This window comes from Xenopus laevis, chromosome 8L (assembly GCF_017654675.1).
Source record: "Xenopus laevis strain J_2021 chromosome 8L, Xenopus_laevis_v10.1, whole genome shotgun sequence".
In the NCBI taxonomy this organism is placed as follows: domain Eukaryota; kingdom Metazoa; phylum Chordata; class Amphibia; order Anura; family Pipidae; genus Xenopus; species Xenopus laevis.
Window position 1 is genome coordinate 43,656,400 of NC_054385.1, and position 72,089 is coordinate 43,728,488.

The 72,089-nt window shown below is 39.7% G+C and overlaps 3 protein-coding genes across 4 annotated transcripts; 1 reads left to right on the forward strand and 2 right to left on the reverse strand.

Moving 5' to 3' along the window:
* Positions 1-3,736: 3,736 nt before the first annotated feature.
* Positions 3,737-30,169, reverse strand: LOC108698409 (cysteine protease ATG4A). The gene is made up of 13 exons (XM_018229872.1): positions 30,042-30,169; positions 18,356-18,472; positions 16,758-16,829; positions 15,919-16,017; positions 15,645-15,746; positions 13,938-14,010; positions 12,719-12,798; positions 11,142-11,323; positions 10,729-10,807; positions 9,756-9,901; positions 8,768-8,824; positions 7,611-7,722; positions 3,737-5,039 (listed from the first exon to the last, which is right to left on the reverse strand). The coding sequence occupies exons 1-13, from the start codon at positions 30,049-30,051 to the stop codon at positions 4,975-4,977; spliced, it is 1,194 nt and encodes a 397-aa protein (XP_018085361.1). The 5' UTR covers positions 30,052-30,169; the 3' UTR covers positions 3,737-4,974.
* Positions 30,170-30,233: 64 nt separating this feature from the next.
* psmd10.L (proteasome 26S subunit, non-ATPase 10 L homeolog) lies at positions 30,234-33,617 on the forward strand. The gene is given in 5 exon segments (NM_001095235.1): positions 30,234-30,409; positions 31,513-31,611; positions 32,345-32,491; positions 32,611-32,777; positions 33,113-33,617. Coding segments are annotated over 5 exon segments (684 nt in total). The 5' UTR covers positions 30,234-30,292; the 3' UTR covers positions 33,267-33,617.
* Positions 33,618-38,351: 4,734 nt separating this feature from the next.
* On the reverse strand, positions 38,352-57,303 carry vsig1.L (V-set and immunoglobulin domain containing 1 L homeolog). Of its 2 annotated transcripts, XM_041571889.1 has the most exons (8): positions 57,156-57,303; positions 56,567-56,730; positions 51,600-51,698; positions 44,502-44,694; positions 42,640-42,795; positions 42,407-42,526; positions 41,647-41,776; positions 40,296-40,612 (listed from the first exon to the last, which is right to left on the reverse strand). In XM_041571889.1, the coding sequence occupies exons 1-8, from the start codon at positions 57,196-57,198 to the stop codon at positions 40,462-40,464; spliced, it is 1,056 nt and encodes a 351-aa protein (XP_041427823.1). In that variant the 5' UTR covers positions 57,199-57,303; the 3' UTR covers positions 40,296-40,461.
* Positions 57,304-72,089: the final 14,786 nt, after the last annotated feature.

Below are 72,089 nucleotides of genomic sequence, written 5' to 3' on the forward strand. Positions count from 1 at the left end.
TTATTTTCGGAATTCCCCTGAATTTTAAGCAGAGGAGGAAGCTGGCGGCATTTCGGACTTTCCTACTTTGTGGATTTTCTGGCTCTTACTACAGAACCTCTTCCTTCCCCTCTCCACAGAATTTAGAATCTAGACTTTCCTTTGCATTTCCGACAAGATACTAACTAACCTTATATGGAATGGTTATAATTAACACATCCGCTTCTTTTTCCACTTTGACGAGGTTTTTTTTGGTACCTAAGATTGTTTGCCTATAAATATAAAAGGCGGCATGCCTTCAGCGGAATTTCCTGGGATCTGTTTTATCAAGTTGTGTCCCAAACCTTTACTTTATTTGGTATATTTGCCTTAGTAAAAATAGAAACATGAATAGCTTTGACCACAGGGTGATACCGCATGCTGCCTGTCATAATTGATTTTCTACACACTCCTAAAATAGTTGTTGTTGGTTAAACAAATGCACAATTATCATGCTCATCTTTTTAACTCAATCGGTACCTATTAAACTACAACTCCCAGACTCTCACCATCAGCCAGAGGTCCTGACTTGTACACTGTAGCTGGCCATTTGCAAATAGATCTGCTATCATTGCCTGATCTGGCTATCCATGTGATTGGTCAAGTCATTCTGATCTAATTATTTTGGCTCCCCTGGTTGGGCCTATGCAAGGCTTTTAAAATGGGCATCCACTGGGATATTTAAACCTGCCCAAAAGCTAGTTTTGGTCAGTCAGGACATTGATTTGGCCCCAAATGAGCCAATAAGTATGAAAAGGCAGCTAATATCATCCTGTACATGGCCTACTTTTAAAGCTAATGTGAGTTAACACACTTACCTCTCTTTTTGTTTGACTTATTCTACCCCAGAGAAAATGCCCCATAATCCATTATCATAAAAAATACAAAATAACGTTTAGTAAAGCACAAACTACACTGAAACCTCAATTTTACATCCCCTGATCTTAAGTTTTCCCCTCATTTTACATTGTTATTTTGTGGTCTCGTCTACAGTATATATTATGCATAATACATTTCCCTGATTTTACATTTTTCTTGGATTTTACACCATTTTTTTATGGTCCCCTGAAAAACTTAAAATGTGGGGTTCGACTGTAATTGAATTCTAAAGCATTAACCCTTTGGATTTTAATGCACGAGCAAAACAGGTGAGTGTGAGAAACATTTGTGCAGTTAAAGCGCCCTCTACTGTAAAACATGGGACCAAAAAAAAGTTCAGTTTTCCATTTTGGTCAGATTTACAGCAAAGAAACAATTGAATTTTAAATACTGCTGCTTGCCAACTGCACACCTGGATAGTGTTCCTGCACTGAGGGTCACCCCCAAACAAATCATGTAGGGTGACATATGGTGCGCCTTACAGTAAGTATAGCACACACTCAGCTTTTGCCAATCTGGAGGGCTGCCCATTAAAGGGCATGTAAGGGCAAAAAAAATAAAATCCCATTTTTACTTTCTTTAATAAAAAAAGAAACCTATTTCAATATACTTAATATAAAAATTTTGTACCGTTTTTATAGGAAACCTGACTGTATGCAGTGAAATTCTCCCTTCAGTTACTGCTGTGGATAGGAATTGTCAGACAGTCCCTAACTGCTGAGCAGGGAAACAATCATACTTATGAGCCCTCGTCTTACTTCCCAGCCATGCAGAACTCAAGAACTCATTTGTTTATGATGATCCCTAAGCAGCCCAGACTACACTGAGCATGTGCACAGTCTTAGTCTTGCAAAGATGTTTAACAAAGTTACAAGATGGCGACCCCCTGTAGCCAACTTTGAAAGCATAAATTATTTGTTTGATTAGGCTTGTGGTGCAGTAAGTTCATGTTTATATTTAGTATACAAAATACAGCATTTCTAGCCTTATTCTGTTTTTACATGCCCTTTAAGGGACTAAATGTTTATTTGGAATAGTTAGGGAGAAATTAGGCAGAGAACTTCTATAGGAGTTATGAAACTGCTACTCTGCATCTGATCATTTAACTTGGGGGGCTAATTGGCCAGGCATTGTTGATTCATCCATTTGTCTGGCAGGCAAAATTAATGAATCTCAAACAAATTGGGCATCACGTGCACCCAGCTTAAAGTAGATTAATTGTACTGGGCACACACATATTGATTATTTATAAACAGGCATTCCTAAGAATCGTCTGCCATATCTTGAAGGTGTAATTCATCTTCACATTAACTTTTAGTATGACAGTGATGTCGAGACAGTTTGCAGTTGGTCTTCATTTTTATGGTTTTTGAATACTTTAGCTTTATGTTCAGTGGCTCTTTTGTAATTGTAGCAGTTATATGGTTGCAAGGATCATAACCTGATGGTTGTTTAAATGAGAGCCTGCTCCATGAGGAAACAATAAAACTATATCCTCACGGAGCAATTGTTTTGAGGCTGCCGGTGTCAGTGACCCCCCATTTGAAAGCTGGAAAAGTTGACTGCAATGTAACTGTCAGAAAATGAAATTACAGGCTAATTATCAATATCGTCATGTTAGAAGCACCAAGGCTGGGAAGACAGACACAGTCAGTTTTAAAATAAACAGGTTATTTCTATCCAAACAGCCTGATTTTAAAGGGATTCTGTCATGATTTGTATGTAGTTTTTATTTCTAAATTACCTTGTTTACACTGCAAATAATTCACTCTACAATATAAAATTTCATCCCTGAACCAACAAGTGTATTTTCAGTTGTAATATTGGTGTGTAGGCAGCCATCTCTGGTCATGTGCTTTCAGAAAGAGCCAGCACTTTAGGATGGAACTGCTTTTTGGCAGGCTGTTGTTTCTCCTACTCAATGTAACTGAATGTGTTGCAGTGGGACCTGGATTTTACTATTGAGTGCTGTTCTTAGATCTACCAGGGAGCTGTTATCTTGTGTTAGGAAGCTTCTATCTGGTTACCTTCCCACTGTTCTGAGGCTGCTGGGGGGGGGTGATAGCACTCCAACTTGCAGTACAGCAGTAAAGATTGACTGAAGTTTATCAGAGCACAAGTTATGTGACTGGGGGCAGCTGGGAAACTGACGATATGTCTAGCCCCATGTCGGATTTCAAAATTAAATATAAAAAACAACTGTTTGCTCTTTTGAGAAATGGATTTCAGTGCAGAAGTCTGCTGTAGCAGCACTATTAACTAATGCATTTTGAAAATGACAGTATCCCTTAAATGTGAATCTTTTTCAAATTGGAATTGTGGTAAATCTGTTGTACAGTGCAAAACATGTATATAGCCCCTGCTCTCAATGCAGATCTGTTTGTGTGGTTCAATGCCAAACTCCGTTCTTTCCATCTGTGCTGCTGAGCTGTTACAAACAGGAAACCTCAGTATTTGAATATCCACAAGATGTTGTTTAGAGATGCACAAAAGGGCCCTGCCAGATCTTTGAATGAATGCCAGGAATAACAGATCCTTTAAGCACGAATCCTTTAAACACAACTGGATCCAGGCTCATCTGTATGCTTTTCATTACCCGTCTCTATATTTCACTATAAGTCAGTACCATTTTTATTAAACCATGTGGCAATTATGGGCACAACTGTTAAAGTATGGCACAAGCAAATGATAAAGAAGGGAATACTGCATATATTTGTTGGAGGGGGCAGTGATTATAAGTATAGGATGCCAGAGATTCATAGGGTGCCCAGCCCTCCATACTTTTAGCTGAAAACCAGCACTTACCATCTCTCATGCGGTATATCATGACAGCTCAATGTAAACATTCTTATTCCTTTATTAAACATCAGTGGCCGATTTGTTCCTGTGAGAGTGAAAAACGCAATACTGAATGGTTGGCTATGAGTTAACAAAAACCAACAGCTTTATTATTCCGACATGATGCTTTTAAATGGACCTAAAGGCAAAAGTGCTACTAGAGAAAATTTGTAGTCGTATAAATTCAGATTTCCAAATAAATAAATGATATCACTACCTAGCAATGCCCTCGTGCGGGTTTAAATAAGGGCATTTACACTTACCTATACATATAAACCTGGAAGGAAACTGAATGGATCCTGCTTGTTGTTTGCATGCTTTAACTGTTCTTATAACCTACAGCATTTATAATATATGCTCCTATTTTTTTCATGACCATACTGCTGTGTGGATGTCCGCTATCTGGCACAACGTGATACATGGGGCCATCACAGAAATAACAGTGGCTTCTTTACAGAAAGCCAAAAATCAGAAAATGACCTGAAATGGCAACAGTTAAATGAACCAATGTAGGGCTTGTGTGCAGACATCTGTAATACAGCTTTAAACAAGCAGCGTGGCTTTCTGTAAAGACTGAAGGACCTCTGGAGGTTATAGGGGGAATAATAGTTAGTGCATGGATTCCACTAGCCCGGCTACTGCTGCTGCTGCTGCTGCTGTTGTTGTACTATCACCCAAACCATATTCAGCAGTACTGTAGCACAACTCCAGTTAAAAGGCTGCACAGTGACTAGCCCTTTGTTAGACACGGAACACACCCCTGCAGGGACGGTATTAGCTCACACATAAAAGAATACATATACAGTATAAATATATCCAGCATTTAACATGTTAAAAACAATGATTTATAAAAAGGTATGCTTTTGGAGGCTTGCAAAAAGGATACCTTATTTGCAGCTAGTGATGTACTGCATAAACCTCTTTACTTGTAATACATCGCAAGTGTCTCACTACTATCTCCATCCACCCCCATGGGATGCAAGGAGGGAAATGTAAACACTGTGTATTGCATGTGTACCCTCGAAACAGAGACAGGTTCACACAAGGAACCTGGAAGGGGGCCTTCTGTTCGACTCATGGAGTTTTCTACCCATTCCACAAAATCCTGGCAAGGGGTTTGGAATTGTGCTCTGTTCTCCATGAGGTTTGAGGCACTTTCTGGTTAGAAAAGCTTGCTTGTGTAAGGTGACAAAATCCGACCGAGTTTGCATTAGACACTCAGAATCGACCGAGATTGCATTAGACACTCAGAATCTCAAACTCTTCTTCGACATCAAACAGTTTATCAGTAGACTCAATGAGTTCTGAAAAAAAGAGAATAGCACCCACAATTATTATATAGTGAATAAAGTACCCCCTATTGTAAAATATATAGTGAATAAAGTACCCCCTCTTGTAAATTATAAGGATATTATGAGTTACAGAGGCGTTTCGTGGCCATATAAAAGGCCGAGTGTTTTTATTCAGGTCATGGAACTCCAAAGTAACTTCTAATATCCTCATATTTTGCAACAGGGGGTACTTTATTTATTATAATACACAAGTTTCAGTGAGACATGTGACAGAAATGACATCACTACTAACCGGATGACATCAGTGCTCACTGTTTAAAAGGATATAATTTACAAGATATTCATGGCTTTTGTGTATTATAAAGATATTGTAAGTTACCGAGTAGTTCCATGACCATACAAAAGCACAAGGCTGAAGAGAGAGAGACTGGTGGAAACCTCCATCAGAGGCAATTGTAATATTCCACTATGAGACACGTTAATTTCACCTGTATTACACACGCCTATGGTTTTAATATGTCCGTTTCACTTTAAAGGAAAACTATACCCCCCAAACAATGTAGGGCTCTATAAAAAGATATGGCATTAAACAGCTCATGTGTAAAACCCTGCTTCATGTAAATAAACCATTTTCATAACAATATACTTTTTTGGCAGTATGTGCCATTGGGTAATCATAAATAGAAAATTGCCATTTTAAAAAATAAGGGCCACCCCCTGCAATCGTTTGATTCACGGTGCACACAAACAAACCAAACATGTTAAGTCACATGAGCCAATTAACAGACAGAATTCTGTCTTTTGCTTCCACACTTCTTCCTGTTACAGTTAGAGCTGCAGTATTTCTGGTCAGGTGATCTCTGAGGCAGCACACAGACCATCACAAAATGGTGGCTCAAGGCAAGAGATGTAAAAGGGCAAAAGGTACTTAAATATATATACCAGTTTGGTAAGATTCTTTAATATGCCACTTAATATGATGTAAACTATCTGTTGCTTAAATATTTATTTTTGGGGTATAGCTTTCCTTTAAGGAAAACTGAATGAAGGTATACACAAGGAAATTAATATTAATCGTTTTCACAAACCAGAATATATATTAAATGATACAGAATATACAAGGGATAATGTACCAACTTACTGAAATTGTTGAGACCGAAGCATTCCTTGACCAAATAAAAGCAGAAGGCCCAATACCTGGTCTTTAAACACAGAGTAATGTAGCGGAGTTGGCATCTGCCATGTTTGGCCACATCATACTGGTATTTGGCCCCCTGACATTGTGGAACAGACGCTGATCTAATCTTGGCGTCCAGTAAGCTACCAATCAAAATTGCTTCTCATGGTGCACTGAATTATTTGACATATTTCTTACAGCTTTCGTTGTTGGCAACAGGGTATGACATATCAGAGTATAGTGGATGTGGCCAATTTTTACCAAATTATTTATGGATCCCCTGGCTTAGATCCCATCCTTTTATAAAAAGCATCTGCCCATCTATCTGTAGTACAAGACTCTATATCTTGACAAAGCTGCATTTGGCGGCCAAATGGTAGTTGAGTTTGGTGCAGCGTTCTGGGAGAAGGGGCCCCTCTCCAAAGATTTGTGGTGACAAGGCACTGGATCATGGACGTTGAACTTACTCATTCACCTTAAGCCGGCTCAGTGGTGAAACTTCAGGAACACGGTCTGTATGTTTACTTGTGTTACTTTGGATCGGACAGGACAGTGCCATTATAGGATTCCATAAGTCTTGTTATCCACATCACAGCTACAAATATAACTTTTTGTGGAGTATTGCGATTGCTAAATCGCTAAGGATGTTGTTAGACTTTTTACATATGGATTCCTAATACCACCGGTTGTCACTACCAATATACAGACCCCATTGCCGACCTTTACCATATAACTATCATATTGTATCCCTGATCAACACCTTGGGACGTTGTTCTCTGAAGGAGACCCAGCATCTGCATTATTGGGATAATTTCAAATATATATAACGTTCTGGACAGTGCTTATGGTCTCTGCTTTGTTGCCCATTATACCATTCATTGCTTTAATATACTGATTAACCAGCTGCATGGCAACTAATGACGGATACAACATGTGCTGTGGCATAGATGCATGAATAACAAGTTAAATTTCGACATGTCATACTCCTTATAGACAGATTAGTCTTGTATCTTACAGCAGTATAAATATTATTTAATAACTCGCATAAGTTTACACACTGTATACGCTCCTCCAACCTGATTTATTTAAATCGGGTTGTGTGGTTCAGTAATCCAAGGAGAGGGATCCCTCCTCCCATGCGTAGCACCTTTGTTTTTAAACTTGTTTTTAATTGATAGTTGGGGCATGGTTGTGAATAAATATTGCCTTTTTAAAAAAAATTGTTTGGATTATTTATGAAATTTTCCTATTCAGGTATAAAGTCATAGAGGTTAAGTCCCCTTTTTCAGGTTAAGATATTTTGAACTTAATTGTTTGTGGACACTCCTTGGGCTTATATCCCCAATTATAATTATTATCTGTTTTCTTGCTTGTTTACATTTAAAGTTAAACTCTATATCCATTACCTGCTCCTGTAGTAGTCACTTCTGGTTTTGTCGGAGGTATAAAAGGCGGCCAGTGAGGAGGATGCTTTGGTGTCAATTCAAACATCCGTAAACTCTGATGTTTTAGAATTTCCTAAAAAAACAATTTAATAAAATCATATATGAAGCTGTATCCCATTGACTGACACCTCGCTGTCTCTGAATAGTATATAGTCAGGGGAGGAGCTTACATGAATAATGAACTAAAAGGAAAAGAATGGTACATAATTAAAACAAGCTTTTCAAACAATAAGTAAAATTCAGAATGTTTTAATGACTAAAGAATAATAAGAGTCAATTCTGAATATACAGCAAGTACAGATAAAATGATGGCCCCAGCAAGTAAATGGGTCTGGGGAAACTGAAGGCTGTAAGTCTCTGCAGCTAGGTTGTCGGAATCTTTTTTCCATCAATACAAATGAATACTGAACCCCGGAAATGCGGCTGGTGGTAAAGTATTTGGCATGTGATTGATTTACAATAAAACAGCACAAGTGATAACCCAAAGAGCTCTAATGCAAAGTGAAACATAGACCCTCATCAATAAAAGACTTGGCTTCTGTTAGGCATGTTCTATTATTAATATATGTGTTAGTACAGCATCTATTCATTAACAGTGTGCATGGCCTAAATTGATTTAAATACACTTAGGGGCAGATGTATGAAGGGTCGAATATCGAGGGTTAATTAACCCTCGATATTCGACTAGGAACTAAAATCGTTCGACTTCGAATATCGAAGTCGAACGATTTAGCGCAAATCCTGCGATCGAACGATCGAAGGATTTTAATACAACGATCGAAGGAATATCCTTCGATCAAAAAATCTCAGGCAAGCCTATGGGGACCTTTCCCATAGGCTAACATTGACTTCGGTAGCTTTTAGCTGCCGAAGTAGGGGGTCGAAGTTTTTCTTAAAGAGACAGTACTTCGACTATCGAATGGTCGAATAGTCGAACGATTTTTAGTTCGAATCGTTCGATTCGAAGTCGAAGTAGTAGTCGAAGGTCGAAGTAGCCCATTCGATGGTCGAAGTAGCCCAAAAAACACTTCGAAATTCGAAGTTTTTTTAATTCGAATCCTTCACTCGAGCTTTGTAAATGTGCCCCTTATAGTGCAGAGAAATAAATACCTCATTACCTTTTCTATCACTTCACACCAGTTGTTGAAATCATTTTCATCTTTACAAAAGAAGCCCTGAGGATTAAAAATATACAGAAAAATTAGATCCGATCAGAAAATCAGACCTTTTTCCAAACTTTTTTTAACGAGAAGCAGAGACAGGTGTGGGTGTTTTGCCCAATTCCACTAGAACACCATAGTTATTAAAACATACCATGTACAAGTATGGTATCCGTTATCCAGAAAGCTCCAAAATACTGAAAGGTCATCTCCCATTGACTTCATTTTATCCGAATAATCCGAATTTTTAAAAATGATTTCCCTTTTCTCTGCAATAATAAAACAGTACCTTGTACTTGATCCAAACTAAGATATAATTAATTCTTATTGGAAGCAAACCCAGCCTATTGGGTTTATTTAAAGTTTGCATGATTTCTAGTAGACTTAAGATGGAAATTACAGCAAGATCCCTTATGCAGAAAACTCCAGGTTCCCAGCATTCTGGATAACAGTTCCAATACCTGTACCATAGGATTAAGAACTTTAACAAGGCAATGGGTGATGAACCTGAAACTGTCATTAATACAGTACAGTACAAGTCCTGCTCATATGGATTTTTGTGATTACCCTAAACCAGCATCGTGCCTATAGCAGTCAGATAATGCATCTGAAAATGTCTACATCATGCTAGGATCTTGAGGATTTATAAGAAGAGCGACTTTGAGAAGAAAGCTAGAAAATGCACCAGAATTATTCAAATAATAGGACATATTTACTCTCTGTTCTTTTGCAATTTATATGATCATTTCTATACTACTAGTAGCATGCTAAATGCTCGTTAATGTAAATTGCAAAAAGTATTCAGAAGAGCATTCTTATGTGCCTGGAAATATTTAATGTCAGAAAACTAATAGTAAACAGAAGTTTTGGGATCACAGTATCATTTTTACATCTCAGCCTAGCAAGTATCCTAATAAATAAATCGTGCATTTGTGAACAAACTTGCCAACGCTACTGAAGGGTCCAGATTCAAAACCTTCATACTGTTAGGGCCTTTTTGGCAGTGGTAAGTCTGGTCCTGTACTGTTCCAGCTTCTTCAGTGTCCACAAATGTCTGCGTGGTATGAGGATCCAGGTAGATTATTTCATCTCCTATAGGGAAAGAACAGGTGCTAGGTAAGCATGAAACGCGTTAGGCTCCATGTGGAGATATTTTGATATTTTATATAAAGAAGAAAAAATTAAGACCAATTTGAAAAGTTGCTTAGAATTGGCCATTCTATAACATAGTCAAAGTTAATGGAAAGGTGAACACCCCTTTAACCCAGTGCATCGCATTTAGAAGGATGCAGCTAAATTTTGACGCTTTTAAGGGTAATATTAACCCCCCAAATCAGCTGTTCATTAATACAGTGTGCCTATAGTCGGTGTAAAAATATGGCCATACCCTGTATAAGCAAGCTGCCACTCGGGCTTCCCACAGAATGCCCCATGTAGTCAACTAGTAGACACTAGTCGTGGTAATGTCTCTATAACTGCACCAACATGATAAACAATACTTTCCCTAAAGGTAAGGTCACACCTGGAGATTCAGGGAGATTTAGGCGCCCGGCGACTAATTGCCTCTTCTTTGGGGGGCGACTAATCTCCCCGAACGGCTTCCGCCTGCTACAATGAAAAATTGCCTGCAGCATGGCACTTCGTTTTCCAAAGTCGCCCGAAGTTTCCTGGTGAGGCAACTTCAGAAAACGACGCAAGTGCCAATGCGCAGGTGTTTTTTCATTACTAGTCGCCGGGCGACTAAATCTCCTTGAAGGATAGAGGAGATTATTCGCCAGGCGACTACTTCTCCCCGAATCTCCAGGTGTGACCTTACCCTAACAGTTGTTACAGTAAAGCGGGATAGTAAAAGTAACACTGAACTGAAAATGAAATCTCTTAGGAGGTAGGGAGAGGTTTTTTTTAATAAGAAAATTTACCTGAAAAGCCTATAAAATAATAGGCATGATTTGGTTTTCCTCCTAAAGCTCCTAATGACTGGGGCATTTTAAAGCATGCCTAGAGAGAAAGAAACAACAAAATAAATAAAGCTATCATTACTTTTTGTTTGCGTGAAATTAGTTTGGCACTCTTGGGTATCCGGTCATCAGTAACTTTCATTGGGTGCTTTGCATTTGCTTGTTTTCAATCCCATTCTCCTATGGGGAGGTATCATACCCTAACAATTTTTGGGACCAACAAAATAAATATAGATATATGACATGTACCATAGTTTTAAACTAAATAATACTTTATTTTTTATATTTGTATATATTTCGGTCCAGAAGCACAGTTCTGTCATCACCTTTATAAACATATACATAAAGCTGTGACAGCGATAAAAATAACTCACCTTAAAAGCATCAACATATACAGGATTGATGTGGTTTATCCCAAGCCGGAGAGGCACAACAAGCAGCAATGGCCTCCAGCCTGAGCAATGTCCTGAAGTATCTCTGCATCTGCTCCAAGTGCTTTGGTGGGAGGCAGCCTGTGCCATGCTGCAGCTTTGCGGCTGGTACTTACACATTGTCTCTTGGGGACAAAACATTAAAAATCTGATTTTTATATCTTAGATATTTGTAGATAGAAATGTATAAAGCACACGTTTGCACTGATGCATTATTTTAGGGAAAAAAAAAAAAAGATTCCTTTTATTGTTGATGCAAAATGTAAATATTTTATTGGAATGCTTGCCAGTAAACTGAAACAAAAACTAAACACTGTAATATTGCTTGTCAGGCAGCATGTAAGTTCCAATAAGCAGATTTTAAAATTGTAGAAAAAACCTATAAGAGATGGAAGTAAAGAGTAACAATTGTGTTACAAATCCGGAATTAGGTCCAAGAAGAGTAAAGGGTTCAGTCACACGACTAAACACCATAAGGCAGTGGTTCCTATTAATTTATTTTCTAATTTGTGTATAATGTAAAGTTGCTTAGAATCACATTTTCTTTCATTATACAAGAAATTGTTTTTGGGTGGCGATTCCCTTTATATTTTTCCTGTGGGGCAACCATCAGGGTATGCGCTGCATTCAGTGCTGTTATAAATAACTCTTGATGGGTCTCATAGGCCCCCAAATACCATCCATGTACCTCTCCTGGGAAAATAATGGGCTTTCCCTGCCAACCTAAACCCTCTAAACTAATATTTATAATGGCCATTTTATTTTCTGTTCAGCAGCTGCAGTTACTGCCAGCCTGTAAAAAGGATTGTCCTGCAATTTAATTCATTTAGGTAAGGGTCAGAGCTTTTGTGTGGGATAAGTGTAACACCGACACCTCTTATGCATTATGGATGGTATTGTCCGTGGTTGCACTGTTTTTATCTACATTACTTTTGTCTAATGTGGCCTCAAAAACCTTTATGTAAATGTATGTAAATATGCAGAAACCATTCTCCTAAAAAATTTATGTCAGACATTTTGAGAAAAAGATTCTTTGCATATGTGATGGAAAGGTTCTATGCTATTGAATTGCTCTGCTGTGGTTAGTTGGATTTTCACTCTCTAAAAAGAGAGGAGCTAACAGGAGCACCGACCCAGAGTATTCGGTAACCCATTACAATCCTTGGGGGGTGCCCTTACATGGATTGCCCTAACATTTGCCCTACAAATGTTAGGGAACCCCTGCATGGATTGGACCTTTCCTTCTCCTTTTAAGTGGACTACAAACCAGCAGATTTTTAGGATAAACATACCCTTGTTAGTGAATGTGCCCCTTCCTATGCCACATTGGCAGATGACTTTTCTGAGGATGGATCTTATACAGACTGATGGTGTTGCAGGAAGTGCAGAAATAAGCAGACTCTATGGTCAGATTGAACTGTGCGTGACTGGCATTAATATTTTAAGTACAAAAGCCTTTCCCTGACAGTTTCTATTCTACATTAACAGATACACAACAAACAAACATTATGATTACTTACTGATGTCTTCAACTACAACAGTGTTATCCATGGAAACATAGACTGCAAGTGAATTCCACTCATCAAATAAAGCAAGTTTCCTGAAAAAAGTTAAAGAAAAATGATTTAGAACAAAGCAAATGTGTAAAAAGTATTGCCATGCATTGCATTTGAGGAGATTATATACTAACTGGAGTAATTCAATGTATGGGAACCCTTATTTTGATACCAGTTATTTCATGAATTACAGGACAGCCATCTCCAATGAACACCATTTAAAGAAAATAATTCTAATTTTTAGATATGATTCTCTGTGGTCATAAAACAGTACCTTGTCTGCAATTAAGCAGATTTAAGGGGTAGTGATTCAAAATGCCGAAAGATCCCTTATCCAGAAACCCTAGGTTCCAATAGATCCTATACCTGTGTGTAATTTTAACGCCATACTTAACAACAAAACTGGCAGGGCATTCCACAACCTCACTGCCCTCATCATGTACTGGTAAAAAGTAATCATGTCCCCTCTCAAACGCCTTTTCTGCAGAGAAAACAACTCCTCTTTCCTCATCCCTTTAACCAGTTCAGTAATATATATATATATATATTTATTTACACAGCTTGTTATCCGCAGATCCTACTTAATTGAAGATACCACCAACATACTACTGTTTACCGCATTTAACTCGGTAAATGTGTATAACTTTGCACTTATTAACATGGAACCTCATTTACTAAATTTGTTGAATCCTTCTGCTTAGTTGCAGCATCCTGCATGAAACTTTTCAATGTCCACCTCTAGGTCATCATTAAACAAGTTAAAAACCAAAGAGCCAGGGACAGACCTCTGAGGAACTCTATTAACAACAATGGTCCAATTAGAAAATGTTATATTTACCACCACTATTTGTAATCTGTCCTTCAGCCACTTCTCTATCCAAATACTATGTTCCAGGCCAGTATTCCTTAACTTAGCCATGTTGACAAACTCATAGTATTTGGTTTGCAACGTATTCAAGTATCTTTTTACCTATAACCCCTTCCAAAAACTTTCCTACCACTGACTAACCGACCTATAGTTTTCAGGCTGAGAAAGGGATCCCTTTTTGAATGGTGGCACAACACCAATCCCTTTGTACCACGCCAGAACTCAAGACCTCAACCCTGAAAATGAAGTGAAGAGGTTTGGCAATCATAAACATTTGCAAAAGAACTGTATTTATGCAATACGAAGTTTACTTACTTTAAGACCTGAGCCACTGTGTTTGGTCCAAACCATTCTCCGATAGACTTTCCTTCTCCCACGCCCATCTGTGCTGGTTTTCCCAAAAAAGAAAGCATATTAGCAACGAAGTGGCATAAACAGTAAGAAGACTCATATGCCAAACTGTGCACATCAGCAAGAATTCTGGTATTGTATACACTCATACTATTCCTCCTTTGGATATGCAAACATCAAAATGGCTAGCCAGTACAAGACATAGAAAGAAAAAGCACATGCTGCATTTTTGTGTCTGGCACAGGCAAGATGTTTTTACCACACCAGCAGTGTGCTTAGAATGCATTCATTGCCTTTCAGCATTCAAGTGATCAAGTTCAGATGCCATCAGAATTGGTTACAGTGGACTAAAAACCCTGTTGACCCGGTGTGTATAGGGGACACATATGAAGTCATATAGGGAGTCATATGAAAGGCCCATTTGCAGGGGGACGAAGATCATGGATAGATAAAGGTGAGGTGCTTACTGGAGAATGAGCAGGGCTTGAACAGAACATAGGCAGGGCTAGGCAAAATGGGGGAAAGTATAATTGTTGTGAGCATATTTTTAACTTGTGTATCCATAATACTTGGCTGGGAACACCAACCAGTGAACCCAGGCCCCCTAGGGGTGAGGCCATCCAAGTGAGTGTACCAGGTGATAAGGGAAACAGCAGGGCATTCAAATCTCTCCCATATCAGTGTAATATGTATTCTGTTATTCTCTAATAGAAAGTGATTTCCACTCTCAAAGAACATTGCATAAAAACATAGGGAGCCCCAGTAGATACTTAAAAACATAAATCAACATGAGACGGAGAAGAAAAATAAAAAGTCAAAGAGCCTGCTTGCTGTTCTGCAACACGGACAAGCCCCATTAACAGACTGAAAGCCGTAATGGCATCTGTAAATTAAAAAAAAAAAGGCAAAACAAAAGAAACACCTGCTGCTAAGAGCTTGTGCTATGACTATTGGAGACATATAGTCTTGCACCTTTATTCCAACTCATTGATTATTCAGATATGCAATCGCATAGATGAGAATGAATTATTTTGGTGAGTGCCAAATGAAACAACTAGGCCAGAGAATGTATCGTGAACTTTTGAGTTCCTGGTGCTTTAGGCTTTGACCAAATGTTATAATTGATCAATGTAGCAATTTTGGAATTGTAGTTAATAGGCAACTGCTTCCCAACTATTTGAACAGCAATCGATTTTGGGTGCACTTGTGTGTTTTTGGAAACACAGAACAATCAATGCTCAATGGTCACCTGTCACACAAATGCCACTGCCAAAGGTATTAAATGCCACTGCAGTTCCCTGTGCTGCTGTTACAAGATCAGCTTAGGGGTAGTTGGAAATCATCAAAGTGTTAGCAGGAAGGAAGGCTGCATGTGTCCGATGCTACGGAATGACTATTAGTCAATTCTGTATATTGTCAGTTTGTCTCTAAACTGATGCAGCCAAGAGCATGGGTTGTTCATCAGCAGAAAAGAAGATGTGGAGATACTAAGGGGCATCTTCACAAGCACGTATCTTTACTACTAAAATGCTGCAACAGAAAATGTTGGCGCTTTATAAATACGTGTTAAAAATAATAATAATAATAATAATTATATACATTGTACATATTGATTGCCAAGTACTATAAGGCAATCAACGGATGACCGCTTTTCCTAAATTACTTCCTTACCCATTTGATGAATAGAATAACAACAGTCCTTTCTATCCAGAAAACACTGCAGGATTTGCTGATACTCTTCTGGATGATTTTTGTGTTTCTCCCACCGCCAATCTAAGAGAAAGATACAACACTGATACTGGCGCAGTAATAATAATACTTATAACTCTGTTTCTGTAGGCTTGAGGTGCCCAAACAAGGGCTGATTATAGCTGCTAACTCAGCTTCACCAGACTTGCCAGCATACAGACCGTTAAATGGGAGCCCTCCTGGTATTTGTACCTACCTCTTCCTAGGTGCTGGCAAACTAAAGCCTGAGCCAGCATCATCTGTCCACACCTGAGCATGCATCCCCATCCTGTGTCAGAAGAAGGGCCCGTTCCTCCTAACAATCAAGGACAGACAAAGTATTTTAATATTTTCCTTATACAAACACTAAAGTAAAAGGGCATAGCAAATTGTGTGTGTGTTGAATCTTCCTTCTCAGAATACTTGCATCCACATATCTGGGAACATATTGCTTTCCTTGGCAGAGATGGGACGGATCTTTTACAGGTGATAGTAAAAGAAATACAGGTAAGAGATCTGTTATCCAGAATCCTTGAGGACCTAGGGTTTTCCAGTATTTACATAATTTGGAGCACCATACCCTAAAGCTATTACAAAAGTACCTATCTGTTTCTGGCTTTTCTGTGCATGTACTGCTGGTTGTAACTACTAAAAGAATGTAGCAAAAGCCAGCTTGCATCTGCTATATTGTTTCAATAATTAGAACCAGCATTGCAACGAATACCAAAGTACAGACATAGTTCAGTTAGGTTGAAAAAACAACTTGTAGAGCTTTTCATAGCAATTACACTTAGAAAGAACTTTAAAAACATTCAAAATTTGTAATGAATGTACATTGAATTACCTATACTAGAGGTGCATTGGAAAGTTGCTTATAAATGCACTCTTTCTTGCTGGTACAAAGCATTGCTAAATATACCATGTTCCCTTGTTCTTTAATCATGTAAAATCGGCATGCATGAAAAAGCACTAAAGCCCATAATGCACTGGGGGATATTAAAGCTTTTTTTTATTCTTGCAGCAGGGAGGCCTCTTTGAGAATAATTTACTACTCACCAATAGGAGAGAATTTTTTTCTGTATGTAAACCACAAACGGGAAACAATATCTGATTGGAGATCACATTTATCTGAAATAAAAATATAGAGCCCTTTTAGAGGAACACACAATACTGACTAGTTGCATGGTCACTGGAGTGGATTTAGAAACAGTTATGGATCAGTAGATAAATTAGAGGGATACTGACATGGTTCTATAAATAACAAAATTGGTTGTGATACTTAAAACTTCTGTCATCTACAGAAATATATCAGTATCATTTCATAAAGGGGTGGTTCACCTTTAGGTTAACTTTTAGTATGTTATAGCATGGCTAATTCTAAGCAACTTTTCAGTTGGTCCTCATTATTTATTTGTAATATTTTTTTCATTATTGGCCTTTTTCTTCTGACTCTTTCCAGCTTTCAATTGGGGACCCCTGATGATATGTAAGGCTACACATGTATTGCTACTTTTTATTACTCATCTTTCTATTCAGGCCTCTCTTTTTCATATTCCAGTCTCTTATTCAAACCAATGCATGGTTGCTAGGGTAATTTTGACCCGAGCAACCAGCCTGCTGAAATTGCAAACTGGAGAGCTGCTGTATAAAAAACGAAATAATTAAAAAACCACAAATAACAAAGCATGACTACCAGTTGCAAAAGATCACTCTCTACATCATACTAAAAGTTAATTTAAAGGTGAACTACTCTTTAATGCTATGGGCACACAGGCTGTCAGCGGCTGTTTTCATGCTGAGTAATTAATGCAGTAATAAATGCAGTACAACCTGGGAATAGTAGTAAAGTGGGCAACAATGGGAGCAGCCAACTACCCCGTGATACTCAGCATTGGGGGCTGACCTGGTAAACAATTAAGATAGGAAATGTAGGAGATCAGAGATTCTCTAAATAAAGGTGGCCATAGACGCAAAGATCCGCTCGTTTGGCGTCATCGCCAAACGAGCAGATCTTTCCCCGATATGCCATTAACGAGCATGGCTATATCGGGGGTAATCTGATTGTTCAGCTGTATGGCCGAACGATCCAATTACGATGTGCAATGGGCTCTGGCGGGATCTGTCGGGTCAAAATCAAACCTGACCAATCGACCAAATGACCGATCTCCGCTGGATGAAAAGATGTTCGGCACACCGAAAATCGTACGAATCCTCGATTCGTACGATAGGATCCGTGTGTCTATGGCCAGTTTTAGCCTGTAGGGTAAATAGAAACGGGCCAGAAAACATGTGGTGAAGCAGAGATCAAAGTGAAAAGAATATTGAAGACACATTAATCTAGGATTTGCAGCAGTAAAAGGGTTGGAAAAAAAAATATTGCCTCCCACTTACACAATTCTCTGTCAAGGCTTATTTGGACCTCTACCCCAAAAAGGGACAGAAGTCTGGAGTCTCTTAAGACTAATGACACAGAGGGTGTCCCCATTATAGCAGCATTAGGAAAACAGACCTTACTCATATATATTGTGATCAAAGTGCCCACTGAATGATATCTGGGGTATTATAAACCACAATCTTTTTACACTATAAAATGATTACACACAAACCGGTACCAGTCACATTTTCAGTAAAGTCAAACAGATGATCTAAATAACCTGTTTTCGTATCATATTGCTTTCCCAGAATATAAACTGGCTCGTCGGAGTCAGGAAGTTCTTCTAGATCCAAGTATTCGGGTTCATTTTCATACTTCAAATAATCTGAAACAGGGTCTGGAAAAAACAAACAAAGGAAATCACGGTTACACACTTAATTGTGGTAAAAAAAAAGACAATGGTGAAAACCATTTTTGCTGCTTCAAATGAAAGTCTAAAGGGGTAGCCTCTGCTGCGTTGATCTTTTCTATGGGGGAAAAAGATCCCTAGCTTTCTACTATAATACCCTCTAACGTACTTGTGAAAGGTAATGAAATCCCCTCGCAAGTGCCTTTTCTCCAAAGAAAACAACCCTGACAATCTTTCTTCTTAGTTCAAATGGGGCCCCAAAAACATATTTTTTTTTAAAAAAACATTGGTGGCAGGGGCCTATAGAATATTAAAATAATACATTGGTGGCCAGGGGATTAAAAAAAAAAACACACAAATTGGTGTTCAGTAGAATTGAACTCGTGGCTTCAGGACTTCATCTTTGCCTCCTTTCGGACTTCGGGTCTTTACACCGCTTTAGGACTTCAATTTCGGCTGTTTTTGCGACTTTCGGTCTTTTCGTCGCTTTGGAACTTCGGCTTTTTTCGTGGCTTCGGGTCTTTTCGGCGCTTCGGGAGTTCGGCATTTTCGGCTGTTTGGCTGGCCGCAGATCTTCGGCGCTGGCATGGGGGGCCCGGGACACTTGTCCCCTCTGTCCCCCCCTGATGGCGGCCCTGGTTGCACATCTCTGCACTCTTTCCAGTTCATCAGGGCCACCATTAGAAACCTCAGTACAGAATCCATGCTTTTTACCTGCTCTCATCAACAACTTTACCTCCCTCTGATATTAAAGGGGTTGTTCACCTTTAAATTAACATTTACTATGATGCAAAGAGTGAGATTCTGAGACAATTTGCAATCATTTTTTTATTATTTGTGGATTTTGAATTATTTAGCTTTTCATTCAGCAGCTCTCCAGATTGCACTGATTCTGCAATCTGGTTGCTAGGGTCCAAATTATCATAGCAACCATGCATTGGTTTGAGTTAGAGACTGCTAGACTGATATTCATAGAAATATGAGTCATAAAAAATAGCAATAACAATTAATTTGTAGCCTTACAGAGCATTTTATTTTAGATGGGGTCAGTGACCCCCCCCCCATTTGAAGGCTGGAAAGAGTCAGAAGGCAATTAATTTAAAAATTGAAATAAATAAATTATGAAGACAAACTGAAATGTTGCTTAGAATTGGCCATTCTATAATAAAGTAAATGTTTTTACTATTTACACATTTAAAAATAATTTTCTGATGCCGTTTTTATATTCTATTTTAGCTCATCTGTTTTTTTGATTTTGGCTTCTTTGTACAGGCATGGGAGCCATTACCCAGAAATCCCTCAAATACAAAGCTTCGAATCACGGGAAGGCCATCTCCCGCAGACTCCATTACATCCAAATAATTTTTAAATTATGATTTCCTTTTTTTCCTGTAAGAATAAAACAGTACCTTGTACTTGACCCAAACGAAAATATAATTAATCCTTATTGGAAGCAAACACAGCCTATTGGGTTTTAATGTTTACATGATTTTCTAGTAGACTTAAGGTATGAAGATCCAAATTATTATGAGATCCCTTATCCGGAAAACCCCAGGCCCCGAGCATTCTGGATAACAGGTCCCACACCTGTACCTAACAAAATTTTCAATGCTAACTTCAATGCTTAACTTTCTATCAAACCATAATGCACATATTCCTATATTTGTATATTTAAATTAAGCATTCAAAATTGGAATTCCTGTGGCTGGGTGCTCAATACGATTTTACAGTAGGAAATGTTATAAGTTGTAACTAAACAACTTCTGCAATCTAACATGACAACATCAGAGCGTAAGTAAGTCAATTCCCAGCAGAAATGATAAAGATCACACAACTTGCAGCTAGACAACAGCACAGAAATTGCATTGAGCCATACATCAGCACTCGGGCAGATAGAGAAAGTATTATTATCATTGCAGAGATTGATGAGAAATCTATATTAACAGACCCAACAATGCAACCTGTTCCATTTCAGTGAGTGATTACCCATATGATGCAAGGATTAAATATATAAGCCCCAGAGGGGCCAAACTTTGCCATTTTGCAGTTGTTGTACAATGCAATACATAAACATATGTCATAAAATATACAAGTGAGATCTTTACTGCTGAAAGACATTCAATGCTGCCCGATGAAAATTTCCCACAGGAAGCCTATCAACAGATAATAGGTTATAGATCTAGCAGTACTGCTTATTATGTATTAGCAACATGGATGTGGCACGAATAAAGCTAAAATCATCTGGCCCCTGCCATAATGATAGATATCCTACAATATTCAATTAGGGGCCTATTTACTTAGCTCGAGTATAGGAATAGAGGAAAAAAAAACTTTGAATTTCTAATGTTTTTTGGCTTAGACCATCGAATGGGCTACTTCAACCTTCAAATACGACTTTGATTCAAACTAAAAATCGTTCGACTATTCGACCATTCGATAGTCGAAGTACTGTCTCTTTAAAAAAAAAAAACTTCGACCCCCTAGTTCGCCACCTAAAACCTACCAAAGTCAATGTTAGCCTATGGGGAAGGTCCCCATAGGCTTTGATAGCTTTTTTTGGTCGAAGAAAAATCGTTAGATCGATGGATTAAAATCCTTCGAATTGAACGATTCTAAGGATTTAATCGTTCGATTGAACGATTTTTCCTTCGATCATTTGATCAAATGAATTGCGGTAAATCCTTCGACTTCGATATTCGAAGTCGAAAGGATTTCAATTCAGCAGTCGAATATCGAGGGTTAATTAACCCTCGATATTCGATCTTAAGTAAACTTGCCCCTTATTGTATGAATCTCAAGTCAAGAGAACATTCTCTGCATTAGGTTAGGGAATGTACAGTCATTCAAAGAGACTGGCTTTGTACCCTCTTTAGTTCTGCTGGTTGACCTTCGTGGTTTTTTTGTTTTTTTTATATAGTTTTTCAATTATTGGTCTTCTTCTTCTGACTTTTTCCAGCTTTCAGATTGGGGTCGATGACCCCATGTAAAAATCTCTGTAAGGCTACAAATATATTGTTACTTTTTATTACTCATATTTCTATTCAGGCCCTCTCCTATTCATATTCCAGTCTATTATTAAAATCAATGAATGATCACTAGGTTAATTTGGACCCTGAAATTGAAAACTGGAGAGCTGCTGAATAAAAAGCTAAATAACTCAAAAAACACAAATAATAAAAAATGAAAACCAATTGCAAATTGACTCAGAATATCACTCTCTACATCATGCTAAAATGTTCATTTAAAGGTGACCAACCCCTTTAAATGGCATCTTTTTAAAATAATACAACTGTTTTAAATGGGCAAGTACTGCATTTGAAGATGTGCCAACCTTCTCCCATTTCTATCATTTCAGATGGTATCAATCAAGTTGTATTGCAGAAGTAGACTAGAGCACTTATCTGCAAGTGAAAATGATAATAGTCCCAGAAATCTTAATGTCTGGAAAATAATTGCTCTTCCACTTCTTGTAACTAAACTGGTTAAGCTGGTTTCTCCGTTCACCTCAAGCCAACAGGTCACCCAGAACCTATAGTGGCTCACTTAACTAAGCACGGGCAGAATCAGTGAAGAAGGTGACAATACAGTAGCAGAAGCATACACTGTATTTTTGAGTTGCAGTTTGAGGTGCAATTTATGTATGACCATAGATCATGGATCGTGGCATCTTGTACTCTTAGGGCTATGTGCATGGGGTGCTTTGTAAATGGTTTCCATCTGGCAGAACAGAATGGGTTCCCGCCAGCCATCGCTCCTAATACTAGTAAATAAATAACGCCCGACTAGATGCACACAGACAGGGGGACATTGGTGCCAAAACATTGAAGCAATTTTCAGAGTAAATTTGGATCAAACTGGCGGCGCTTTCTTATAAATTGGTTTAGTTGAGATGTCAGAGATTTGTGAGGAAGCACATGTTTGGAAACTTCTTTTTGAACAGCTCCATATCATGGAACTTAGAAAGTTGACTGGATTCTGTAGGTTACTAGACAAGTATAAATTTGAAGATAAACATGGCCTGTATGCAACAAGGAAAAAACATGCAAAAAAATGTTTGTGTTCATACAATTTCATCTTTGGAATTATGAATACATTCCCTTTGGGGTTCGATGTTTGGTTGCCACCCTTTATAATCAATCCAAAAGCATGCAGAGCTGGAATTCTATATATATATACCCGTAGGGGCAGATTTACATAGGGTCGATATTCGACTGCCGAACTGAAATCCTTCAACTTCGAATATCGAAGTCGGAGGATTTAGCGTTATTCCTACGATCGAAGGAATAATCGTTCGATCGAGGATTTTAATCCATCGATCGAAGGATTTTCCTTCGATCAGAAAATTCATAGGAAGCTTATGGGGACCTTCCCCATAGGCTAACATTGGCCTCGGTAGGTTTTAGGTGGCGAACTAGGGGGTCGAAGTATTTTTTTAAAGAGACAGTACTTCGACTATCGAATGGTCGAATACGCAAACGATTTTTACTTCGAATCGTTAGATTCGAAGTCGTAGTCGAAGGTCGAAGTAGCCTATTCGATGGTCGAAGTAGCCACATTCGACCATTCGAAATTCAAAGTATTTTTTCTTCTAATCCTTCACTTGAGCTAAGTAAATGGGCCCAGTAATGTCTCCTTCAGGATTCCACCCCCCATTCACAACTCTGAACCCCAAAGTTCTGTGCAGAGCTGAATAAAACTAGAATCATAGTAATTAATTATGGATAGCATTGTTGGCAATATAAAAATATTTACTTTTTATCACCCTTTATCTGTTTGTCACAGTGTGACACTACTGCCTTGTCTGTTAATACAGATACACCCAAAAACAACAATGGTAAAAGGTATCATGCTGATTGTATTACAGCTATGAGACCTGTTATCCAAAATGTTCGTGACCTGGAGTTTTCTGCATAACGGATCTTTCCAAAATTAGAAAATCATGTAAACAGTAAATAAACAGTAAATAAACCCAATAGGCTGGTTTTGCCTCCAATAAGGATTAATTATATCTTAGTTGGGATCAAGTACAAGGTATTATTTTATTATTAGAGAAAAAGAAAATCATTTTTAAAAATTTGGATACAATGGAGTCTATGGCAGATTGGCTAATTGGTTTCTGGATAACGGATCCCATACCTGTACTTACATTCAAAATACTTCATCTGTATGGCTTTTTGTTCCATTTTGTACTCCCATGTCTAATGCCTAATCTAAAAGCTTTGTCCCGAGTCGCCGACTCACACTTATTTCTTTGTACAGTGGAGTAATCGTTAGCTCTGCTGCCTAGTTATGCTGGGGTGATAAGTTTGACTCCAGGCAGGGCATGGTCTCCATGGAGTTTATATGCCCTCTCTATGCTTGCATGAGTTTCCTCTGGATGCTCTAATTTCCTCCCACATTTCAAAAACATACAGGCAAGTAGGTGTAATAAAAACTGACCCTAGTGTGTCTGTGATATGGACTTTGATTGTAAGATCCTCTGTGGCAGGGATTGACGGAAATGTGGTATAATCTCTGTCAAATGCAGTGGCAGTTCTCACTCGTTTAAAGGTAAAGGTCAACCCAAAATAAAATGTTGACCTACTATTAAAAATAGGAATTGGAAGCAGCTTTCCTATGTACATTCGTTGAATACGTTCAGTGGTTTTAAAGTTATTTGTAAATGTAATCGCCATTGAAAGCACTGATCATCTGCCCTTTCTGCATCTGTCACTTGATACAATGTAGCAGAAATCAGCCTTGTATGCTTCTTCATAGCTCGCTCTTTTCAGCTACACTTTTTTGACTTCTCCTACATGGTTTTAAAAATAGATTTTTGTAGTTACCGTTAAATCATTTTCTCTTGTCCTACATTGGGGGACACAGGCACCATGGGGATGAAGATCCTGTTGCTGGAGGATGGACACTAAACGGTTAAGAAGCTCCTCCTCCTGCACTGGGCTTTATACCCTGCCTACTTCCTGAAATCCTCCGTTTTCGGGCCGAAGAAGGAAGAAAGGACCTCCATACACTAACCAACTTGCAAAAAGAGGAGAACCTCACCCCCTTGAACTATTTATAATTAGCTTTAACAACTATACAACTTGAATTTACAGGGAGGGAAGGCCTGTGTCCCCAAATGTAGGACGAGAGAAAAGGATTTAACGTAAGTACAAAAATCTATTTTTCTCTTGCCTAGATTGGGGGACACAGGCACCATGGGGACGTCCCAAAGATACCCATGAGGGCAGGACTAATACCCTTTATGCTCAGGTAACAATGGCCTGAAGCACCTTTCTCCCTTTTCTGCTTCTGCTGATGCGAATGTAGAATTTGGAGAAAGTGTGTACAGAGGACCACACTGCTGACCTGCAAACCTGTTCAGCGGAAGCTTGGTGGTGTACCACCCAAGAAGTGCTGAGGGATCTGGTTGAGTGATCTTGGATTCCGGATGGTGGAGGTCTATTCTTAGCTGCGTATGGGATGTGTACCGCTGAGATGGCCTCTCCGCCCATAGAAGGATCCTTTGCGATTCTGCGAGAGCAGCTTGGCTTCTTGTGCCTCCCTGGTGATTTATGTAGGCCACTGTCGTCATGTTGTCCGATTGTAATCTTACTGGCAATCCCCTCAGGTTGTTTGTCCAGTGGGACAGGGAGAGCCAAATCTAGTTCTAGGATGTTGATGGGAAGATACTTTTCTGCTGCACTCCATCTGCCCTGAATTGTGAGCTTTTCCAGGACCCCTCCCCAGCCTTGTAGACTGGCGTCTGTCGTTACAACTGTCCACGAGTGGTTGGGAAAGAGCTTTCATGATCTCACGATCGCGACCAATAAGGGAATGTAACTCTCCTTCTCCTTCTTGTTGGTTGATCAGCCATTCTAGCTGAGTTATCGTCTCTATCACCATGTGAAGATGGGTTGTGGTTAGAGAAAGAGACGGAGTCTTGACTAGGAGGTCGTCTAAGTATGGTATAACCCCCACACCCCTGAGTCTCAGGTCTGTCAGGGCTGCTGCTATCACCTTTTTGAATACTCGTGGAGCGGAGGAAAGCCCGAACGGAAGCGCCACAAACTGCCAATGCCCTTCTGCTGCAAAAAAGAGAAGGAATCTGTAGTGGTAGGGATGTATTGGCACCTGAAGGTATGCGTCCTTGATGTCTATCACTGCCATGGACTCCCCTTTTTCTAGGGATAATAGTACCGATTGTATGTTGCTTCTGAACATACTTGTTTACTGCTTTTAGGTGTAGCACTGGACGGTATGAGCCATCCTTCTTGGGCACAATGAACAGGTTGGAGTACAAGCCTCGACCTCTGTCTTGAGGAGGAACCTGCTGTATGACTCCTGATGTTGAGAGAGCGTGAAGAATTCTGCAATATGCGGAGCGCTTTGGCTCCCTTGATGGTTGGCGTGACACAAAGAATCTTTGTAGTGGGATTTGTGTAAATTCGATGAGGTAACCATGTGATACTATATTCAGTACCCAGGGGTCCTGAACCTTCTGTTCCCACACCTCCCGAAAGTTCCTTAGGTGGCCTCCTAAGAGGATGCCCTTGGGGGTGGGCACCCCTTCATGCGGAGGTAAGACTTTTCCGGGGAGGGTTTGCTGGTATTTCTTGTTGAAGACCAACTGGATCCCTGCTTAGACTGATATCTGGAGCGATTGGCTGACGCTGTGGTAGCAAGGTGCTCTAGCTCCCAGTCGCCTGGGAGATCATTTTTTCAAGCTCTGCCCCAAAAAACAGTTTTCCTCTGAAGGGGAGACTGACGAGCGATCTCTTAGATGTGATGTCCGCTGACCAGGTCTTGAGCCATAGAAAACACCTGGCTGCAACGGATTGAGCCGACGCTCTAGCAATAAGCTTGGCTGCGTCTAGTGCAGTATCACAAATGTATGTGTTTGCGTCTGCGATCTGGGACAGAATCAGATCTGTAGAGGGATCCTCAGAATCAATGAGCTGTGCTACTTGTTCTATCCAGACCTCCATTGCCCTTGAAACCCAGGCTGTGGCGAAGATGGGTTGTAGGGCTGCTGCTGAGAAGATAGCCTTACAGAAACCCTCTAGGCATCTGTCTATGGGATCCTTGAAGGATGCCACATCTGCCACAGGTATGGTTGTGGATTTAGATAAGCCAAAGGTCCGTACACTCTTGTGGAAAAGGGTAAGTCTGACTGAATCACTTTGAGAGTTGAACCTTGCGGTCCGGAGTCTTTCACTATGCCTTGATAATGTCTTCCAGCTGTTCATAAGCTGGGAAGACTGAGGAAGTCTTTTTCTGCCTCTTGAAGATATTCTTGCTTGGCTCATGGGTAGCCATGGTGTCTTCTAGATTTAAGGTCTGAAGCACAGTCTGGATAAGACTCAACCTCTCTTTGAGATCTAGGGGCGTCTTGTTCCTGATCAGAATCTTCCCCTGATAGTAGCTGGCCTTCTTCCCTGACCCCTCTTCTTGTTCCTCAAGGGATTCAGGTGGTGAGGAATGTGGCCGTTTGGAAGACTGCACGCCCACCTTAGGGGGGGGTCCGGACAGGTGCTCCAGCACCGTCTAAGGTCTCCGGTATCCTGGTGAGGTTTTGGAGTCCTGCCAGCGATAAGATAGAACTCGCACCAGTTCAGAGTCCGAGCTCAATTGGCTAGCCGTAGCTGTCATTGAACTGGATTGCAGGGTGGCATTAGGTTGGAAAATCGCCGGGATGGAACCAGGTTGGCAAGATCCATATATCGGATCAGTGAGCAGAAGAATTTGCAGTGGCACTGGGTAGAGTAGCGTGACTTCTGTCTCTGCCTGCAGTCGCGATATGGCCACCGGATAACGTCAGACGGGAACTAGTAGGGACACGACTGCGTGAGTACGCCCATAACCAAAATGGCGATCATGTGTTCCAACCGAGCTCAACTAAGATGCAGGGCGCGCCGAATGCTAGAATGGCAGTTCCTGTGCTATCTGACGTTGCACCTGAGTAGTTCACCCTCCTCTCTACCTAAGGGCTGCTGGAGGAGAATGCTGGTAAGCTACGCCTGTGCCTAGACTGATAGGGACAGGCCGTGGGGAACGCACAAGTAGAGGGGGGGGGGAAAGGGTAGTTACTTACCCTTCCATAGCAACCATCTGTGCCCAATCCTGGTGCGCTGACCCTGTTCCCAACCACTGGAGCAGCCTCCGTAGAGCGGGATCCGGTGGTCACAGGGTAGTGAGGGAGCCTCAGCCTGCAGACCTCAGTGGAGCACGAAGGGTCTAAGGGCACAAGTGTTGAAAAAATTCTCGGCTGGGGGGGCTCTGGAAAGAAAACTCTGGCCCCTATTGTCTGGCATAGCACATGACTAAAATCCGCACCATTGCTCCATGCCAGTAAATATCCATCCTCCTTCTGAGGACACTAAAGAAAAACTGAGGGTTTCAGGAAGTAGGCAGGGGATAAAGCCCAGTGCAGGAGGAGGAGCTTCTTAACCGTTTAGTGTCCATCCTGCAGCAACAGGATCTTCATCCCCATGGTGCCTGTGTCCCCCAATCTAGGCAAGAGAAAGTTTACAGCCAGCAGAGAACAGAAAACCACAAATACCATGGGTATAAAAAAAAATAACACATTGGAAATGTTTAAATGATATCATTATCAGATATTTTATTTTTTTTCATCCCCATTAAAGAAAGACACAGATATGGCATTTGATATACAGTCCAAAAGTACCCCCTATTGTAAAATATAAGAATATTATAAGTCACCGTTGGGCCTTGAGCTTTTATATGGTCATGAAACTCCTAGGTGACTTCTTATATCCTCATATTTTGTAAGAGGGGGTACTTTATTATAATACACACGTTTTAGTGATTCATGTGACAGAAATGACATCACTACTCACCATTTAAGGATATAATTTACTAGATATTCATGGTTTTTGTGTAATATATAGTGGATAATGTACTCCCTACTGTAATTTATAAAGATATTATAAGTCACCGAGGAGTTATGTGACCATATAAAAGCACAAGGCCGCAGGCCGAGTGCTTTTATACAGGTCACATAACTCCGAGGTGACTCCTGATATCTTTATAAATTTCTAGCAGGGGGTACATTATGCATTATAATCTACATTTTGTGGGGGGTCGGAGTTGAAATTCTGGTCCGTTTCAAATTCGCGGCATCAAATTCGCATGCGCAGCGTCAGATTCAAACACACTGGGACTCATTTATCAACACTGGGTAAATTTGCCTGTGGGCAGTAACCCATAGCAACCAATCGGCGCTTTGCTTTTTCCAAGCGGCTGCAAGTAGAACAATGAATGCAACAATTTGATTGCCATGGGTAACAGCCCACAGGCAAATTTGCCCAGTGTTGATAAATGACCCCCCACTCTGTCAAGTTCGGCGGCCTGGGGCACCTGTTATAAACGGCGCGTTATGACGTCAGAACGCGCCATTTATAAGGATATAATTTACAGTCTGGTCCCATAGGGAAATGACCAGAATATATATATATATATATATATATATATATATATATATATATAATATATATAATACACAAAAGCCATGTATATCTTGTAAATTATATCCTTATAAACAGTGAGTTCTGATGTCATCAGTTATAAATGGTGAGTTCTGATGTAATTTCTGTCACATGACTCACTGAAATTTGTGTATTATAATAAATAAAGTACCCCCAGTTGTGAAATATGAGGATATTAGAAGTTACCTTGGAGTTCCATGACCTGTATAAAAACACTCGGCCTTCGGCCTCCTGTTTTTATATGGTCATGAAACTCCTCGGTAACTTATAATATCCTTATATTTTACAAGAGGGGTACTTTATTCATTATATTTAGCAGTGTCCACATACTTTCCTAGAACTTTCCTGAGAAACTTTTAAATGAGCTCTGACATCTTCTGAAAGTGGCTTTATCAAGCTTTATGGGAAGTGAAACTGAAAGTGAATTGTTATACATTAGTAGTTGTTCCTCGAATTCTTTGTCACTGGCCCTGTGCCACAGGATTACTAACCTGGCTGCTCGCCCCGAGGACATGACGCTGGGCAGCTACAAGATCACTTATACAGCAGCACCCAGCTGGGCCTCGGCTCCCAAGCACTTGCACCAATAGAGAGACGCAAGTACTTGAGTTTATATATATATAATACACAAAGCCATGAATATCTTGTAAATTATATCCATATAAACAGTGAGTTCTGATGTCATCAGTTATAAACGGTGAGTTCTGATGTCATTTCTGTCACATGACTCACTGAAACTTGTGTATTATAATAAATAAAGTACCCCCAGTTGCAAAATATGAGGATATTAGAAATGACTTTGGAGTTCCATGACCTGTATAAAAACACGAGGCCGAATATGGTCATGAAACTCCTGGGTAACTTATACTATCCTTATATTTTACAAGAGGGGGTACTTTATTCACTATATACACATACAGAAGTTGCTAGTTTAAAAGCTTCACCTAGTAAGAAAGACACTGGGCCTAAGAGATGCCACTGTATAAGCCTTATTTTAGCAGGCTTTCTGTCCTCGTCACGTATAAATAGGTCAACACCCCACCCATGCACTGACTAAGCAGGCCACTTACCGGAGTCCATCCTGCCCTGTCACCCAGGGACCGGCAAAGCCTCGTCCAAAACAACAGCAGCGGCAGACGACGAAAGGTAACCCGGGAGTCGTAGTCCTGCATTGTCCAGACCACCCTTATTTGCGGTATTGCGTATTGACGTTTTAAACTACAAGTCCCGAGATTCCGTGCGCGCTTTGACGTTCTAGTCAAGGAATGTCAGTGATTGGGCCTTTAGCCGAGTGGTTCAGTAGTCCCAGCCCATTGGCAGCATGGAGGAGATGAGGGTGTCTGATGTGGAGGTGTGTAACCTTGCTTACAGGGGAGAATTGGAGGAGCTGAAAAGTCGCATTCTAGCCAACAAGTCGCTAGCAACAAAGACAGATCAGGTGAGCATCTCGTGTAGCAAAAGCCGTGCTTGCATATATACACGTGTAGATGTGTGCTGACAGCACTGCAGCCTCAAACATGATATCCATTAGGTGCCACATATTCCACTTTTTGTTTGGGAAACAGGTATGATGTCCCCATAGTACAGGCTCCTGAGGCTTGTGAAACCCCATGACCTAACTAGGAGCAATAGGGACCCCCTAGTCCACTAAACTATAGGGAATGAAAATGACTTAGGATCCTGCCTTTATACAGTGCAGGACATACCCATCAGGTACAACATTAAGGGGGTTATGTCATTTAAGGCACTAAGTTTGCCCGGGGCAGTTAACCGTAGCAACCAATCAGCAGGTAGAATTTACTGGTCACCTGTTTAAAAGCAATTATCTTATTGGTGGCTATGGGTTACTGCTCCTCTGCAAACAGTGCCTTTTATTACATAGTGGGTTAAATGTTTTTGGGCACTTGAATGCACTTTTAATTTAATATGCCAAGAGTATAAGCCCTGTGAGGTGCCCATAAAGCTTGTGGACAATGACCAGACCTCTCCCTTACATCATCCTCTGTAGATGCAGCTCAAGAAGTGGTAAAATGACTCCCCAGTCCCCACAGAGCCATAGGGTTGCCACCTGGCAGGTATTTTACAGGCCTGGCCGGTAAAAATGATGGTTGATCCCAATGTTATTAATATGGAAAAAAGATAAATATATAGGAAGGCCGGTATTTTTTTCTAGAAAAGGTGGCAACCCTACAGAGCCACCACTTGCAATGAAATGAGTAATTTTACCACTTCTTGAGCTGCCTCTACAGAGGATGATGTTATGGAGAGGTCCTGTCAGTGTTGGTGGCCACAAGCTCAATGACCACCTCACAGGGCTTATACTCTTGGAATATTAAATTAAAAGTGCATTCAGGTGCTCAAAAACTGCTAAGTAGAACTGTGCCATCCTTTAGAAAACCAGGGCAAGTCAGAAAATGAATGTTGCAGAATGTGTGTTAAACTGGAAGCATTAGACTAGTCTGCTGGATCAATGAGAGTGTGACATATGATATACAACAATCTAAATACAACAATGTCTGGGTTTTTTTGTACCTTATTTAGGATGACAGGACTGCTCTGCACTGGGCATGTTCAGCGGGGCGCACAGAGGTTGCAGAATACTTACTGAGATTAGGTGTGCCTGTAGATGCCAAAGATGATGTAAGTCTTTTTTGTTTTTATGCCTTTAATATAAATGCATGACATTTCTTTGAGAACACTTGGATTGTGCACCATCATGAACATTTTTAGCGGTGCTGAATTTCATTGTGAAAATATACACCCCTTTTGGACTTGAGATGATTCAGTTGGGCTTACATAAAAAAAAGTTGTCTATCTGAGTTTCCATCTATAAAAAGATATTGCACAAAACAGCTCATGTGTAAAATCCTGCTTCATGTAAATAACCCATTTTCATAATACTATATTTTTTAGTTGTATGTGCCATTGGGTAATCAGAATCCAATGATTACCTCCTGGGATCGTATGATTCACACTGCACACAAACAAACCTTACTTGTTAGTGTCACATGAGCCAATTAACAGACCAAATTCTGTATTTTGCTCCACACTTCTTCCTGTTACAGTTAGAGCTGCATTATTTCTGGTCAGATGATCTCTGAGGCAGCACAGAGACTGTTGCTCAAGTGTTCATTTTGGGGGGTATAGTTTTCCTTTAAGTGATTCTTCGCTGTTTAACATAACTGGGAGGCAAGAGGTTGGCTTTTGGCATTACAGAGTTCTTTAAAATTTCAGATTTGTGAATCACAGGATATATATATATATCTATCATATACACTTTAAAACAATCGTCAATATAAGACAATGTCAGTCATGGTTAATATTTTAATTTAGTATATCCAGACTACTTATGTTTTATAATTTTATCTCCAAGGCAGGATGGACTCCATTGCACATTGCAGCTTCCGCTGGTCGTGATGATATTGTGAGATCACTCATCGGAAAAGGGGCCCAGGTGAATGCAGCAAACCAAATTGGCTGTACCCCATTACACTATGCAGCATCCAAAAACAAACATGAGGTGGGTATAGCATTAACAAACTAAACAAGCCATCAATGTGTAGCCATTGTTTACTGAGACATATATTTTTTCCTAAAGGAAATGTCTAACATTTTTTTTGGCAACCCTTATGTCTCTAGATTGCTTTAATGCTTCTGGAAAATGGAGCCTCTCCTGATGCAAAGGACAATTTGGAGTCAACTCCGCTGCACCGAGCAGCTTCCAAAGGCAACTTAAGAATCGTTCAGATCCTTCTAAAGCACCAAGCGTCAACTAATTTTCAGGATACGGAAGGAAACACACCGCTGTGAGTAGCTTATCAAGTTGTGGCGTCTTATTGAATCTGGATTTCTGTATTATTAGCCTTGTGCTGTGCTGAAACAGCTGATAATATTGTGATACAGCCAATCTCTTTAGTTGTGCTTTCAAGTCATTTTGAAACTTAGATTGTTGTATTCAGCATGATGTAGTTCAATCAAACTGCTATTGATTCAATTAGGTCCCAATTTAAGCTCTTGGGTCTGATTAAAACTTCCACAGTTTATTTTTTAAAATATAATACATTTTAATTGTTCTCAACGATACATAAAAAAAACATCACTACTATCTTCAGACCACTTTAACCAATGCTCTGTCTTCCAGTCACCTGGCCTGCGATGAGGAGAGAGTAGAAGAAGCCAAGTGTTTGGTTGAACATGGTGCAAGTATTTATATTGAAAACAAAGAAGACAAAACGCCGTTACAAGTTGCAAGGGGGGGATTAGGGTCTTTGTTGAGAAGAATTGTAGAAGGGTAGTATCTTTTCTTCCGTATGTTGTTGTACATCTGCAGTCTTGCTTTCTCCCAGTCCATGTAGCACCCATTATGCCTTGTGGAAGTGGTGAACTTTGGTTTAACCAATGTAACCAAAAGCAAAGTTTACAAAAGTCAGACCATGGTTGCAAAGGTTCATTTTAAGAGTTAAAGGTTCTCATATAAAGTGTAATTTCCAAAGCATGGTTTCTCAAATGTGTTAAGCAGCAGTTTGTGGAACCCAAACAAATGATCCAAAATGAGCCAAGAAATGCACTACTTTACTTTACATCCTGTTATTAAAGGGCTAAAAGCTGTTTATTTCATTAAAAGTCTATGGACTATATTCTCCCCACGTGTATTTGTTTTGATGTCTTGCCTTATTTTATTGAAGAGAATGTTACGGAAGAAGATGTCAATAGCAGACATTGACATGCATTGTATGGGAAACACTACTCTGATGGCTGAGAGCAGGGGCAATTTTGCTCCCAAGTCCTCCTTCATCCTCCGGGTTTACCTTGTCAACATCTGAGTGGGTTGGGGGGGAGGTCACATTGCTAGAGAAGAGAGTGTAATTGCAAAATGGTATTCGTTATCCGGAAACCTCTTATCCAGAAAACTCTTAATTAAGGAAAGGTTGTCTCCCATTTTTTAAAATGATTTCCTTTTTTATGTAATAATAAAACAGTACCTTTTACTGGATCCCAACTAAGATATAATTAATCCTTATTGGAAGCAAAATCAGCCTATTGGGTTTATTTAATGTTTACATGATTTTCTAGTATACTTAACATATGAAGATGCAAATTACGAAAAGATCCCTTATCCGAAAAACCCCAGATCCCAAGCATTCTGGATAACAGGTCCCATACCTGTATGTAACCAGAATTTCAGCTCTTAGCAGAAGCTGCTTTTTTCAATCTGCATCCCTAGTTCAGTTTAATAATCATAAGCCTTTAGGGCAGGGGTCCCCAACCTTTTTCACCCGTGAGCAACATTCAGATTTAAAAAGAGTTGGGGAGCAACACAAGCACGGAAAATGTTCCTGGGTGGTGCCAAATAAGGGTTGTGATTGACTATTGGTAGCCCCTATGTAGACTTGCAGCCTCTAGGAGGGTCTGTTTGGCAGTACATCTGGTTTTTATGCAACCAAAACTTGCCTCCAAGCCTGAAATTCAAAAATAAGCTCCTGCTTTGAGGCCACTGGGAGCAACATCCAAGGGGTTGGAGAGCAACATGTTGCTCACGAGCTACTGGTTGGGGATCACTGCTTTAGGGACTTAAGATCACCACTGACTTCTGTTTAACTGATGCAAACTCCATTTTGACCTTTTTATAAAAATACCCTAAAGTAGGGTAGCTTACCCCATTGGGTCTGAGCTATAAACATGAAAATTAAGCCGTTTCTAAAAGAGCAGTTGTCCTACTTTTGGGGTTATGTCCCCTTGGCGCTCCAATATTTGATTAATCAAAAACATTGTAACAGTTCATTCATCCCTGTTTAGGGCTGCTCTTATGTATTCACCTAAAATTTAAATGGCCTTCAGTCTGGGAGCAAAAACAATTATGACCTATCTACATCTTTTGTCTGTAAATAAACTATCAATCCAAATGTCTCCACAATGTATTCTACAGCACTGTGAACTGTATCACTTTCTGCACTATAGTAATAAGTAGGGATGGGCGAATTAGACTCGTTTTGCTTCTCCAAAAATTCTCCGAAATGCATTAAAGAAGCCATCTTCCAATATGAAGACTGGGATTCCGATCAGCACACTGAACTTTCTTTTCTCTTGAAGGGATGGTTCACCTTTAAGTTAACTTTTAGTATGTTATAGAATAACCAGTTCTAAGCATTTTTTCATGTTTTAAAGTTTTTTTATTACTTGCCTTCTTCTGACTCTCTCCAGCTTTCAAATGGGGGTCACTGACCCCATCTCAAAAACAAATGTAATGCTAAAACATAATTATTATTGGTACTTATTATTACTCATTTTTCAATGCAGGCCTTTTCTATATTCCAGACTCTTATTCACATCAATGCATGATTACTAGGGTAATTTGTACCCTAGCAACCAGATTGCTGAAACTGCAAACGAGAGCTGCTGAATCAGCGCTGTGAAATAACGTGACGCTCTATAAATACGTTACTGTTAATAATAAAAGGTTAAATAACTTAAAAACCACCAATAATAAAAAAAAATAAAACCAAATTGAATATCACTCTCTACATCCTACTACTGGTTCATTTAAAGGTGAACAACTCCTTTAAACTCAGTAGGTGAGGTCCAGTCTCAAAATATTCCATGTAAATGGGAATTTTAGGAGCCTTCCTGGGCTTCCTTCCCAGAATTTCCTCATATGAATGAGGATGTCTCGTCTCAACCAAAATTCTGTTCTAGTGGATATAAAGACTTGGCAGGGACACAAACAAATTTGTAGCAAAGTACTTTTTTAACTTATAATGATAATTTGGTATATACAGTATATATATGTATATAAGCATAAAAATATATTTGAATTGTTTTGAATTCAAAAATATGCAAAAACTAAATACCCACAGTATTTGTAAGTCCCTTTACTCTTCAAAAACAAACTTGGTGCAACCATGACTACCTTAAAATATGGCATCTTTATTCATCATTATAATATGAAACTTTCTTATTACAATATGGCATGACAAGAGATGCAAAAAAGATTGGCTGAATAAAGTAAAAAACAAAAGGCACAGTACATTCTGCTGTACTACAAAGCCTGCAAACAAGAAACAGTTATCAAAAACAAAGAAAATACTAACAATTTTTATGTGTGAAGTGCATATCTAGCTTGACTCTGGGGCCATATACTAATTCCACACAGACAGTATAAGCAGTAGCAATACACTTCACACTCATTGAAATATTCCTAAAAATTATACATAAAAAGCAATAATCAATATAAAACACAAGATTGGTAAAAAGAAAAAAAAGATGAGCATAGTGGGAATATTTATGAGTTTCCAGTTTGACCCCGTGACACTTATCTATGGTGATGCCCAACATAAAAGCCTAGGTTTAAACAAACGCTCAAAATGACCAATTTTGAATGATACGAGCTTAAACCCATAATAATAATCTGATGGATCAGATGCTTACCTGGGTGGTGTGCCCTGACAACTGAATGCCCTTTGTGGAAATTAAAGGGTCAGGTTTGGCAAGGACTAATGTGAAATACTTGCATTGGCCATGCTGTATATATGCAGAATGAGCAAACACAAAAATATACCCACAGAAAACCACATACAAGAGTACCTTGTACTTTAAACTTTATGAATCCATACAAGGGGGCAAAACAATCCCATTGGGTTTATTAAATGTTTCAATAACTTTAGCAGACAAATGGTGATCAACATTACAGAAAAACCCCACGTCCCAGCCGTTCTGGATTATAAATCCCATACCTGTACTGATTTAAAGATTTTTAAAAGCAATTACCTTTCGCCTGTGGTATTGCTAGAATTTACTTGGTCTTACAGCAAAATATTTTTAGGGTCCCTATAACCCAGGGAAAATGACTAGACAAACAGATATGAAATTGCACGTTTAGGTCTCTACTGAGCCCACAGCAGTTACAGGGTCTGCTTCCTGGTGCTATGACCCTTTCTGTAGGTTTTTACTCTCATATGACACAGTCCTGTACTCGTCCTGGCCACTAGAAGCCACTCTTTCACTGGAAATTAAATTAAAACTGGAAAATAAAAATGCTCCAATTTGGTGGTAAGTTATGTTATGTCAGATGCAATTGCTACAAAAACAAATAGCCACAACATGCAGAGTGCAACACTATGGGGCAGATTTATCAAGGGTCGAATTTCGAGGGTTAAAAAAACCTTTGAATTCGACCCTCAAAGTAAAATCCTTCGAATATCGAATGTTCGATATCGATTTTAGCGCAAAAAATCGAGCGTTTTTAAGTGATTGATCGAATGATTTTTATTCGATCATAAGAAGTGCCCAAAACCTATCTACAATGTCCCCATAGGCTAACATTCAATTCGGTAGCTTTTATTTGGCAAAGTATTGAGTCAAAGTATTTTTTAAAGAGACAGTATTTCAATTATCGAATGGTCGAACGATTTTTACTTTGACCAATTCGATGGTCAAAGTACCCAAAAAATTACTTCGAAATTCGAATATTTTTTGATTCAAACTATTCACTCGAGCTTAGTAAATCTGCCCCTTAGTGTAAAAGGTAACTATTTTGCTCAGACAAGCAGTAAGGGCTTTTAGTCTTTGTAGCCTGCACCAGGCCCGGACTAGCAGTCTGTGTATTTTGGCAAATGCCAGAGGGGCTGCTGTAAGATGCCACAGTCAATATTTTGTGAGTCAGTGGAGCGCTGTTAGGGCTTCTGTGTACAGGGCCGTTTTTGAATCCCAGTCTGGACCTGCTGTGCACGTTAACCTGCTTAGAGCAAAAACACACAATTTTTCACCCATGGGAGATCATTGGTCCAGTGGGAAATCACAAAAAAAATACTTTTAAATGTGCAATATTGGGATTGCTGCATGTAAAACAATAGCACACTACATGCTGTAATGTGGTATAATTGCAGGAGAATGCAGAATATGTCAGGGCTCAAATCTCTGCTACTGAGGCCCAGTCATGAGGTGAATGAGGCCCGGACAGATGTAGCAGTAAAGAGGAGGGGCTTCCACTTCACTTCCTGCTTTCAGCTCAAATGAATGGAACAATAAGATGTGGTCATACACATATATGTTCATATATTCTCTGTTTGGCACATGAGTGTGGTTAGTCAGAGACCGTGGAGGCTGGGCCAGAGTGTGGCCAATTTAAAAAGGAGCAAGAACAGGATAGTAATAGTTTGTTGTGTTAGGGCCAGGGCACATGGAGCAGTGGCTCCACTGCTCTCAGACTGTTTTTTTTTTTTGCAGGCTGAGAGAAGCAGATCGGCTCTCTTCCTCAGCTCCGTTGATCTGTACAGAGTATACAGTAGTGTACGGAGCAGAGCAGAGATCAGTCTGAAAATGGCTGCTTTTGCGTTTTTGTCTGACCTCCGCTCCATGTATCTTTACCAAAGCAGAAGTTGTACTTTTCAGTGCAGATCAACAGAGCTTGGAAAGGGAGGCAATCTGCTTCTCTCCGACTCCACAAAACAACACTTGCTGAGAGCAGATGAGCCAACACTTTGTGTGCCTATAGCCTAAGACGCTGCCAAAATTTGTTCTCCTAAACACACACACACACAGCGTTAAGATTCTAAATGGACTGAATGAAAAGTCGCAGGTAAAAACTACATTACATCCGACACGACTGTGGAAGCAGAAAGCAGCGGACCGTGTAGTTGTTACCTCCGACTTTTCATTCAGTCCAAATATATCTTGACATGAGCGACTCCACCCGACTTGTCGTCTGCGTTTTGTCGCCGACGGAAAGCACTTGTGGAGTTCTACCCGTAAACTATTTATTCAATTTGAGTTTTTTTGAGCTTGTAAACTCACAAATTTGAGGTGTTCGATTTTTTTTCTCAATGGTTTTATTCATTTGGATTTTAAATAAATAATGTTGTATTTGTGTTTTTTTAAGTTTATTCCTAATACAAAAAAGCTCTAAAATTACACAAATCTGAATTTTGATATATAAGTCCATAACTCTTGCTCCAGACAGGGGTCATGGTTTGGTGGGGCCGCAGGGGGGTTGCATGCAGAGAATGTCCCTTGCCTTGGGTGCCCAGGCTCTTTGGCCTGGCTCTGCTACTTTACAATTCAGTTTTTTTAAGTTTTTGCTCCTTCTCTACCACCCCCTGCAATGTGATTGATGAAACTACTGTATAAGGCAGTGATTAAGAGACCCAGACATTACACACAGGGAATAGCGTGATATGTAACATTAACAAATGATGTAGGCTGTTTTTTTGTATACAGAAATGGCAAATAATTGAAACAAAACATAAGTATAAAAAGAATTTCTCTTGCTTTCAAGAGTAAATATTTATCTTTTTTTATGTAAAAACAAAACAACATGAACTGCTGCTCTTTTAGTTTATGTGAGAATGAACTGATGTTAATCTGGTGTTAAAGGGAATGTAAAGACTATACAACATTCTTTTTTAATCTGTTGCTATTTTGGGAATTTCAGTAATATATTTTGGCTCTTTGGCTTAAAATTCTTTGCATCCCACCCAGGCACAGAATGCTTTACTGCCAGGTCTTCTCTCCCTTCCATGCCATAATAGTTCTTTACTCCGTGTATGTTTGTGCCAATCAAAATACTGATTGTATGAAAAGGTGTAGTTATACTTAAAGAGGAACTATTGTGAAAACGAAAATTTAATATAAGCTTCATCTTACCAAAATAAGAAACTTTCTAAATACAGTCAATTGAAAATGTTGTACTGTTTCTGAAATAATCAAGTTCATCTTCACTATCCCCCTCTCAGCATCTGTTTCTCTTCATTCTCCCTTCATGCAGAAGTTGGGTGTCAGATATTCACTGACAGTTAGATCCAATATATCTTTATGGGGGGGCTCCTTTTGCCTAGAAGATGTTATTAGAGCTCACTCTATTAAAATCACCAGCCATCATGTCTCTCTACACGCAGAATTTGTGCAAAAGGCAGTTATTTTGTTTGTACTGGAATCAGTTACTTGAATGAGCTCTAATACATCTGCTAGGAAAGAAAGCACCCCTTAATAAGATAAATTGAATCTAACTGTCAATGACTATCTGACACCCAACTGCTGCATGAAGACAAAATGAGTAGAAACAGATGCTGAGAGAGTGATGTGAATATAATTGATTATTTCAGAAATGATGCAGAATATTTAATTGATTGTATTTAGAACATTTCTTATTTCAGTATGATGACGCTTATATTAAAGTTTAATTTCCTGATAGTTCCCCTTTAACCAAGGCAGCAAATAAGGGTCCTTCAGATGCCGTGTAATCCATTTGCTGTTTAGCCCACTGAATGGTAAAGCACTGCTTGTAGCCGTTACCCTGATTGGTATATACCATTAAAATTTTAACAGTAAATTAGGAACAATGGGAAGGAGTTATTTGGGCATTTCAATATCATTTTGACAAGTAAAAATCTAGGTATGTTTTGTAAAAGTGTTCATAATAATGCAGATTGAAAAAAATATTGGGTAGCCTTAACATAGTCTTTAGATAAGCTAACTTCTTATTTCAATCCTCCTGTTTTATGCAGTCGGTTCTTCCGTCTCTCCATTAGCAGCATTCTCAGCATGGTCATGGAATTGTATGGTTTCAGTAGGCTCAGAAGCACCCAGATTTTCCTTGGGGGGCTCGTTGGCTTCCCCAGATACTGCCGAGTACTGGTTTCCTCCAGTTCTGTAGGAATAGAATTAACATATTGATAACATTATTCATTGTGTTGCTTTGCATCTACTGTCATTGTGTTTGATCAAATAGGCTAAATAGGGTGACTGTTGTTAAAAGGGCAACATGGAATTCTAATGCTATTCTGCTATTAATAATAAAATAATATTTTTAGAGTGGCTAACACAAGAGGAGGGACTTGACAGCTTATTATCAAGTGCCCATTTGTTAAGCACCTACCCACTTATTAGGTTCAGGACACTAGGGTGGAATTAGAGATGTGGTTATTAGGCCACGCACATATTGGGCAGCATAATATCAGTGTACTGGGGTCTCTTTTGTATTGATGGGGGTCAGGGGCATGACACATCTACAATCAAATGTTCCTTTTTGACATGTTTCCTAATATAGTTGGGGCTGATAAAGGGCAGTTGACATGAGGCTTCCTAAGTGGCAAAGCATCTTAAGGACAATAGCTGTCATTTAAGTAGACCACAACTGTGCAAGGCTGCCCTGTCTTATAAGTCGCGCGGTAAGTACAAGGCTTTATACCTGGTTTCCATAGTGAGCAAGTGGGTAAGGTGCAAGAAAGGGGCACTGCCCTTCATGAATACAGTGCTGCCAAACACAGACAGCACTGTATCCATGGGGGAAGCGCATCTCCTTGCAATCAGCCAGTATCCTTGAAAGCCTAAGGGCCCTGATGGGAAAATCTCCTCTCCCAGGCCATGGGCGATGAAGCACCCAAAAATACCTGTCCCTTTACATTCATTTGAATTGCCTCATGTAAAACACATTATATGCAGTGATCCTGGGTATGTGGGCAAAAATGCCTCCTTCCACATTCTTTCTACCATTTTTTCCTCATTTTTCTACCTGTCACCAAAACATATTACTTGCATAGATTCAAATGGATGCTGAGGGATATGTATATGCACTGCCGGAGAAGTGATTTTAGGCCGGACTTTTCTGCTGGGCTCTCCAGACCTATAAAGAAAGCGCTGTTTGACATTCAAAACCAAAAAAATAATATGAAAAACAATTACTTCATTTCTGTGGTTGGTGGAAGTTGCTTTTTCTGTTTTCTTTTGACTACGAGAAACCAGACGATGGCAATAATGATAGCCGCTGCCAACAGTCCTCCGATTACCGCTGCTGCAATTACACCTCCTTCCCCTGTTGTAATGTTAAATCATGAAGAGATTACTGGGTTTCAACTGGCACCGAGGAAAATCACAGCCGTTTAGGCACAGTTTGTTATAGTCTACACTGTCAAATGATTTAGAGCATTCAATGAATCATAAATAAATGTTTTCCAGAACTTCCTTGCTCATTCCATTACCCCGTGGATGTTGGTAATTCCAAAAGCAGATCAACAGCTGATGGGGCACAGGTTGGAAATCCTGAGATATGTATACCCCCTCACATGATTTATTTATAACAAACTGCAGCCCTGTACTTAAAACTGCAACTTGGCTGTTGGAGAAGGATCCTTTAACTTGTAGTTCTACAACAGCTGAATGGCCTAATGGTAAAACATCACTGATATAATTTTTCCCTGTCTATATATTAAGGGAGACGTGGCAGGTCCAAGACTGGTAGATCTGTAGATTCTGGCAAATGCCAGTGATGATGCCATAGACAGTCAATATTCATTGGGCCTGTGGGGTCTAGAAATGCTAGGTCCTATTTTTATTCCCAGACCCGACTCTAAGGGACTAACATGTAGTCTATCCTACCTTATTCCAAAGAATTTTTAATCTGGAATTGGGCACCAACAAAATAAAAGGCAAATAGATTGTGTACCCCCTGTGTGCAGGTTGAGTTCACAAGTAGCATTTCCCAGGTTGTTACTGGCTGTACATCTGTAGTATCCTTCTTCAAAATCCGTCAGGTTCCCTATTATGAGGCTTCCTTTCTGCTGATCTATCAAGAAGAGAGAACTCATTTATTCTTGCGCAGTGAAGCATGGAAGTTGCCAGACAAGTTGCCCTTGTATAGTTTTCAGTATGTCACACAGAAAAAATGGCTGCACTCACTCATCTGAGAAGGTGTTGACTTCAATAACCCATTCTCTACTCTGTTCCAAGAATATATTGGGCGCGGCATCCCCTCCTCGGAATAACACAGCAGAGAAATGAAATGTCCAGTCTCTACAGCTCCCCGAATAGAACAATGTGGAACAGATGGTGGAACTAAGGGAACAGTGGGAAATAATTAGCTTTGTGTCATCAAATATCACATTAGCCGTTATCTATCAGGGCTGTCCAACCAGAGGCTCAGGGGCCTGCTGTGGCTAGAACAAATATGTAACCATACAGAACATGCTAATAAAATCAGCTGCAAGAGGAAGCAACAAGTTATATGTGAAATGTGTCTTTTTATGGAATAATGTTCATGTATCCGACTTATTATTGGGTATTGATTTTATCATATGGCAGCTGCAGAAAAACACATTTATAGACTTTGAGATGTAAATTATTATGCATAGATTTTTATATTAGCAAATTAACTGAGCATGCAAACATCATTTTGCCAGGGAGAAGAGAGATACACTGCTCTCAGGTCACAACTGGTATTGTAGCATCACACAATTTACCTAAGCCTTTGCGATAGATGGAAGAGTTAATTTATAAAGGGCTAGGTGCAAGGGCAGCAGCACTAAGCTCTGCAAAATCATGAACCGATGAGCCTTATGCATTATAGCTTCTGAATGACACACACAGATACCTTCTTGGGAAAATGTAGGCAACCAGACAAGGCAAGGCACCAGACCACTCACACTCCTTGCCTTGTCTGGCTGCCTAATCTTCCCCCAGCAGGTACCAACCGTGCACCCGTCCTGACCTAGGAACCAGCAGCGCGGATAAAAATACATGATATTAAAATATTAATTGAAAAAGCTAGATAGGCCCCTAATCACCCTGAAAGTGTATGTCTTGAGTCCCTCAACACAACATCTTTCTGCATGTGGACCTTAGTTTATTTGCATATTCCATCCCTAAAATAAAATCTTCTGTATGAATAAGCCCCTAGGATAGTACTTAAATGCTTTTCTACATGAAATGCTTAATTACATTAAGACAGACTTCTTGTAACTGGCTGCTCATACACTGCTGTAGGCTTGTTGGAAATGCAAAGCATGTGATGTGTATCACTCACAGCTGATGCCAGTGATTCAAAATGTTGGTTCAATTTAATAAAGTAGAACCTACATGCTTATTAAAAAACAAAAAATAAATCATCAAGGAGTTTCCTTTCTTTCTGCCTGGATTTCGCCTTTCCAGTTTTTATCAATTCTCGTCTTTTTCTACCCAGAAACAGGACCGGATTTACATAGCGGGCATCCCTAGGCCCGCTGTGTTCGTCACCCCCCTCCCTTTTATTCGCTCAAATTTTCATCAGTCCAGAGCAATGGGGATTGGCTCACAGGAAATTTAAAAAAACTATTGTATCGCTTTCCCAGTGTTTCTGAACCAATGTGGGTGTGGTTGGGCAGCATGCCGCCCCCTAAAATCTGCCGCCTAGGCCTGGGCCTTGGGGGCCTCTCCACAAATCCGGGCCTGCCCAGAAATGCAAACAAATCACACAGGTTGTACCAGTCAGTTTCTTTTATGGAGGTGAGATAGGAGAAGGTGGAATTCCATGTTAAACACAGATAGCTTTTGGGAGTGCCTGGTACACACGCTAATAACACATTATTAACTCTGGGTTCCACCTCCTTGCTATGTATAGCTTTATGCATGTCATTAGCAATAGGAAATTTAAAAATACAATGATCAATGGGGCAGACAGACAGATATAGACTAATTTTCTATTTTTTTCTAGAGCATGAAGCATCTGAATACATATATAGTTCCTCTATTTGACAGTAGAAATACTACGAAAAATGATATGTTACCCAGAACAGTCAAGAGAATCTTTCCTTGGCCACTGGACTCAGGTAAGTTCAACACTTCACAGGTGTAGATGCCGGTGTCCTGAGACTGCATGTTGGAAATGGTTATGGTTGCATTGCCTGGAGACATGGCAGCGGTGACTCTATTCTTATAGCTGGGCCCAGACAAAGACTGGTTATTCTGATAAAAGAACACCTACAGGACAGGACACAAAAATGTGCATTCATTTAGTTCCATACAGAGCTAAAGTGCCTTCTTGCTGCTCAGATTGACGTTTTCATCTCGCATGCGAACTGTAAATATTCTAATGTTTGGACTGGATACAGGCTGGTCTTGCTCAAAGTAGGTTGCGCGCAAATGAAAAAGCAATTCTGTTTTACTAACAGGACAGCTCTTCTGATGTTACACATCAAATGTAATACAGACAAATCGACATTTGATAAACCATTATACTTTGCAAATGTATTCAAACTGGAGCAGCTAAATAGGAATTGCAAATTTATTGCTAACATTTGTCCACATTTAAAGGCGTTGTTTACCTTTATGTTAATACGTTATGTTATATTCCTAGATATTATGTTCCTAGAAACTTTGCAAATGGTTTTCATTATTTAGTTTTTTATTGATTTTGGATTATAAGTCTTTTTCATCTGCCTCTTTCCAGCTTTCAAATGGGAGTCTTTGACCCCAGCAGCCAAAAACTATTGCCCTGTGTGGCTACAATTTTTTATAACTTATATTTCTATGCAGGCCCTCTCCTATTCATAGTCCCCTCTCTCGGTAAAACCACTGCCTGGTTTGCTGGGTAAATAAGATCCTAGCAACCAGACAGCTGCTGAAATACCAAACTGAAGAGCTGCTAAACAAAAAGCGAAATAACTGAAAAACCATAAAAGATAAAAACTGAAGACCAATTGCAAATTATCTCAGAATATCAATTTACACATCACACTAAGGAGGTTATTTACTAAAATTCGACCAAACTCCCTTCCACAAATTGAACTCATTTATCAATAATTCTGCTAGAAGTTGCAACTAAACTAATTGTCAATTCAAATCATACAATTGAAGCCCCGGAAATGCGACTTTATCAAACTGACACTCTGAAAACTCGACTTTATTGAATTAAAGATTATCCAGCACACAATGATGTCAAGAAACAACTTCAGGGACATCTGCTACATGACCTTGACAGGTTTGAAATGCAGTAGTTTTGTATTTGGATTTTTAGCAGCTTTGGGATATAATAAATCTCTAAAAATGTTATTTCTCTAAAAATTTGAGTTTTTCCTTGACCAGATAAATTTGAGGTTTAATAAATGGGCCCCTAAAAGTTAATTTAAAGGTAAACTAATCCTTTCAGAAGGATAAAGTAGCTGGATTCCACCACTGAGCTGGGCAGCCTGCAGTATGCTTGCAGCATGCACAGAACCCTGACTGGATCAGATCTGCACCTATAGTGTATAGGGGCCTCCTCATGGCCTGTCGACTGATATCTGATTGATTGATTTCAGCATGTGGGTGGCAAAATCTAACTTTCTATGTGTATGGCCAGCTCAAGTTTTACAGAGGTGCAACTATTCACTAAGCAGGCAGCGCAGCTTACAGGACAGAAATTTTTGTTGTAATACAACAAAAATTGTGTTAAAATATGTGATATTTTTTTTATCTTTTTCATCATAAGGACTTTAGCGAGTATCGGGCAAAATCTTGACCCTTAGTGCTCACTCAAGAAGACACTCTCTAACTTGGACCTCTGTATCACATCCCCAGCTTCCCCCCCTGAGTACAGGTCCTTGTGCTCCATTTTGTGTTTGCTCCAAGTGTTTGGGTTGCATTTTGGAGTGCACGGACACCCAACTTTGGGCACACTGCAGTGTGGTAGGGTGTAGGGACGGGCTAATTTTTTCACCTCCTTTCGCCAAAAAAATTACGCCCATAGACTTGTATGGCGGCGTGCGACATTTCGCCGAATTTTTGGCGAAACGAAATGGGTCAAAATTAATATTAATTAATTATGATTGCAAAGTCAGTTTCAGGCCTGCAAGTTTGCTGGTGAACCCAATTCATTAAAGGTACTTGACCAACATTGCACTGACTTTCTCCTGGTTCAAATCAAGCACCTATAGATGCGGGTGAACCGCTGAACCAGCACCCTACATCAATTTGTACAGCTGGAGTAAATAAATAGTGCAGATACAGCAAAGATTAGATCACTGGAGTTGAAACAGTACTGGGGCAGTCATATGATGTACAGGAGTCAGGATAATAAAGTGTGTAACATCTGAAGCATGGTGCAATCACAGCAAAGAAGTGGTTGCTAAATCCAACTACAGACTTGACTCAGCTCTCTTACAAATATGTCATGTTTTGATGCTATTCAGTCTTTTTGCCTGAATAGCAATAAGCCCTTTAATATTTACAGTACTAGTTCTTGCCCTATTATTTCTGGGACTCATTCTAAATATTAAAAAAACATAGTTTGTTGAAGTAAAAACATGGTGCTTCCTGTAAGAAGTATACAGAATCATGCAACGCCAGCACTAAGCTTGCCAAGTTTTACTTGCTCTTACTTATCCGTAATTATGCTCTCCTCATGTATATCTCCTTGATGCTGAGAAGACATCAGAATGAACACAGAAAGGTGTGTAATGGGTTGTTAGCAGCACATAGTCCTATTAGTTTATACTTTTCATCACTATGTAAGAATTGTAACATTACCTACACTCATTTGAGCTTTTTGCCAAAAGTTCACAGTGTCACAATTTTTGCTATAGAAACAACCATTTTTATTACCACAACCAGTTGTGAACCAATGTTTTGCACAGCCAATGTCATTCAATTCTTTGAAGCCTTAAAGTTCTTACAGTGTTCACACATGATGGGATCAATTGTTAAGGAAAAACTCCACCATCCCACTCCTCACTATTGGCATCCAGTACTTCACTCTTAAAGTGGACCTGTCACCCAGACACAAAAATCTGTATAATAAAAGTCCTTTTCACATTAAACATGACATCCAATTTCTATTTTTTATTTAAGCATTCATAGCTGTTGTAAACTCATTTAAAAATCTCAGCTGTCAATCAAATATTGTCTGCCCCTCCTCTATGCCCGTGGCATAGAGGCGGGGCAGACAATTACTTTCACTTTCCATTCAGCACTTCCTACATGTCACTGCTCTCCCCACATTCCCCAGTTCTCTTTATCATATAATTGTGTAACCAGGACATGGGGATGGACATCAGGTCCCACATTCTGGTGCACAAACATGATTCTGAGATGATACAAGGCTTGTCTTAATAACAATGTCCACAAAATGGCTCCTGCCTGCTTGTTATAATTATGAATTCCCAGACTGAAGAAAACAAGATTCAAATAATTTATATAGTGTAATTAAAGTTCATTTTCCTTGACTAATCTAATAAAATAGGATTTTGAATAATCTTTTTGGGTGACGGGTCCCCTTTAAAGGGGACTCCTCACACCCCCTTACTTACTGGTAAGTAGCAGAACTTACTGGTGCGACCTTGTCAGGTGATTCTTGCATGAGCCTCCGGACAGGGAATTCTTCACTGATTAGTGAGGTAAGTACCCTGGTAGGTACTCCATCAGTACATGAACCACAGTAAAAGACCATCAAAATAATCTTAGGGCCCCTGTAAACTTTGGAAAGAATCCATTTTAATAAATATATATTGTATCTGCTTGTCATGCCCCATTGGGCTATTTCTTCTATCCACCCAGCGATCGTATGGGGCCTGCTTCTTGTATAGTTACACTCCTGGCTCTAAGTCTATCATGACCCTTTTTAAACTGCTTTTAGCAATAGCCACAAATGTTTGCTGGAAGGGCTGGACTACACTTGATAAAGAGCCTAGCCAGAAACATGTAGTGTGTGTTAATCCTTCTCTAACTCCTTCTCAATAAAACACTTTGCAGTCAAGTTTACTGCATTGGACTTGTCCTACGCTTTTGCTATTTTTTGAATAATTAATTTGGATATTGACACTGTATACTCCAAGTAAAGAAGCTTATAATTGGTGGGCTACATATCTGTTCTGGAAGGGCTGGATACTTGGGATAGGATAGAACACCACCTGTGGAAGCAACCATGGAGCATAGGGTGTACCCCCCAGTGGTGCAGTACACGATTAATATTCTAGGTCCCCTTATTAAAATAGTCCACTGTGCAGTCTGTTATTCACTTGAATGCAATCTGTATGCACTACTGGCATCACTGAGTATTTTCTGACCAAAATCTGCCTATAAATCAGTACTTACTTACTACGCCTATGGAGGCCCCACACAGTGGAATAACATCTGGTGCCATGATACTGTGATGTCACTATCTACATAATATAAAGCACTGCCACAGCCTTCTGGAGACAAGAGGCCTGGGGGATCACTGTGTGGCATTATCACTGTATCTGTCACAAAATGCTTGGGGGCCACAGTTGTTATGAAAAACATGGTGATCGCAGTGTGTCATGAAATACTTAGGGGCAAGATTAATCCATGAAATGCCTGGGGGCAGTGGAACGGGGGCCCCAACAAAATGGTCCAAATTGGACCAGTTGAAGTTTCTTTTCAGAGAATAGGCAAAGTAAATCTCTGCCTTGGTAAAGATGGAATCATGAGCTGACCAATATCGGCAGAAGACTTGGATATTGGACGGCTTGCTGACCGGCTGGGCAGAAAATTTTGATTGGGCGCCTTTGAAGGCACCCGAATATCACCCATTATTAGCGCTGAATTGTCAGATACAGGTAGAATTCTATTGTTTCTACCTGCATAACGGACAATTCAGCTCTACATGTGTGTATTGAAACGAACGATCTTTCCTAGAAAGATCTTTTTCAGGAGAGATCGTAATTGTAATCTTTATTGCCACCTTAAGGGGGACATACACTCTGTCAGGCCCATGGACAAATCAGTTAGATTGCGTACCAGATCGGTTTGTGTATGGCTGCCTTTAGGATATGTTTTGTGCAATTAGGCTATAGTCTCAAGTAAGTGCTGATGCCTTATAGCAGGAAATAAGAGGCTACGTGTATTCATTAGTAATTTAGTGTGTCCATTATAGAATCAGGGATTAACTTGATCAAAAAAGATCCAGTGGTCCCTGGCCTTCACGGACCCAGCTGACCCAGGCCCACTCCACGGCCTAGATCCACGTCTGCTCCTGTGCCTGCACCTTCCCCTCTCCCTGCCCGGACCCAGGCTCACTCCTGCATCCAGTCTGTCCCATCTCCCCACCCGGACCACCCCTCTCCCTGATCATAGACAGAAAGAGAGGTAAAAAGTATTGCAGTGCACTTGGGGGGGGGGGACCAGGCCCTTGAAGTCAAACCGGTGAGCCCTGGATGTCCCAGTCCAACCCTGTTGAAGGATTTTTTTTCAGATTGCTTTATATGCTTTCCTTTGGATAATATAAGAAGGACGGCTGAACTTGATACATTATACTTATCAGTCACTTTCTTCAGTTAGCAGTGAATATTTTTGTGTAAGATGAAAATGAAAATACCATAATTGCCCCATTGGCCGTTGCCCTTACTGATGCTTTACATTTATGAACAAGGGCTATGTCACACTAGTAATGTTCTCTCTCTATAGGTAATGAGCCTGTAAAACTGCATGGCCTCACAAAATGACATATGCAAAGTACCTTAACCCATGTGTGAGAATCCAGGGTACATCTGCTGGACATTATATTTATTTATTATTGCACAGAAACTATTAAACATAGAACATATTGTTCATACAATGCAGAAAAGCATAACATTAATGTGTGAGGTCATCAGAAGGAAATTTATACATTGTCATTCATACAATGTACTGTATATATTTCAATATATTTTACATATTCAATGTATATATTTCATACAAGTAAAACACAACATGGTACAGTTTGTTAATCAGCACGTTCGGGAAACAGATTTGTAACATTGCATGTGTACATAGATATATATATACATAATAGTGTCCTTTCAAGTCTCTGTAATGCCAGTCAAGTTCATAATGTATTACAGTCCAATGTCAAACTTTCAGTGCTACAAAAGCAAGTAAAAACAAACAGTGCCAGAACTCTGTTTTCCTGGTGCAATGTCAGCTAATTCCCCTTTTCATCCCTGCAAAACCATCACACTTCAAATATTTTTGGGGCCGATCTGTGATTGTTAAGATTTGTGCCTTCTTCCCCATTAATATTGTACATGGGGCCAACTTTGGGCATTTTATTACATTATACTTATACTGTATGTCTAACTCATGTAGAGATTATAAAATGTTGATCCCTTTACAAGTAGTAGGCATGTCTTTGTTCCTAAACTTGCTTAGTTGCCACACAAAATAGTAATGTCCTAAAAGGATTTCACTCTCCCTATTAACATAAGATGTATATAAAAAATGGTAATGTAATGTAATAAAAATGTGCCCACTACTAGCAACCTATGGCAGCAACAATCAGGTGTTGGCTTTCAAAGAGTTGACCTCTAAATGGTTGGTGACCACTGATTGGCTGCTATACGTTACTATACAAGTATCAAACTTAAGACCAATTATTTCACTACACCCTAAAGTGCCATTGTGCATTTCTGTATATTGTAGAAGCAATACATTCCATTTGGGACTTTAAATACTGATCAGGGCCAGAACTAGGGGTAGGCAAAAGAGGCATGTGTCTAGTGCCCAATTGGGGAGCACTGGAGCCCTAAAAAATATACATATGCTTTCTTCTCTAACATTGGCCCTGTGAATATTGCACACCCAGTGCTATACAGAGCTTAAATTTAAGTCAAGCTGGTCAATACTTTCCTCAGCTATGAATTCGGTAATTGAACTAATTCTGGTATCCTTAAGTGTAGGCAACCATGCATGCTTGACTACTTAGAACTAAAATGAATATATCAGGATTATGAGTTGTACAGTTTTGGCCAAAGCCAAGATTTATTTGAAATACATCTAGAATTTGGGTGTTTTTAGTAAATAGCCTGTTACTCATACAGCTATTATAACATCTCGTGGTGAGCTAGGAGTTCTTGACATGTCTACATGGACTACCATGTGTCACACTGCTATTGCTCTAATACTTTACTTACCTGATTCTTCCAGTTACACCTTCCCCGTGCATCTCTGCCATACGCCGTCTTTAGACACTGATTCAATGACCCTTCCTCTGGACTGAAGCACGGGGAAAGCTGTTTTAAAGCAGAAATGGTCCAAGCACTTAAGCCAAATGAATAATCTACTTAATCTTATTAAAATGGTTAGAATGATTTTTTTTATTTTTAGGAGAAAAAACGTGCACCTTCTGCAGGGAAAATGCATGTGAGGGGTAGCAGCTGTTTTGGTAGATGGGTAGACCTGGCATAGCACAAAGAGCCTGGTGAGGTCTTGACTGATGTAGAGGTTCAGTATACGTGTGCATAATATTCCACATGATTTGGGGGACCAAAACGTTGTACTACTATGCCATGCTACAACTCACATCATCCATACATTAAATACTCAGAGTATTTGCAGAATGCCATGGTTATATGACATTATTTCCATTCAATATTTGTGGCAAGCCTCTCTATATATGTATAGATATTATTTTATATATTTGCATTAAAATATTGTAATAAGCCAACTACTACATGACAGAAATTTGAGCAGGTAATGAATATAGCTGACTAAGTGGCCCATGGGCATAAAACAAGTTTGTAAGAGGCATAGTATTTAGTTGTTAGCAGTGATGAGAGTGGGCTGCAACACAGATCATCTGGGAAACAAAAAGCTACAGGTATGGTGCTCACTAGCAGTGGGGTCACTATAGAGGAAGCAAACCCTGCACTTGTAGGGGGCCCGGAATTCAGGGTCATCCTCTATAACTGTAGAGATCCTTGCTCCCCAACTGCTCGCTCTCAGGTGTGAATTGGGGAAGGGAGGGCGGGTGGGGGTTGTGGTTAGTCCTGTGTCCATCCAAAAAGAAAATTTTCAGGGTGGCCCGGGACTGAGTAGTAACTACACTGTTCGTTAGAATAGTTCCCAGACTCAGTGAGCTTATTAAAGGAAAACTATACCCCCAAAATGAACACTTAAGCAACAGTTAGTTTACATCATATTTAGTGGCATTTTTAAGGATCTTACCAAACTGGTCTGTATATTTAAGTAAATATTTCCCTTTTACATCTCTTGCCTTGAGCCACTTTTTTGTGATGGTCTGTGTGTTGCCTCAGAAATCAGCTGACCAGAAATACTGCAGCTCTAACTGTAACAGGAAGAAGTGTTGAAGCAAAAGACAGAACTGTCTGTTAATTGGCTCATATGACCTAACAAGTATGGTTTGTTTGCGTGCACAGTGAATTTTAAGATCCCAGGGGGCAGCCCTTATTTTTACTAAAGTATATTAATATGAAAATGATTTATTTACATAAATCAGGGTTTTACACATGAACTGTTTAATGCAATATCTTTTTATAGAGACCTACATTGTTTGGGGGGTATAGTTTTTCTTTAACAAAGAGATGCACTAGCCTGCAGGTAGCGATTATAACAACTAACAAATTGCCACCCTATCAGTAGTTAAGCCTTTCCTCCTCTTGCAACTGTACTTCTACTTTAAGCAAACCAAGCTTTTCCCCTATTTGTCTGCAATTCCTTTGTAGCCCAATAAGATGATATTATAGTTTTGACTAATGAAGACCCACCAATTGAAACAAATTGCAAGTGCCATCATTTTAATATCCCTGTATGTTCCATAATTCTGTCTTGGGCTGTTCTCACTAATGAAACCTAAGGAAAACTCATCAGTACTAGAGGCTGCAGTGATTCCCTGCAGTATGGGCCCTAAACCTATTTTTCCAGGTGTATGCTGTGCAGTACATTTTTGTGCACATATTTACTGCACATAAAACAAAAGTTTGCTGATCCTAGGCTCCCCTATGGGTCTGTAACCACAGGAGTGCACATAAACACTGTACACAAAGTAGAATTTAAGTGAGCTTCCATTGGTACAGCACCAAAAAGGAGGGCGAAATAATAGATAGTGAGAACAGGCTTCACCTTTCGAATAACCATTTGAACTACATTACATATACAGGTATGGGATCCGTTATCTGGAAACCTGTTATTCAGAAAGCTCAGAATTACAGGAAGGCCATCTCTCAAATTCTCCATTTTATCCATATAATCCAATTTTTTTAAAAAAAATATTTCCTTTTTCTATGTAATAACGAAACCGTATCTTCTACTTGTTCCATGCTAAAATATTAAGCCTTATTGGAAGCAAAACTAGCCTATTATATTAGATCAGATTAGATTATGGAAAGTCCCATTATCTGGAAAACCCCAGGTCCCGAGCATTCTGGACAACAGGTCCCATACCTGTATTAGTATATAGCCACATTTTTAATATTCTATTTTCCTTTAAAATACGTAGATTACCATCTTTGTGTATCAAAACGCAAACAAGATATGTGTAGTGGCCAAAACGCCAGTACTATCGATGTACCACACCCTATTTTTCTATATGCCATTTGTTGTAGAATTTGTTTGGCGCACATTCCATCATCCACTATCCAAACAGACACGCGTATATTCACACAAAAAACAGTGCAGATTTGCCAGTACTAGTTATTATTCACTATTAAAATGATTTCTGCTTACCTCCGACTCTAAACCTCTTCTACTATTTAGTATACCTGGAGTATGATCTGCTACTCTCTACCTGTGTATGGTCTGCTTCTCTCCACCTTGTAGGCAGACAGAGAGAAGCAGATCTGTTCTCATCTGCAGCCCCTTGTAGCTGCACTGACAGGCTCACATCAGGGAAATCATTGTGCAAAGTACAAAGACGTGCAGTTGACTTTTTTTGTACTTTACAGTCTACACACCTTCCTTATTACTTGAATTGGTACAGGTCTCTGTGCTCTGCTTCAAAGCGCTGAGAGCTGTGGCTGCCCCAGTGAATACAGTGCTTCCTGCATTCAGGAGCAGACAGGGGCAGGAAGGGTGAGGTGTAAAAGAAATCGCTCTTGTACCTCTTAGGGGCATTATTATTAGAATACAAAAAAATCACATAAATTCAAAATTCGGCCTTTGATAAATCTGCACATTAGTGAAGTTAGGGTATCATGGGCTATTACCTTATGTATTGTGCCCAGCAGCACTGCTGCAATGAGGCTACTTGAGAAACTTGCCTCAGGGGGTAGCAGCCTGCAAGTTACTAGGGGTGGCAAAAAGGCATTTCTGGTAGCAGAGTTGTACTTTCTATCCTGGCAATGTGTTCCCCCTGGACCCACTCTGGCACAGGAATGCTAAGCACTGGGGAGAGGGGGTATCACAGGAGACATCTCATGCACAACTTGTGCTAACATAGAAAATATGATCACATTGGATTGTACTGAATTAAAACAGATAACACTGTATTTAAATAAACAAAACATTCACCAAAGCATTTTGTTTAGAATCTGAATAAAGGGAAGTAGAGTGATCTCATGGAGTTGTTTGTCACAGTGCTGTAGTGATTACTTTGCTAACATTATGCTTGTATCAATGGGGGAAATGTAAAGTCCATCATTTTTGGCATCCCAGTGCCAGAAAACAGCATTAGTGTGCAAATCATTAGGTGCAAGTGCAGCCCTACAAGTATCTTCTTCTTAAAGCCCTCATTCTTAAAACCCTAATTCTGTTGGAACTACAGTTCTACAGCACATCTCAAGGCTGGGGAAATTCTAACAGTTGTGGGTCACAAGAAAAACAGGGAACACTGATATCCTTTGCTTATAGATTCCAAAATGAATAACCATGTAAGAAATATCTTATCTTCACTCAAGGGAATGGTAAGACCTAAACTGGGAGTTTTACATTAACTGAAGAGCCTGTGGGTAACCAGCCAACTATTGTCTCTAGTTTAAAGGCCCAAAAATGGGCCAATGGTCTTAAAGGGGTGGTTCACCTTTCCATTAACTTTTATGTTATACAATGGCTAATTCTAAGCAACTTTTTAATTGGCCTTCGTTTCTTTCTTTTTTTATAGATTTTTCATTATTTGCCTTCATCTTCTGACTCTTTACAGCTTTCAAATGTGGGTCATTGACCCCATCTAAAAAACCAAATGCTCTGTAAGGCTACAATTTTTTTGTTATTGCTACTTTTTATGACTCCTCTTTCTATTCAGACCCTCTCCTAGTCATATTCTAGTCTCTTATTTAGTTGAACCCTAGCAACCAGATGGCTGAAATTGCAAACAGGAGAGCTTCTGAATAAACAGCTAAATAACTCAAAAACCACAAAAAAGAAAACATGAAAACCAATTGCAGATTGTCTCAGAATATCACTCTCTACATCATACTAAAAGTTCATTTAAAGGTGAACAAACCCTTTAAATATCCAGATTCATCAAAATATAGCCCATGGCTAGAAAAAAAACAGAACATAGTAAATAAAAGAATATAACAACAACCAAAAAGGCAAAAAATGTATTACTGTTTTACCCTGGCCAAAGCTAATACTGTAAAATACTTGTTTTTGGATAACGGTAGTTTATTTTGCATCTTTGATATGTTATAAGACACATTGGATGTTCCTTCTGCTTTCTGGCTAGGGTGTGGCAATAGAATTAAAAGCCTGCTTTTGTGGGGAAAGCCATTACAGAATGTGTGTGCAATACATCTGTCTAACCTGATCATCATCTCTGTGGTTTGAGGCTACCCCACAAAAACGTCAAAAGTGGCCCATGCACCTTCTATCCATGCCCCTGATAAAAAATCAAAGCAAATCTGTGAACATTTGCAGAGGAGCCATTCTTTCCTCGCACACTGTGCTACAAACAAGAGAGACGGAAAAATGCTTCTATCCTAAGTCAACCCTTAGCATGTAGCACTTAATATGACAGGTAGCATTCCCAATCCATTATAAAATGCTCCCACCTATGCCTGCACTCTTACATTTCACTGAATCATGAACACTATAATAAAATCTGCTGACTAGTACTGACTAGCACTGAACAATACATGCAGAATATGGCCTGAACTATACAAATTGCACGAAGGGTCACATTTAGGATATTTTCAATACTCACTGTTTCCTGATTCTGTGATTTTGCCTGAAAAATGTTCCACTGAATGACAAGATTGTTTTTGTTCTGATTGTTGAGAATGTAGGTGCAGTATAAGGTAGCGTTCTGTCCAGAAGTCACGTTTATTATTGGGTTCTGTATAGTCACCTGCACACAGTGGCTCAAGGCTAAAATCAAAAGTGAGATACAGGAATGAACAGCCAAATATTTCCAAGTAATCTTTCATGAATTTCCTGTATGTTTTGCCACTGCATTTCAGACACATCACACTTATAAAGAAAGTAAACGTTAGTTCAATATATGGAAAAGCTATAATGGATTGTAGAATATCATAGTAATGAAGTACTGATGAAAAACCATATCTTCACCCATTACCATTGCAAACGATGTTAATTTAACACCAGGAGGAGACAGGGCTCCATTTCGGTGATCTGACACCAGGGGAAAACAGACCTTGGAGGGCTCAGAGCAGTCTTCCCAATATGCAACCCTCTAAAGACTGGATAGAGATGGCATATGGAACCTCCCAACATGACATCTCCTCTTTTCCTTTAACCAATCCATATTTATTTTTTACAGTTTTTATATTTACCTGTAAGACTCAGTCCTAAGGTTATGAACAGGAGGAAACTCATGGTGCCTAGAGATCCAGAGAGAACAGGGACCAGATATGTTCTTGAGGTGGTTTGAATGGTTTGTGCCTTCCACACAGTAGTCCTTCTTATCGCTGTGCATCAGTAAATCAACAAGAGCTTATTCACACCGAGACTTTATCGAAAAACACTCCCCTGAATGCTCCCAATATGGCAGTGTGGCTTTTGTGTGTTTTCAGTTGCACTATTTTTCAGGGTGTGTGCACCTGATACATTTGTAAGCCATGTTAACCCATATCTGCACCAAGCAGAATTATTCAAATGCTCATGTCTTGAATCTTCATGTTCTGTATTTTTCATTCTACCCAGAACTAAAAGTGGAGTTAAAAATGCTTCATCAACCACGATCCAGAGAAAGCATTTAATGACTCCTTTTCAAGCATATAAAAGGGTGCTAATTGATATGTTTTTTTGGTTGTACTAAGGCAGATATTTTTTTAAAGGTTCTGCTACACCATATTATTTGTGTGTTAGCCACCTTCTAGACATCAGGTTTGAAGGTTACTTGGCTGGTGATACATGGGGTATATTAAACACTATATCAGTGGCTGACCAATCAAAGCTTTCCTTTCATGACTTTCCTCTAAGGCAAGTACCAAGACCGAGTTTGGCCTACACCAGGGGGCACATTTACTAAGGGTCGAATATCGAGGGTTAATAAACCTTCAAATTCGACCCTCGAAGTAAAATCCTACGCATTCAAATATCGAATTAGAAGGATTTTCCGCAAATCCTACGATCGAACGAAAAATCGTTCGATTGATTCGAAGGATTTTAATCAAAAAAACCTGATGGGGAAGGTCCCCATAGGCTAACATTGTACCTCGGTAGGTTTAAACTGCCGAAGTATGTAGTCGATTTTTTTTTTAAAGAGACAGTACTTCGACTATCGAATGGTCGAATAGTCAAACGATATTTAGTTTGATTTTTAGTTCAAATCGTTCGAATTGAAGTCGAAGGTCGTTGTAGCCTATTCGATGGCCGAAGTACCCAAAAAAATACTTCGAAATTCAAAGTTTTTTTAGTTCGAATCCTTCACTCAAGCTTAGTAAATGTGCCCCCAGGAGTCCACCAGACATGCACTGATAATGTATGAATACTCCTTATATAGCTTGAAACATAAGTATAGCAGAGTCTTAAGGGTAATCATGCTGCACATTTTAACCTAATATCACAGACTCCTTTGGCTCCTCCTCTTGTGGCCCCTCCTCCTGTGGCTCACATAGACTTGAATGGGCTGCACCTGCGCCTTCTTGTTTTTTTCTAACCAAGCAAATGGGGAACTATATGCCATGTAATATTGGACTACTTAACCCTTCCCACATCTTAGCTTTTTGTTGCTAGTAAGTCACATGGCATTAGTCAAAGAGAAAGAAAGGCATGTAAAATCAACAGTGTTGGCGGTTAAGCCCCTCACAACCAGCAATGTAGATTTTACAATCTATGGCAGGCAAAATAGTAAAATATTGTGAACATTCAAGTAAACTATAGTTAATAATCGGAAGCACCAAACCCAGGATTGTTAATTCCCAGCTTCACAGTTAAAGGGGAACTCCGGCATCCAAACCAAAATTTGTTAAAGAGTCCCACATAACACAGAAACCCCTAATATACCCATCACAGTTACCTGTGTCTTCAAAAAGTATGAATAAATGCCATTTTCTATGCTGAAATCCAGCGTGTAACAGTTCTCTTTCTGCATCATGTGAAATCCTGGCAGGGAAGAAGGGGCTAAACACTTTGTAACAACTTCTCCACAGCTTACAGACAGCATGCAGGAACTGAACTACATAACCCACAATGTATTGCACTATGATGTTCCTTTCCTTATTGAAATCATGTGTGCGGGAATTGTGGGGTTTGGAGGATGCAGGCTAAGGACAGCTGGCTGCTGATACAAAGTAACAGTAGTCAGCCAGCTCAGCAAAGTAGTCAGACAGATCAGCAGGAGAGCAGGGGGCTAGGCTTAGGGAACAGTTCAAAACCATTAAAAATCATGAAAAGTCTGCATATTTTTTAATTGATGTATATTGAAAAGTTGCTTGAAGTTATGTTTAATTTTCAAAAAGCTTAAATTATGTTTATGTGGAGTTCCCCTTTAAGATGAATCTCTACTATTCAGCCAAACTGGACTCAAACCATTCTTATCATTCTTGCCCTTCTTTAAAGGAATGGATGACTAAACGTGGTGCAATGTCTTTCACCGATGACCTACTTTTGGTGATTGTACTCAAATATGCTGGGTCGTAGCAGCAAAGTAGTATCTGTAGGCAAGCCTCTCTGACGCTATCCTAGGACCAATGAGATTTAAATGTAAATTGTCAAATATTCTAGTGCCTTAGCTCATTAAATTAATATCCAGTTCTAGCACGAGGTCAACACTGAACTTCAAAGGGCTTTCCCCAGTTTCATGTGAGAACTGTTGGTAGATACTTCCCATTAACCAGGGTGAAATTTGTTGCTGCAAGATGAAGTTAATCATATTCTGTGAAGGATTTTGGTGACAATCTTGCTTATTTTAGTGACTCAGTAAGTCTACAATATCGTCCCAGCCCAAACCCCAGTAGTTTTAACAACAATACTATTTCATATAAAAGGGTGGAACATAAAGGTAAATGTGATGTGTATGAAGGCTTCACATTGACTAGTTAGATATCTTGATATCCTGAAACTGAACCACTTTGTTTGTACTGCTCCTATTTATTTATCTGTGAATTATATATGAAAATGTACTTATTTTTTTGCAGGAATTTTTAAATTGAGTGACAGTTGATAGCCATTGATTGTATTGTGTCCTGCTGGCTATTGACATGGGAATAGCACTTTTCTTTTTGTTGAAATATTCAAGAGTGAATCAGCCTGCAAATATCAGTTATGTCCAGCCAGCTTCATAATATTCGGTACCAGGAACTTGGTGACTCAGCAAGCAGTTTCATACCGACTGCTCATATCTCCTGTCTCTCATGCTACTGTGTAAGCAAAGGTGTGAAAGAGATAACAGGCTGGAACAACATGCAGAGATTTCTCATGGAGGAACATTACTTTGAACTAGTATGTTTAATATAATAACGCATCACACCAGAATCTTTACAGTTGATGGCTACTTAGTACAGCATGTAAAACATAGCAGAATAACATTACATTTTCCAATATAACTTTATCTAATGAGTCCTAAGCTGCGGAGTTCATTTGGGAAGGACAAGGGATCTTCTCTGAAGTCATCAATGACGTTCAGAGAAGGTCCAATCTTTGCTCATGTTACTGCTTAAAGGAGAAGGAAAGCTACAGAGGCATTTTATTGCTGCAATAATACTATATAATAATACTATATTTATTCTGTAGAATGTTTTACCATACCTGAGAAAAAAAGCTATAGAAGCTCTCTGTTTGTTTAGGATAGCAGCTGCAGTATTAGCTTGGTGTGACATCACTTTGTGCCTGAGTCTCTCCCTGCTCATTTATAACTCTGGGCTCAGATTACAGCAGAGAAGGGAGGGGGGGCAAGAGGAGCAAACTGAGCATGCTCACGCCCGGGGCAATAAGGTTTAAGATGAAGGCAGGAAGTCTGATACAGAAGCCCATGTGTACACAATAGAAGGGAAGAAATATGGTGTTTCTTTTGACACAGGACTCAGAGCTGCACTACTTTGAGGGTTTTAACCTTTCCTTCTCCTTTAAAGGAGAAGGAAAGGCTAAAATTAAGTAAGCTTTATCAGAAAGGTCTATATAAATATACCAGTAAACCCTCAAAGTAATGCTGCTCTGAGCCCTCTGTGAAAAGAAACACTGCATTTCTTTCCTTCTATTGTGTACACATGGGCTTCTGTATCAGACTTCCTGTTTTCAGCATAAACCTCCAGGGCAGGGCTTGAGCATGCTCAGTTTGCTCCTCTCCCCCTCCCCTCTCTGCTATAATCTGAGCCCAGAGCTATGATTGAGCAGGAAGTGAAGTCATACCAAGTGAATATGGCAGCTGCTATCCTAAACAAACAGAGAGAGTGTCTAGAGCCGTTTACTCAGGTATGGTAAAGCATTCTGCAGAATAACTAGTGTTATAGCTTGCACTATTGTGGCTAATCTATTAACAATAAACTGCTCCAGTACCTTTCCTTCTCCTTTAAGTCCTAATGATCTTTCCCTGTAAACCTTACAACACTCGTCAGTAAAGTAACTAAAATGTACTGGGTTCCATAAAAAGACCATTTTGGACCTCCAGATCCTAAGGATTTATTTCACCCTAATTGTCATGACCTACAATGAAGTAACTTGGGGCAGAGCGATCCTTTCATAGGCTGAAGTCCTGTTTTCATTGGTAATTAGCCTATGGAAAGATCGTGCCGCCCCCAGCCTGGCATCACTGAAACAGGTGTCGGGTCAAAGCAGGTTCGCTGGGCTGGGGGCAGCTTTGAGGGGGGCTTTCAGGGAAAATATTCTGGGTGCAGCAACCACTTGATACTGACACATTCCTATGATTTTTATAGGAACGTGTTGATATCACTTTAACCATGAATTATGACTCTGGCAAGTCTATGGCAAGTAATAGCTTATTGCATGCCTCTTCCATGCTTTCCAATAGTTGCATCACAGGGATTCGTAATGGCCAGTATCTTAGGTTACGGCGTATCTGTTCGTCAGATGATGAGTTCAAAAGGCAGACCTTTACAAGAGGTTCAGAGCGCGGGGGTATTAAATCAGATCTTTACATAGGGCCCATCAATGGGCTCTGTCTAAAACAAGAGAATCAGTGTCGGACTGGCCGACGGGACACCGGGAAAAAACCTGATGGGCCCCCGCCAGGCCAGACCTCTCTCCCGATGTTCGGCTTTTCATTAAAAAAAAAATATATATATTTTGGCGCCACACAGCGCCATCTGCGCATGTGCGCAGAGGGAGTGCTGTTTGTGCATGCGTGCAGAGTGGCACCTTTGGCGTCACAGTAGGGGGAAGGGGGGTTCCGGAGGGGGGCCCTAGACAGCAGTCCCTACACCTAAAAGATGTTCACGAGTTGCAAAGGGCGGCATTTACATGAATTCCACCCGACTGATGCTCACTTTTAGAACCAATGATAGAAAAATAAAGACCATCATTGAACATCATTAAACATTGGGCAATTCTAGGCAATGACCCAATGGTTGGACAATTAGTTAATTCCAAACTCTCCCTTACTTACAGGAGAAATCAGAGCATTAAGGACTTGTTGTTCATAGCCACTTGCAAGACTAACAAATGGTAAATGCTGTAAAAATCCAGGCAGAGTTAAATGTGGCAGTTGTGAACAATGTTGTTGGATAAAACAATCCACAAATTTTGCTAATGATCAAACTTAATTCGATATATTCCATTACATAAATTGTAGAACAATTTATGTAAAATCCCTGTGCCTAGTGTGCATGATGCAAAGTGAGTGTGCAAGGCTCACACTAAAAGACCCATTCCCCTTCCTCCCTTCATCCTCCTAACAATGTCCTAAACGTATCAGACTTTTACTAAAAACAAAATAAAATAAAGTTTAAAAAAAACAATAAAAAATGTATAAAAACATGTTTTGCCTTGTCACAGCTCCAATGCAACAGCCACCACTGGTCATACTTTCATATTTTAGCTATTTGCTAGAATTCCACATAAATAATTCTGAAGCAACTTTTTTGGCCATTAAGATTCAGCTTCATGGCCAAAAAAGTTGCTTCAGAATTATTAATGACTTCATCCGCAATTCCTGTGAATTATGAAATGGAAATAAAACAGGAATGAACTAGAAATGACTATTCTTAGGAGCTTATATGGTTCAACCCCAGTTTCTAGGATAAATGCTACATTCTTATTATGAAAAGACAACCTCAAACAAAACACTAAGTCACAAAACGCCCTTTGCACCTGGGCAATGCCACAACAATCATATTATCAGGGAAAAAGCTGAGCTAACAAACCAATGAGCAGGTGTGTCCGTCTGTTCAAAACTGAACCAGCTTCTCCCTCTCTTGGCCTGATTCACTTCCTGTGTGCTTTACTAGACTGATCTTTGCTCTCCTTTGCTGAATGCAAGCAAAGACAGGCAAGAATCTCTGGGTGGGAAATAGAATTATTTATATCAGCCCATCTGGCAATGGCACTGATATAAGTCCACACCCAAATAAACCAACAGCATGTGCTACAAAGGGTTCTTTAGTTTCAGGGTTCTGTACAATATAGTTGACAAGGTGCTGAAATGCAATTGTATAGTAAACCTTACAGTATTAATAACACAATTCATAAGAACGCTGCACTCCCAGTAAAAAAAATGGACTCCAGTGCCAGTGTGAGACATCTGTGGGCCTCTGTGAATCATTTTCAATATATCGGCAAAATGGGAATTTCCACAATTTTTCAGATCTGTGTTACTTCCAAAATATGGTATTATGCTGCATACAGCAGTTACTGCCATTCCCCATATGTGTCAGTACAAAGCAACCAAATGATGACCGTCATCCTACGTGGACCGAAACGCGTCGATATGGAGATTGAATAAAAGTTGTTTATGTTTTTATGAAAACCTCTGTGACGTGAGGGCTTTCTACTATTGGACTACATATTATTTGGTCAGCACCCGGCCATTGTCTTAGTGAGGGGTGAGTGCCGATTTGGATATATATATATTGCAAAGTCACTTAGAATTTTTTATTAGACCTACCATTTCCATCTTTCCATTTTGTAATGTATGTAATGTAGAAACACAAAAAATCTGTAATGAATGTATATTGCAAAGTCGTTTACAATTCGTTTTCTTTTATTAGACTTACCATTTCCATTTTTCAATGTATGAATTCATTGACAAATAGTTTCTTTGAATTCTATAAAGAAGTAGTTTGTGTCACTGCCCTTTGTCTCACAGAATGTCACATGTATGTCTAACACTAGATGGAGACATTGTGGCATTTCTCCTTTCTATTTTAAATGTTTTGCACTTTGTGCCTGAGAAAAGGTGTAGGGCGTAGGGACAAGGCCATTTCCCCACCACACTAACCGGCCATTTATGCATTAAATGCTTAAAATGTACAGTGCAATATGTTGGCACTCTAAAAATACATGTTAATAATAATAATTGTCCATGCCTTACACCAGTTACATGTATTTGGCAAAATATTTCTCATACTGCATGGGCCTAATTATATGAAAATGACAAGGCCATACAAAGATATCCTTAGGGCCTTTGAGCAGAATTAGGGTCATAAAAATCCCTTTGAGGAACACATCTGGCCCACAGGCCTCTAGAAGGACAGCTCTGCCTTAACCAGTCTTCTGCAGCAGAACATGTGCTTTCTGAAGAAAAAACTCAATTCTGCAACTTGCTATGGAACCTGGGTTCCTGATAAGCATATAGTGGCAATCAAAAAATTGTGTTCTTATCACAAGAAAATGAATAAATAACAGAACCTTCCATGCATTAACACCAATGTATTGTTACTCTTTGTCAGGGAGCCGGGAGCTCCCTCCAGGGAGATAGTCAGGATCAAGGAGGAAGCCCTCTTGAGGGTGCAAGGTCGCGGTATCCAAAGGGTTAAGCAAGATACAAGGTCAAAGAGTTCAATGGCAGGCAGATCAGGATCGAATAACAAGAGTCCAGGCAGTGGGTCAAAACCAAGGCAGGAGCAGGAATCAGGATACAGGAAACAGGAATCAGGAATAGAGGAACCCAGGTTCAGGGTAGCAAAACCTATTCTTGGGCGCCCTTCTGGTGTCCTGGGCGCCCTTTTATAGTTGAGTTTGGCGCCATAGTGACGTCACTGGCGTCCTTACGCCGGCGTGCTTGCGCTGGCGTGTTTGCGCATGCGTGTTTGCGCATGCGTGTTAACGCATGCGTCGGCGTTGCGGCGCTGGCGTCCCAGCGTCCACGCGGGCCGACTGGGCGCCGCCATTTTGGATTCTTCGCCGCCGGGAGCAGACGCGTCCCTTCATGCTCCCGGCGGCCTTGACACTCTTGAGCATGTGTAAACACTTTTATTCCACCCAACCAACCCCTGGCCATTTATAGGATTTATTGTTGGAGGCCCATGCTTTCTTTCCAAGGAGCTGAATTTGAATAATTCTGTATGTCATCCATAATAATAATTTCTGATGACTTATTTAGGACAATAACAGTACAGATACATTTTACTACTCTAATAATTATCTTCCTTTTCCAGTAGAGGGCAGCAAGTCACTATAAAACAGGCCATTTATGATAAGTGGACTTTCATGCTAGAGAGCTTTTAAAAAGCAGTATCAAGGTTATTCCATTGTATAGAGGATCTATATAATTTGCTGATGCAATCCTGCAATAATGTGATTCTGTGGCCCAAGACTCACTGGCTCAACTACAATATATCTATAATGGAGGATGATTTGGTAGTGGGCCCGGGAAAAGTTATCCCATGGATGTGGAACTGCCCCTCTTTGCCTGTTTTCGCACTAAAATTCCCAGATCCCCTTCTCTCAGAAAAATGGCTGCTTGTTATAACAATACCTGTAGGCAGCATGTTGGATTTCCATAACTTAAACGAATAGCATACTGCATTTAGCAGTAACATGTCACTATGGCTTTTATAAGCTTCCTGCTGGTAATCTCATGTTTGTGTTGTACCCCTCTTCTTCTACTGGCACAGATCATGTCCCCACTATCTCAAGAGTTGATGTGAGATTGTATGGTTGGAAAAAGTCAAGCTAATGATAAATCTAACCAATGCCCCAGTCAGTTTGGATGTAGTTCTGTCTGCAAACCTGACACATCTGAACCCAACTGAAGAGAACAGTTTCCCATTTGCATAAAAATAACCATATCATATTATAGCACTTAGTTGTTCACATATTAGATCCTTTGTTGGGCCCTACGAGGCCCAGTCTGACACTTTATTTACCTTTTCACACTATTTGCTTACTCACCATGTGAAGTAAAAAGCACAGCTATATCAAGTACTTTCTGCTCAATCAGAGAAACTGACATACAAAATAAAATGCAGCTGTGCCATATGTTTGTCTGGCATGACGCAATAAGCATAAATTATTTTCTATAATGCAGAGCAATCCTTTGCAGTAATAACATTCAGGTAAATACAGTATGTAGCAACTATGCACACTGATCATGGTTTTCACTCATTCTCCCAGGCAAACCTGCTCTAGGGCTGATGATGATGCCTGTACAATTTTCAAATAGTGAACGAATTCTGTACTGGATTTGGATTAGGGCTTTAGCTGTTCCTCCCTGTAGAACATTGCAGCCACTCCAGTGTTGTCATCTTGTGGTTTGCATCACTGTCCTGTTGAAATATGAACTTCCAGCTTCAATTTTTCAGCAGTCTATAACAGTTTGTCTTGCAGTATTTTAAACCCTTCTATTTTAATAAGATTCCGAGTCCCCGCTGATGAAAGCTGCCCCACAGCTAGATGCTGCCACTGACTTCACTGTAGGTACGGTGTTGATTTGTAATAGATATATTGATTTGGGCTTAAAACTCTCTGGTCTCATCTCACCAGAAACTTTTCCTACAATGGAGGTGTTCATTCTTATGAATCCTGGCAAACCCCAGATGTTTTTTCACATGGTTATTTTTGAGAAGTGTGACCCTGCCATACAGGCCAGTGTTATGCAGAGCTTTACTGTGCACCTTCAGTCTCACCTACTGAACTCTGTAGCTACTTTGTAAACATTGTCCTTTTTATGGCTTTTCTCACAGGTCTCCTTGTTTGCACAGTGTTGAGGGGTTGGCCTTTTCTAGATACTGTTTTGTTGTTTTTATGTAGCTTCTGATCAAGAATACCCAGTATGACAGCAAAACACTTGGGTATTGTTTTGTACCCTTTCGCTAACTTGTGAAGTTGTATTATATTCTCTCTAACTTCTCTGCAATTGCTCTTCAGACTTCATTTTTTTCTGTCCTTCATGGTCAATGATCCCTTAACTGCGAGGGTTTTAAAAGTGGCAGTTTTTTTTACGATTCACTGGTGGTGGGGCAGATTTACTAAAGGGCGAAGTGGCTAACCATAGCAACAATTTGCCACCCACAGGGACATCGCCAATTCCCTAACAGTCGTAAATTCGCTAGCGAAAGAGACCATCGCTAGCTTTTGCTCTCACTCTATCGCCAATCGACTTTTCGCTCTGGCGAAAGGTTGTTACTCCGAAGTAACGCCAGCTAGAAGTCACCAGCGTTCAGCACCCAGGGTGCAACGTCGAATATTAGTGAATTAGTGTATTAGTAGTGAATTTGCGCCTGGCAACGTGGTATTATGTGTGCGAAGCGGTCGCTGGCGACAATTCGCCCTTTGTTGAATCTGCCCCCAAGGGGTATATTTATCAAAGAGTGAGATCACCACAGTCCACTATAGAGAAATTCCGCCACTCTCCATTCATTTCTATGGCATATTGAAAGGCGTATTTATTAAAGCATAAACTTTCACTTTCACCCATTGATAAATACTCTTTTACAATCCCATAGAAGTGAATGGAGAGCGGCGGAATTTCACTTTAGTGGACTGTGGTGATCTTTAACTTCATTCCTTGATAAATATGCCCCAATATATGAAGCCAGTTGTGTCATTGTTAGGGTAACTGTTTATCGCCTGTATAAAACAAAAGTTTTCGCAAACACAGCAATTAAATAATTATACAAAAAAAAATATTTCATTTTTAGTTTTTCTTAAGATATTTTTTATAATAAAGAAAGCAGTGCTTTGAAATAAAAATATTGCAGAGAATAACATGTAAAATCTGCTGTACAGTAAAATAACAGAACTGGTCAAGGGTTGGAATAATTTTGCAAGGCTCTATATAAATACAGCACATGTGCCGAATGTTACAATGTATATTTACTTATGCTTGCATGTTATAAATGACATTATAATAGTGCTGACTATAGAGCAAGTAAATGATATGCATGATGATCTCCAGAATTACCTCTCAGTGTTTTTAAGCTGAGAATGATTTTACAGACTTTCCATACGTTAAATAAACTCTTTTCAAATTACATTATTACTGAGGGAAGGATAGTTATGCTGCACTGATTTGTCAGATGGCGGAGGTGAAAGCGTGGCCTCATACTTGGCAGATGGGGAATTTAAAAGGAGCCACGGCTCCTTTTTCTCTTCCTGCTGTTCCAATTAATAATGAGCGAAAATTTTCACCAGGATTTTCCATGAAAAAGGCTAAAAAGGCTGTTCACTCTAATGAGTTTCCTGAAATTTCACTGTTTTGCAAATTTTATGGCAAAACAGAACAGATTCACCCATGACTAGTTCCAGTCATTCAAACAGGTGTCCATAATGGGTATGAACCCTCATATGTTCTCTGTTAGATCAGCCTGTTTGCTGTTTGGTTGGAAAATGTACCCTTGTATATAGCCACTTTTCCATCTAAAACCTACCAAACTCAATGTTAGCCTATGGGGAAGGTCCCCATAGGCTTTCCTAAGTTTTTTTGATCGAAGGATATTCCTTCGATCGGTGGATTAAAATCCTTCGAATCGTTCGAATCGAAGGATTTTATCGTTCGATCAAAGGAATAATCCTTTGATCGTTCGATCATACTATCTGCGCTAAATCCTTATACTTCGATATTCGAAGTCGAAGGATTTTAATTCCCAGTCGAATATCGAGTCGATATTCGACCCTTAGTGAATCGGCCCCTAAGGGGCCGATTCGAGCTATTCGAGCTATTGTTTGTGTACTTCAACAAGGGAATAGTCCAAATTCGATTCAAATTTAAAAAAATTCAAAATCCGAAATTTATCATGTACTATCACCTAAAAAATTTGACCATTCACCATCTAAAACCTCCTGAATTGCTGTTTTAGCCTATGGGGGACCTCCTAGAACCTATCTGGAGTCAATTGGTGGACTTTGAAAAATAAAAGTTTTTTTTTTTTTATAAAAAACTGTGAATTGAATCTGATCGAATACAATGTTACTTTGATTCGTACAATTCGAATTTAAAAGAAAACTACCTATTCACCCCCCAAAAAAAATTACATTTTTATAAATAAATTTCAGTTGGTCTTTTTTTATTTGAATTTCAAAGTTTTTTTTATCTGAAATTCGCCCCTTGATAAAGCTGCCCCTTTGTGTCTGGGTCAAACATCCATACCTCTGCCATGGAGGAGCCCTGTCACAAAGATAGGTGGGCCAATTTGTGATTCTTACAAAACACATTGAAGGGTGGTATGACTTTGTATATACTGAATATATTGACTCACTAATAGATCTTCTCAGAGGACGTCCCTCTGTCATTCTTTGAGATTTGAAGAAAGCAGGTTTCAACTTCATTTGTAAAAACTAGAATTATTTGAGCAAAAGGTTGAAGTTAATCTGTCTTTTCCTCAGTCTCAGCAAACAGGTTGCTGTGCTATGTAATAAATATGGCCCTTCAAATCATTTAGCAGGCCAGCCATTCAAGTGAATATTCTGGGTACGACAGTTAAGGCCAGGTTTATTAATTTTCCGGCTCCTGTACGTGTTCAGGCAAACAATTGCTGAAAAAAGAAGTAAGATTCTCAGATCACTTCATTTTTCTGCAGTCGATTGCTCTGAATTGCTGTTGAATAGGATTTTAAACAGAGTGGTTTTTCTTTCCACCTTTGGGTTTTTAACAAAATTATTCACCAGGTTTTAGGTTTTGTAAGTGTTAGATTTGCATTAAATACATTGCTTTTTAAAACTTTGTAGGGCTCATGTATGACTGCAAGTGCAGTTGCGTCTCACGCTTGCGGTGCTCAGTCCTTCCTGATTTCTGTTCTGAATTTAGAAGCACTGCTCCTATTGATGGAATTGGACCAGGTGGTGGCCCAAGGGTCCCCTGCCTCAGTCACTGCAGCTAAGTGGCTTCGAAAGAATAGGGCAAACATTCAAATGAGAACATCAAAAATGATGGCTGTGAACACCAGAAACAGACTATAAAAAAAGTCAATGCAACTGCACTTGATTTTGGACAATGTGCATACACAGTTTTGCAGCTGTGAATCAGACACAATTGCAGCAGGCACGGCGCAGTTGAGTCAAGAACATTGCCCCTTTGCGTCCGCAATGATGCTGGAATTCAGGGGAAGAAAAGACTGCATTGTGGGAAAATTACACTACTCAACCCCCCTAGACTTCCACCACCCTCCCTCCACACTCCCCAATCTCTCCTGTGCTCCTTCACCCCTGTCACTGATGAGGAAGTCTCAAAGCTTCTGGCCTCTTCTCACCTTACCACCTGCCCGCTTGATCCAATTCCCTCAAAACTTCTCCGCAATACCAATCCTTGTCTAATCAAAGCCTTAACTCACCTATTTAATCTTTCGCTCTCAACTGGACTGTTTCCTTCTCAACTAAAACATGCTCTTGTCACCCCCATTCTGAAAAAACCCTCTCTTGATCCCTCCAATCTTGACAACCTCCGACCTATCTCTCTGCTACCTTTCATCTCTAAACTACTTGAGCGCCTAATCTACAACCGACTTACCTCATTCCTCTCTGACAATAACCTGCTGGACCCCCTACAATCTGGTTTTAAGCCACAACACTCCATGGAAACTGCCCTGACTCGACTAACTAATGACCTCTTAACCGCTAAAGCCAACAATCATTTCTCACTACTAATACTGCTTGATCTCGCAGCCGCATTTGACACTGTAGATCACCCTCTCCTCCTCCGGTCCCTCCAGTCGCTTGGCCTTCGTGACACAGCCCTGTCCTGGTTCTCTTCTTACATCACCAATCGTTCCTTCAGTGTCTCCTACAATGGAGTATCATCTTCTCCCCTACCTCTTTCTGTTGGAGTTCCAAGGGGCACCAAGTCGACCATTTTGAGAGTGCCCAGGCTAGGTTCCAGTTTTCTGTTCCAGCCGAAAATGTTTATTCTGTGATTGTATTCCTGGTCTTGACCCTTGCCTGACTTCTGACTCCGATTTCTGCCGCCTGCCTTGAACTTTTCGCCTGATCCTTGACTATGTCTCCTCTAAATCCTTGCCGGTACCTCGTTTACGGACTTGTTGTTTGTTTTGTGCTTTTCTCTTGGGGCCCCGAAAGGGTGTAGGTGAACACCGGAATCCACAGGGATCCCCTGTGCGTTGTGAGTGTACCCATCAGCAAGCAAGGTTTCCAATAACAAGATGATTGAGTGATTCGATTTTTCTGATCTTGCGTCTTCCTATTTTTTGACCACATTACAGAATAATGTTGAGCAGGAGAGCATACCACTGATTAACTGAGAAACAGAAAGAGAATAAAACATGCTGAATGGCAGTTTTCTTGGAATGTCAATGCCTACTTTACATCAAACACAAAATTCATTTCTGGTTTAAAACTGAAAACTGCAAATGGATATTTTAGTTTCTAAAAAGAAATGTAAAATACAATGAAGGGTCGTTAACGTGGTACGTGAGCTTACATATTTTGGCCAAAGTGTGGTACTAACTCCTCATTGTTTGTAATAATCATCTATAAGGCAAACTGTATTTTTTATCCTTTATAAATGTTTATAAAAGTTATACTAGTTTACACATAATTGAAGCCTACAATACTGAGAACAATTACACTGGAACAGCTGAAATAAAATTGAAATGAAAAAGTGATGTGATTTCTGGCTACAAACAGATTGGTGCCTAGAGGGGCATTAAAGGTAAATCCTGCCACGCAACGCACTTCTAAATTATCCTTAGCTTGATTCATCACATACACATCTGTGCATGAGTCATAAATCTGCCCAGAATCATTTCTTGATAAATGGTAAGGCAGATTTACAAAATTAATGATCTTTATGGTCTATTTATTTGCTTAAGACAGTAACTGCTGCGGGAAAAAAAGGCTCCATTTGTTATGCCTGACACAGTGCAAAAGGCTTCACTTTCTTATCCTCTTTAATAACTGTTAGAAGTCATACTACTGAT

Coding starts and splice junctions, on each gene's coding strand:
- vsig1.L (XM_041571889.1), bottom strand. CDS start 57,198: ATGAGTTTCCTCCTGTTCATAACCTTAGGACTGAGTCTTACAG. Junction 56,731..57,155: donor CTTAGGACTGAGTCTTACAG/GTAAATATAAAA, acceptor TTTTGATTTTAG/CCTTGAGCCACTGTGTGCAG. Junction 44,695..51,599: donor GGTGTAACTGGAAGAATCAG/GTAAGTAAAGTA, acceptor CCTGTCCTGTAG/GTGTTCTTTTATCAGAATAA.
- LOC108698409 (XM_018229872.1), bottom strand. Junction 15,747..15,918: donor TTGCCAGCACCTAGGAAGAG/GTAGGTACAAAT, acceptor TCTTTCTCTTAG/ATTGGCGGTGGGAGAAACAC. Junction 14,011..15,644: donor TTATTCTATTCATCAAATGG/GTAAGGAAGTAA, acceptor TGGGAAAACCAG/CACAGATGGGCGTGGGAGAA.